The 72,089-nt window shown below is 43.3% G+C and overlaps 1 protein-coding gene across 1 annotated transcript; it reads left to right on the forward strand.

The window, feature by feature from the left end:
* The first annotated feature begins 5,653 nt into the window (after positions 1–5,653).
* On the forward strand, positions 5,654–31,283 carry Ercc3 (ERCC excision repair 3, TFIIH core complex helicase subunit). The gene is made up of 15 exons (XM_051202307.1): positions 5,654–5,775; positions 5,957–6,162; positions 7,858–8,094; positions 9,979–10,028; positions 10,802–10,937; positions 11,116–11,280; positions 11,859–12,063; positions 13,213–13,527; positions 20,100–20,284; positions 23,386–23,588; positions 24,014–24,110; positions 24,317–24,434; positions 26,428–26,546; positions 28,538–28,690; positions 30,988–31,283. The coding sequence occupies exons 1-15, from the start codon at positions 5,748–5,750 to the stop codon at positions 31,117–31,119; spliced, it is 2,349 nt and encodes a 782-aa protein (XP_051058264.1). The 5' UTR covers positions 5,654–5,747; the 3' UTR covers positions 31,120–31,283.
* Positions 31,284–72,089: the final 40,806 nt, after the last annotated feature.

Genomic DNA, 72,089 nt, shown 5'->3' on the forward strand with positions numbered 1-72,089 from the left:
TTGGTCTGCTTTGTGCCATAGACAGTTTAGAACATACAGAAGCATCTGCTCTCTAGTCCTTTAAAGCTTACAGAATTTGTCCCCTACTTTGGGTTTCTGGATCTTGTAATGCCAGTGAGAAAAGTGTATGACTATTCTGAAAAGCACTTTGTGTCCATTTATTTTTATGTTTTATAATTTCTTTAAAAGAAAAAAAAACTCCTGTGTAATCAGTGATTTTGGCATTAGTGTTACTTAGGGGAGACAAGTAAAATATATGTTAACCTTGAGTAGATGCTTGGACTCCAGGATATATTTGACATGTTCTTATTTTTCCAAAGACTTTCCCACCCACAGAAAGGGGAGTAGACTAGTGGGAAGCTACAAGCCAGAAAGGAAGTGGGCCAAACCCTTGTGTATTAAATACTACATTCTCTAGGGACGAGAGTACTTCTTTAAAGACAGGTGTTTTGTTTTTGTGGTTTTTTTTTTTTTGTCTTTTATAATTAGTAAATAAAGGTTTACATTTCTTCTATTTGATATTGGTTTTAAAATTCAGTCTGTATTCTGAAATATTCTAACAACGTTAAAACCAAAAAAAAAAACCCAAAAAAACAAAAAACTTTTAATGTCTAACATCTCTTTCATGTGGTTGTTTTTATTCATTGTAAATAAACTCGGATAAATTTTAAAATAAACTTTTATCTTACAAACTATGATTATCAATTTGTAAATTTACCCTTTGACTTAATGTAAATTTAAAATGTATCCATTAAATTCTCTATATTTAATGTATTATTTTCAGCAAATGTTTTTAATCTCAGTTTAATACTGGGCAGTTTATAATTATGTATATTTTTTTGTTTCTTATCAATGTTGACTTTTTTGCACATTTTCCAAACATTTAATTTGTACACTGATTTATATGACCAATAATTATTGAGTGTTTGAGAATCATGAGTGTGTGCATTGAACTACTGTCCTCGTGTTTGCACTTCTTCCCAAATGTAGCCCTCAGTTACTACGCTGCTACAACACTTAGTCGGACCTTTTTGCTTTTGCAAAGTTACCTTGTGTGGTTCTGTCTTTGTTGAGGAACTCAGGAGTTCAGTGTTGCATTCTAGTTTTGTCCTGTATTCTGAATCAGTTCCTAGGTTGAAAGTATTCTATATCAAGAGATAAGTGTTTGTGTTGAGATGTCCTTTTCTGTGTGTAGGCACATGTATATATCTGAGTAAATTCTTATTTTTCATTTCATTTCTACAATTTAAAAAACTTTATGATAAATATATGTAAAAGCTTTTTGAAAGATTATTTACTATATATATATACATATACTATATTTTCATCTGGCTGGTCAAAATTATATTTTAAATTTTGGTTTTCACCATTTAAACATTTGTAGTTCAAGAATTGGATACAGATTTTGCTTAGAGCTCAGTTAAAATACTCTTGCAAATAACATCCTTTTTGGGGGTTGGGGTGGGAGATTTTTAAACAGTAGCAAAACACACTGTCCACTGACATGGCCTTTGACCTCTCAGAGCTGTTAAAAGTGTGAGAAACTAAATTGTCTTGAAGACATGTCAAGATTTTTATATTTCCATTACTTTAGACCTGTCCGGCTATTTTTTTTTTTAATATTTCCTCATTTCCAAAGTTTTCAAGTTTTAATTTTTCTCTTACTGAGCAAAGTTAGACAGTTTATGAAACAATGCATTGGCATATTGTGATTCTTCAAAGTTGACTACCATTGTGTTAGGAATCTCCAAATACTCGGTGTTTCTTTATACTGTACTGTGTGTTTTAAGCAACTGGCAGAAAGAGTTGGAAATTAGGTTTCCCGTCTGATAATGTTACTGTATTCAATGTTCAGTGGAAACCTTCTGAAAGTGTGTGGTGTTATAAAATGATTTGTGTTAGGAATAAAGTCTACAGTTGATGTTCACTATCACTAAGCTTATTAGATTGAAAGGAACCCATGTGATTAGAACCTACCAGAAGCCAGACACAGTGTAGTATGTACCACATTTCATACACACTTTGGGTTTGTTATTCATTCAAAATGGTTCTTGTAAAAAATTGTGTAAAATTTCTTGAGTTTTATAATTTCTATGTATTTTTCTCTTGCTGGTAAATAGCTTTTTAAAAATTTAATATAAAAGAAACCATGTTTATATTTTGTTAGTGATAATGGCTTTGTTTATATGGCAATTTGTGTATTATTGACACATCTTTATTTGTCATGCATGGAGGCCTGCAATATTTAGTGCAGTGAGACATACTTTTTCTTTCCTGTTCATCTTTGGACAGATTGTGGTACAGAGGCTTACTCTCTCAGTAAACTTCTGGACTATGGGATGGACATAAATGGTGGCACTTTGAGTGTTAATAAAACTGGTATTTATTCCCACTGTGACTTGTGTGTACAGATATGTTCTTTGACATAGCGTTTTTATAGAAGTTCCTGCTTGCTTGTTCTTGCTTATTCTAGCAGCTACCTAGAAACTGTGTCTAACCCTGTAATGTCCATAAAGCCTCTTTAGTAGATCTTTGTGTGGACATAATGATGGCCCAGATTGAATGTAATAGTGATTAAAAACAAACACAGGGCTGGGGAAATGGTTCAGTAGGTGAAAGTGCTTGCCACACATGCCTGGGAGCCTGAACCCAGTCCTCAGAACCCATGTGTCCTCTGACTATATTAAGAATTAACACAGCAAAACAACCCAAGGCATCTGATAAGAGAGATTCAGAGTAAGAAAAATACTTTATTCCAAGGAGAGAAAAGAGGAAAAGCCATGAGGGGGACTCAGATGCCACTTCAAAAGGAAAGCTAGATGAAAGCCAGGCAGTCCTGTTCTTAGGGAATCCTATAGCCCTCATGATCCTCAACTCCAGTTGTGGGGTTTGGTGAGATAGTGATTCCTCCAGTAGATGGGCCAGCAGAGGAGAGAATTCCCATTCTGTCACATTTTATGACTCCAAACCTGAGGTTCTCTAGGGGCCATTTGTTTGGCATAAGGGAAGGTTCAGAGAGGGAGCTGTGGTGAGTGCTGTGGCTGGATACTGAAATAAACTGAAAGGTACAGGAGGCAGGAGGCTGACTAAAGTGGGGAAATGCATATGGAGAGACAGCTTTGCTCCTTGGTGGTGTGAGAATGGATCTCAACTAAGAATAACCGTGGAATTAGATAACTAGGCCTGAGACCAGTGGATAGAATCAAATTCTGGAAGCCATCTACCTATGGTTTGCTCTTCTGGAGTGTACGAAATCTGAAGTTCCAGGGATGCATTTGATAGGCACAGCTGAACCTCTCCAGTAGTGTGACTAATAATACTTGAGAGGCTTTGAAAGTATGAAGACAAGTCCTCCATCTGGAGTGATCTCAGTGCTGTGCTTTCCTCCACATCCCCAATGAATGTAGGATCTCCCCCCTCCCCCAGCCCCTGCCAGGGTTGATCTGGGAAGTTTCCAGAGGGTGAGAACCTGTTTAGCCCATAGAATGCAAAGATGGGTAAGACTAGCATAGACACCTGAAACAAAGCAGAGGCACAAAGGAGGAAAATGGCCACCATGAAGACAGTGGACACATTTTCAATACAGACTCTGGCAGTATAGACCAAAGGAAAGTGAGTCCACAAATTGAGCTGACTTTCACTCTCCCATGCCTGCTTGGTATGTGTGTACTCTATTGCTTTTCTCATTTGTTCTGGTGTGTGTGTACAGTTGTCCTTTGCTCTCCACCTAGAGGCAAGGTCTCTCATTTGAATTCAGAACCCAATGCTTTGGCTTGCTCCATGAGCCTACTGTCTGCAGGAAGCAGGTTACCCAGGTGCTACCTGTTTTTGTTTTGTTTGTTTAGATTTATTTGTATGGACATTTTTGCTGAATGCATGTCCACCCCATGTGTGACTGGTGCTTGCAGAAGTCAGAAGAAAGCCTGGGATCCCAATGGAACTGGATTTAGAGATGGCCATAAGCCACCATATGGGTGCTGGGAAGCAAACCACAGACTTCTAGAAGAGTCATCTCCCCACAGCCCCATTTCACTTTTTTTTTTTTTTTTTTTAGAAACAGGACTTTTCACTAAATCTAGAGATTACTGATTAGACTGGCCACTGAGCTCCAAGGATTCTCCTTTCTCTGCCCCTCGGTGCCAGGATCACAGCCGTGTAACACTGCCTGTCCCATTTGTGTAGGTTTTGGGGACCCAAAATCAAGCCTTGGATGCTTGTGCAGCAAGTCCTTTTCCCCACTAAGTTATCTTCCCAGCTCTCTTTAAAAACATATTCCAATTTTGTATTGCTTATTTGCTTTTTTGTTAGCATAATGTATTTCATCGTAACATTTTCATCCATATGACATGCTTTGTTATTTTCCTTGCCCCTGTCTCTTTATGGTCCCCTCCTCCTTTCCTATCTAAGTTTTGCTGTTGAAATCATGCCACCTGTGACATTTTATTATGGGACACCAAATAGACTTAGTACTACCACTTACATCTTTCTCTGAATCATCTTCCCAATTTGAACTTTCCCTAAGGTACATCATTTTGTAGTTGTTGAAACCAAAAGTCTTGGGTGTTACTTTCTTCCTCCCCACTTTCCATATTATCTCAGTCAGCAAATCCTATCCATTTTTCTTCCAAAATAAACACAGAAGGAAACCGAAACCAGTCTTCATTTGTTTTGCTTAGATCTAGTCCAGGACCACTGTACTATTTTTGGAAACATGTAACATGTATTTCAGGCTAACATTCTTTCTTGCCTCCACCTTCCAGGTGATGGGATTACTGACATGAGGGCCAAATTTGGTTTATGTGGTGCTAGGGCTGGAACCTGCTAGATGGGAGGGACATCCCCCACCCCAAGCCCTGGCTAACGCAGACTGCTGACCAGAATTTGATGGCTCAGAACAACTGACCCTATCTTTCCTCCTTTCCTTCCATTTCCTCTGTGCCTTGTTTTTAAAACCGGATACTTGTCAAAAGCAGCGAGGTCTGACCCCAACCAATGGGGAAAAGACAATCACTAAATTAAAAACTACGTGAACAGCCTCCTCGGATGTGCTTGTTAGTCCCTTTGGGTTCTGGTGCACCCTTTTCAAAAAGAATTGCCGTGCCGAGTTATTGTTCATGTTATCTTTGGTGAGGCCCCAAGATTATTCTTTGGTTTCTGGTATAGGCAAAAATTGCGCCACACAGCCCATCCAGGACCATTCCATTTAGAATGAATGACACTGGCCCATTTTGCTTACCTTACAACAATGTGTACTTCCCACCCCTCTCGTTTACGATTTAATTTCCAGAAACCGGGTGTGGTGGAACACGCCTGTGATTCCCGCCCAGCTCAAGGGAGGCTGAGGGAACTATCCAGGTTTATTCACTGTCCTACCTTAGTGGCCTCAACAAAACCCAGAGCGAAGGCAGGGCATCGTGAATCCCTGCTCTGGGGAGGTAGAGGCAAGCAGATCTCTGAGCGGGGGGGCCAGCCTGAACTATCGGGGAAATAAGCGCAAGGCCCCTACAACTAATAAGGTTCAAGACAACCTCGTCGAGCGGAGGACGAACACCCCACGCACGCGCAGCTCACTTCAGGTGCGCTGTGAGCGGTGTAGCTCCGCTCTTCCGGTCCAAAGCCTCAGAGGCGGGGTTTCCGACGGTCTGGTGCTATATTTCCGGCATGGACCGGAAGTTCCTCTGAAGTAACTCCTCCGGAGTTTACTCGGTGCCGTGTGGTGTGGCTGTCTATCTAGTCCTGGAGCCGTTATGGGTAAAAGAGACCGAGTAGATCGCGGTAAGGACTCCTTGTAACGGTCTGTTGGGTCCAGGAGACTGACGCGGGGCCGAGGGTGGGAGGCGTCTGCGGGACTCCTGGGGGATGCCGGGATGCGCAGCGCCGGTTCGGGAGAACGTAAAGTTCCCCTGTGCAGTGCGGCGGGAATCCTAGGACCTTGCTGGGCTCACTTCTGTCGCAGATAAGAAGAAGTCCAAAAAGAGGCAGTATGAGGAGGAAGAGGAGGACGAAGACGACACTCCGGGGAACGACTCTCAGGAGGCGGTGCCCTCAGCCGCCGGGAAACAGGTGGACGAGTCCGGCACCAAACTGGATGAATATGGAGCCAAGGACTACAGGCAGCAGATGCCGCTAAAGAGCGACCATGTTTCCAGGCCCCTTTGGGTGGTGAGTGTAAGCATTTCTGTGGCTCGGATGGGACGGACAGGGATGGACCATAGGTCACAGTCAGCGTAGCAGCTTAGAGTTCAGGAAAGGCTTCCCCACTGTATCAGCTCTGCTCGGGCAGGAGAGGGATTTCCGCAGCCAAGTTGTTACAGTTGGACTCCAGTCCCCCTGAGAGCAGAGTGTAACAACTTCGCTTTGCCACGGGAACATTTCCCTGGCGAAAAGTGTTACAGCCCTGCTCCGCACAGCCCAGGGTCTTCTCTGCTTCAGAGACAAGGTCTCACCCAAACCTCATTTAAGAGATTCATTGGGAGGGAAGAACCCAGGAAGAGCAAGCTGAACAGACACAGGCTGACAAACATGGGGGTTTAAATAGGGATCCTTAGGGGTGGGTTTTTTTCCAGGGAGATTTCCAGGGTAGGGATTGGAAATCAGTTTTCAGTCCCTGAGCTCAGACTGGCTAGATCTGGTGCTCAAAATTGGTTATTTCTGCACAGGTTTAGGGTCAGATTTGGCTCTGGTTTCAGGGCCCAGGTGTGTTTCTTTCACTGGTCCTTTTTGGCCTTTTGGCTCTAATTTTAGGACCAGGGTATATTTCTTTCGCTGGCTCTGATTCCAGGTTTCAGGGTCAGGGTGCATTTCTTTGGTTCTTCTTGCAGTGCTAACGGGTGTTCCTTGGCTCTGCTCAGGGTGTGTTTCTTTAGCTGGCCCTTTTTCCTTACAGTAAGCATGGCCGAAAAGTCTGTGTGGCAGCTAAATCTTGGACATTATCATACCTCTAAATTATAAGAGTCAGAAGCGCTGCTTTTTTGAAGCAGCTGGCGGAGACAACTGTACGTGCACATTGGAATAGCTGGTGTGACCTAGGCATTCCCCAGTTCTCCCTAGCCCACCTCACAGTGGTGAATGCCATTTGCCTAATAGCATTATGGACCAGCCAGGTAACTCAGCAGGTGAACAGTGAGACCTGATCTGTACCAGTAACCCACATGGTAGGAGGAGAGAGCCAGCTCTGGCAAGTTGTCCCCTGACTTTCGACATTGGAACTGTGGCATGCATGCACTTACACATATACCACATACAATCAATAAATGTACAAATAGTATTTACTTATTCTCTGTGTGTGTGGTATATGTGCGTACATTGTGCAGGTGTGCGCATGGGGTGCTTATAGAGCCTGAGATTGATGTCAGGAGGTTGTCCTCAGTCACTCTTCACCGATTTGCCCAGCCCTGGTTTGGCTAGACTGATTGGCCAGCGATCACCCGCCTACCCACCCCCCATCTGCCTGCCTGCCCATCCACCTCTTCCATCTCATGGTTATAGGCAATGGAACACAGCTTTTTTGCAAGAGAAGCAGTGATCTTAACCACTGAGCCATCTCTTTGGCCCCCTTTCAAGTTAATGGAAGGCATGTATTTGGTAGCTGAGTTTGCTTGACATAATGTTCTACACTCATTGTCTCTAAAAGGCAGTTTGAGAATAGTAAGTTAGGGGAGGTTTCTGTATTTGGAACATTGCAAACCTTTTTTGTCTGCTCTTCTGTGTCTAATTAAAGTAATAGGACCTGAAAGATTGGCTGCAAGAATATCTTTAGCACTGGACAGCTCATCCTTTCTGATAATGGTATGAGAGTCTAGTGGTCTCTGCAGCTCATTAATATTCTTGCCCATTGTGTTTACTTGATGTTTTTAGGCTCCTGATGGCCACATTTTTTTGGAAGCCTTCTCTCCGGTTTACAAATATGCCCAAGATTTCCTGGTGGCAATTGCAGAGCCAGTGTGCAGGCCTACTCATGTACACGAATACAAGCTAACTGCCTACTCCCTCTATGCAGCTGTCAGTGTTGGGCTGCAAACCAGTGACATCACTGAGTACCTCAGAAAGCTCAGTAAGACTGGAGTCCCTGATGGTATTATCCAGTTTATTAAGGTGAGTTGCTAGCAATTCTGATTATCTTGATAAGTGCTGTGGTGTATTCAGGTACTGTATTTTGCTTTGAAAATGTCTGGTTTGTATCTCCTTTGGTAGCACAATAGCTTATTGCCTAGCTGCTGATGCTTTGGATCCAGCCATGGTTCTGGCTGAAGCTATACTTCCCCTGAGTTGCTCCTAGCCATGGGGTTATGTTTCAGGTCCATTCTAGCAAGAGTTATTTGGGGAAACAGGTCTGAATGGGTGGTTATATAGACTGCATTTGAAAGTTTGTGTGTGTGTACATATGTATGTGTGAATATATACATATAAATATATAAATGAATATATGAATACACACACACACACATATACATACATATATCCTAACCTCGGGTACCTGTATTTGTTAACTTAAATGAGGCCATAAGAGTGAGACCTCCCAATCAGAAAGATACTTGTCTTAATACAGTTATCATAAGTTCATTCTTCATGGGACTAAGTAGAGAGAAGGTAGCTATCTACCAGTCAGGAGACCTGACCACAATCTCAATCAGCTGGTCCTGGTCCATTGAGCATGAACATCTAGAACTCTGAGAAAGTATTCCTTGTTGTAGGGATTTTTGGTGACTGGCTATTACAGGTAGTGAGCTCCATTTAAGGTTAAATACTTAACTCAAGACCCATGGTAAATGAATTCTACTAGGGAAAGTCAAAACTTCAAATGTGGAAGTAAGGAGGGTTCCTTGGGAACAGCAGTTGAACATAAGTGAATATTAGGACAGTTACCGTTGGCTAACATCTGGAGGCAGAAGAATACCAGAGACATCTACTCCCAGAAACGCTCTGGAGCTCTGCAGAGTTCTCTGTTGTTGTGATATAGAAGGAGAAATCACCAGGGCTAGGCCCAGCCTTGGTGGGAAGCTGCCTACAAGGGTGATGGTGCTGGGGCCATGCTGTGGTGGCCGAGGGCATCTCAGAATCTGTATGGAGCTATCATTGCCAACACACAAATGATGGGATTCCTGCTAGCAGATTGGGGATGTGAAAGGATTTAAACTGTGTTCCCTGTCACCATGAAGCTTACATTGTGCTGGGCATGGTGGCACATGCCTTTAATTCAAGCTGTCCAGGGACGGAGATTGAAAGTTTAAGGCCAAGCTGGTAAGTTTACAGGATCTTGTCTTATGATTTAAAAATAGAGGCAGCTGTGGTTAGAGGTATAGCTCCATGGTCCTGAGTTCATTTGCCAATAAAGAGCTGGGGGGGTTTGTGCTATTTTGTTGTTTTTATTTATTTGTTTGTTTTTTTCTTTTTTAAGACAGGGTTTCTCTATGTACCCTTGGCTGTCCTAGAACTCATTCTATAGACCAGGCTGGCCTTGAACTCAGAGATCCACCTGCCTGTGCTTCCCAGGTACTGGGATTAAAGGTGTGTGCCACCACTGCCCAGTTTAAAAAGTTTAAATTTTTAGTTGGGAAATGAGAACATTGGTGGAAAGCCCTAAGCATTTATGATGTTTGAACCTGCCTTGTGTAGCAAGTACTGCTGAGTGCTCACTGTGTACCTGATGACTTCTGGTGAGGCAGGATGAGCCTCCAGATCAGGATGGGGGCTGTGGGCATGCAGGGGAAAACAAAATGGAAATCACAACAGTTTTTTTTTGTTTGCTTGGCTTTTAGAAGTGTTTATTTATTATAAATAAAATCTAGGCATGTGAATTAGACGGGAGGGGAAGGTGTTTGTCTCTAGAAACTTGAGGTCAGTGGAAAAAAGCTCCCTTTAGGCACCTGTGACTGCATATGGGTTTTCCTGAAGCACACTCAGCTCCTCACTTGTCTGTGCTAAAGCATGATAAGTCCTGAGAACTGAGTTCCTGTTTGGTGTTCTCTCTGCTTGCAGTTGTGTACTGTCAGCTATGGAAAAGTCAAGCTGGTCCTGAAGCACAACAGGTAAGAGGAGGTGGGAGGCACTCTGCATGCCAGAGAGGAGGAAGGGCCAAGGGCAGGGGCTGGGCTCAGACTCTACTTGAGACAAAGACGGAAAATTGAGGGGGTATGGGAAGGGATAGGATTCTCTAATCCTGTAGTCTAGTTAACTTCCTCCAGCTGATAATCAAGAATCCTACCTGGGCATGGTCATCAACACCTTTAATCCTAGCACTCAGGAAGGAGTCAGAGGCAGGCAGATCTCTGAGTTCGAGGCCAGCCTCGTCTACAGAGTGAGTTCCAGGACAGCCAGGGCCACACAGAGAAACCCTGTCTCAAACAACAAAAACGAAACAAGAGTTCCAGAAGTTAAAATTTGCAGTGTTGGTTACCTAGGTAGAGTTAGTAGTTGTTTTATGTAGATGTTTCAAAGAAGAAGGTTACAACAGCAATGATCATACTCTAGCTTTAAGCATTTATGATGAGTTCAACAGTATGCCTTTCCCAGCTGCAAACATGTAATATTTAGGAGAATTTCACTAATAAGGTTGTTTGCACTCCTGCTGCAGACAGGACAATAAATATAACTTCAAAATGAGCATCTCTTATGACTCTCTGCATGTTATTTCTTTGCCCGTAGCTCCTATCTGTTATTTTCAAAATCTGTTATCTTCAAAAGGGTGGGAAGAGTCGTTATGAGGCTATAATTTTCAGATCATCTAACTGAATTACAGTTGCAGAATGTTCTGGAAATGGTGTGCTGGCTCCTAGGGACCTCCCTCCTTCCCTGCTTGTAGGTATTTTGTTGAGAGTTCCCACCCTGATGTCATCCAGCATCTTCTTCAAGACCCTGTGATCCGTGAATGTCGCTTGAGGAATGCTGAGGGGGAGGCCACAGAACTCATCACAGAAACTTTCACAAGCAGATCTGCTGTGCGTGAGCTCCTGGATTCAGGGAGGGGGGGGGTGTTGGGAATTTATGACCTTAGTTCTTTCTGTAAGCCAGAACTGGCAGTCTAGCTGCCCTGCTGCTGTTGCCCCTTACAGCTTCCATTCATGATTGATAGCAAGGTTCAGTGTTGTGGAGTCCTAGACTATCTTTCTCTTACAGATTTCTAAGACAACAGAAGGTAGTGGCGGGCCTTCTACTTCCCAGGTGGTAGATCCACAGGCCAAATCTGACATCCCCAAAGACCTGTTTGAATTTTATGAGCAAATGGACAAGGATGAGGAAGAGGAAGAAGAGACCCAGACAGTCTCCTTTGAAGTTAAACAGGTTTGTTTACCAGTCTAGTCTGTGTCAGCAACCTCTACTCCAAAAGAAAGGGATTCTTGTAAGTTTACAGTTTTGTTCTTACCAGTGTGGGCCCTGATAGTCTCCTGAATGTCCTTCCTTGGGCTAGGAGGCTGGTTTCCACTGGATCCATTTTGGTTCTGATTAAAGTCCACTTTGAGGCAACCAATGTTGTGTCTCTATTGGTAGAATAACTTTCGTAGCATATGTAAGTCCCAGGGTTCAGTTTCCTGCACCACATAAACTGGCTGTGGCAGTATATATCTGTAATCTCAGCCTGGAAAGGTTGAGGCCAGGAGGAATCAACAGTTCAGGGTCATCCTCAACTACACAGTGAATTTAAGGCTGGCCTGGGTTAGATGAGACGTCGAAAAACACAACCAACTAAACAAAAACATTTGTTTTGACCGTGTTCCTAACTTATGTTACTTTTCTGTGCTAACCTGAAACTGTATTCATTCAGATAAAACTCTAGATTTTGATCATGAGGCCTTTTTGAATGTTGTCTTGAATACTTTTTGTAGTTGAGATTATCAAACGTCCTTCCTGCTGGCTCCTAGGAAATGATCGAGGAGCTCCAGAAGCGCTGCATCTACTTAGAGTACCCTCTGTTGGCAGAATATGACTTCCGGAATGATTCTCTCAACCCAGATATCAACATTGACCTGAAGCCCACAGCTGTGCTCAGACCCTATCAAGAGAAGAGCCTGCGGAAGATGTTTGGAAATGGACGAGCGCGCTCTGGAGTCATTGTTCTTCCCTGTGGTAAGGGAGGCCCAAGTGAAAGTGGCTCCATCTTTGTAGTAGCTGCCACCTGCCCTACCCAGTGTGTTCCCCTGCTAGCACATTGCCTGTAAATGGCCAAGGTCAGACCACTTCCTGATTCCAGGCTTGACTGATACTTATTGAAGGGCTTGCTCTGTGCAGCCTTTAGTCTAGGCCCCTATGGATATATCTGAGCTCATTTAATTGGGGATGAGAATGACTTTAAATGACTTGGCTAAGGAACCTATGAAGCCTTGACTGATTCTGGAGGTGTCGAAGAAAACTGGAGCATGGTGTATTGTATTAGCACACAGCAATGCTGCCCAGGTGCTGCTGAACATACAGCACGGCTCCTTACTTCGAGAGTCAGTCTTGAACTTGGAGGCTACCTCGCCACAAGTGTTGCTTGTTCTTGATGGCTTGTGAATGGGTATGCAAGGCTGAGGAAAGGCAGCAGACACACACGCTTGCACATATGCATGCCCCTCTGTCAGACTTTGCAGTTATAAGTAGTATCAGGTCTACATAGGTTCAAAGCCAGAGGCCACACACATTCACCTGGGAACTCCACCCTGGACACACTTTCTAGAGATGGCCCTCTACCTTCAATTTTCTTCATAAAGCTTCATAGATTGTGTCAGAATCATTTTTGAACAGTTTGATTTTTTTTTCACCTAAATCTGCTAATTGAAAGCGATACTAAAGTAATTCAAAGAACTCTATCTTCTCTCTTTGCCAGAAGCATACACACTTAGTGCATTCCTGAGCCTTGACTGTCCTGTTAGTTAAAGGCTGTCCAATGACAGCTTACAATGTATGCTGTGCATGTAACCATGGACAAAAAGCTCTTCGTTCCAGCCTTCCCTTCTTTAAGTCAGTGGCAGTAAAAGGAGTATTGTTCACTTTGCTGGTGTATCATTTTCACCATTCTAAGTATGATGCGTAAAGGAGCTACAGACATGCCTGCTTCTGCTAATTCTCATAAACAAGTCCAAGTGGTCATCTCTTTATGAAATGCCTTACAGATACTGGTTGTGAGGGCTGGTATATGAATTTTGTCTAGATTCCAGTCCTTTTGAGTCATTCTGTCCATGCCTGACCTTTGTTTCAGTCTGCTGTTGGTTAGCATCACTCTTCGGTTGCTTGTAGGTGCCGGGAAGTCTCTGGTTGGTGTGACTGCTGCATGCACAGTCAGAAAGCGCTGCCTGGTCTTGGGCAATTCAGCTGTGTCTGTGGAGCAGTGGAAAGCACAGTTTAAGATGTGGTCAACCATTGATGATAGCCAGATCTGCCGCTTCACATCGGATGCCAAGGACAAGCCCATTGGCTGCTCAATTGCCATTAGCACTTATTCTATGCTGGGCCATACCACCAAAAGGTCCTGGGAGGCTGAGAGAGTGATGGAATGGCTCAAAACCCAGGAGTGGGGCCTCATGATCCTTGACGAGGTGCACACCATTCCAGGTAAGGAGGTGTGGAGGCTTACTGTTTATACAAAAGCTGACTTCCACTTAGGGGTTGCAAGTGGCTTCTGTATATTCTACTCATTGGTAGGCAAAGCTTTGAAGTAGTCATTCAGCCTGATGGGATGGAGCTGGGAGGTAGGTGTACACATTCGGAGCCGAGAGTGATGGTCTCTTCCTTCCTACACCTTCTCACTGTTGAAACTTAACCTTTAACCCATTTTTATGGTCCTGGGAAACTGACCCAAGAGCACTACATACCTTTGATGACAATGCTGTGTTCATTTACATGAAGACAAAAGTATCAGTTGTCAGTATGTTATATAAATTCAACTTTTCCCATTGAAGACTTATCTTTTTCTTAAAACAGGCTCAGTGCTATAATCTATTTGCTGTAAAAGTCACCCATTATAAGAGTATAATCCAACAGGTCTTAGTAAATTCCTAGAGCTGTAAAAAACATGATCTAGTTTAGAACATCTCCTGAATCTCTAATGTAGTCAGTCCTTATTTTCTTCTGCATTTTGAGGCAGCCTATGCTACTTTCTGACTTGAGATCATTGGATCTCAACCTTCCTAATGTTGTGACCCTTTAAATATAGTTCCTCATGTTGTGGTGACCCTAATCATAAAATTATTATTGTTGTTTTTGTTGTTATTATTATTACTATTACTAGTTTGGAGAAAGGATTTCTCTGTGTAACCCCAGCTGTCCTGGAACTTGCTCTGTAGACCAGGCTGGCATTGATCCCTCTGTTTCTGCCTTCTGAGTGCTGGGATTGAAGTTGTCTGCCTGGCCATAAAATTATTTTTGTTGCTACTTCATAACCGTAATTTTGCTGCTATTATGAGTCTCAATGTAAGTATATGACACGCAGGATATTTGATATATGACCCCTGAGAAAGGGTCATTCAACCCCAAAGGGATCAAGGCGAACAGATTATGAACCACTGTTCCAGATGTACCCTTTCTGGGAGTTTTCATATAAAAGATACAGTGCAGTACTTATTTTCTTCTATCTATCATCTTTCACTTTGCATAGATCATCTGTGTCATAACAGTGATGTGTTCCTTTTAGTGATGCACAGTGCTCTAAGCAAGTGATCTCTTGAGTTTTTGTTGTTGGTGGTGTTGTACTGTTCTCGTTTTTGAGTTTTGGAGATGTGATCTTTCTGTGTTTCCCAGGCTGGTGCTGACCTCACACCTTCACCTCAGCCTCCTGAGTAACTGTTAGATATGAGTCAGCATGCCTGGCTGGGCAGCTCCTCCTCGAAAAGAGATTAAGGAAGAGCCCTGGTCTGAAGTGAAGATTCTTCTACTCTAGAGAGTCGTTTTTTTACAGAAAACATTCAGAACATTGAAAATGGGCCGCCCACCATTTGAGTCTTTTTGCATGATGAAAGCTCTTCCAGGGTCTGTATATGTCTGAGGATTAATAGAGGTGTTCATAGACAGTCTGGTAGAGATTGGACGTCTTTGAGTAGGGGTACTGGCCTTTTGGTGATAAAGAACTTGGCATGTACTGGGTGGTGGTGGCACACACCTTTCATCCCAGCACTTTGGAGGCAGAGCAGAATCTCTGTGAGTTTGAGGCCAGCCTGGTCTACAGAGTTAGTTCCAGGACAGCCAGAACCATTACACAGAGAACCCCTGCCTCTAGGAAGGAAGGAAGGAAGGAAGAAAAACTTGTAGACAAGGAAGAAAAAGAACTTGGTATGTTCAGACAACTTAAGGCAACCAAGTGTCCACAGAGAAGTTCTGAGAGCAGTCAAGGCTGGCAGTGAAGCAGGTGTCAGAGCATCTTTAGGACGTCATGGGCCATGGTGGAGATCTGGCTTATATTCTTCATCTCTGAGTAAGAAGCCATCTAAAGATCAGTAACAGGATGACCTGAACTGACTTACCATAGGAATCACCCTGGCTGCTGAACATAAGCACTTGGGAGCAGTGAAAGGAGTCCCAAGAAAAGGCTTGAGCCAGGGAGAACACAGTAAGATGAAGATAATCTGATTGGACAGAGATCCCATGTGGCTTATGTGTGGAGGGCAGAAAGAGACGAAATCAGGGGTGAGACTAAGGCTTTGGTTTGAGTGAAGGAAGGGCAGCAGGACATTCACTGAAATGGGAATAGCTTTGGAAACAGCATGCTTACAAGGGGCAGCCAGGAGTCTGTTAGACTTTAGACATACTGATTTTCGTTGTCTGTTGAATTCAGGTACTTACAGCAATGTTAGGAAATGGCATTAGCAAGGATATACACATGCTATGTCAGCACTAAAGGTGAAAAGCATCATTAGCCACCAGGGAAATGACTAGTAAAACACAAGATGCCACAGTTACTCTACTCTACATAGAGTGGCTAAAATGAGAACACTGTCATGACCAGTGCAGAGGGGATTTTAGAACAGAGGGATGGCAGAGTGGATGGTTGCTCTGTAGGACAGATTGACATTCACTATAAAATCACAGTCATCTGTACCGCTCTTGGCTCTCTTAAGGAAATGAAAAGAGATTTATTTAAAAATATCTATACTTGAATGTTTCCATAGCAACTCTATTCATAAGCTCCAAAATTTAGTGGTCACCTGGGGATATTTAGGTAAGCAGACTATGGCACATCTAAATGTGGGACACAACTTGGCAATAAAAAGGAATGAACATGTGAAAGCTCTTATGAGGTTCAGGTTGCATGGTGCTGAAAGAAACTTGTGTATCATCATGCTGGTGAGCAGGCCAGTGGTTCCTGGGGCAGAAAACACCCTAAAGGACAACAGTAGACAGTTTTGGGGGAGTGATGGATTGATCTGTGTCCTGGTTTTGGTGTAGACATACAATTCTATACCTAAATTAAAATCCATAGAACTGATTCCCTAGAGTTACATTTATTTTGTGATAATTTAGAAACTCAACATTAAAGAGTATGGGTATTGGGTCTGCTAGGATTAATGGTGTGTTGTAGGAAGGAAGTCACATCTTATAAATGAGTCTCAGATTGTTCTGCAGTGTTCCTTTAAGGCTGGGTATGAAGCCTGAGAGGGCTGAGACATTCTTCCTGAGAGTGTACTTAATGTGTGCTGCTGTTCTTAACTGAGAGATCTCAAATTCAGGTGTGTGCGAACCTAGTGTCAGGTGATAAGGATAGAGCTCATAGTGTGATCTCTGTTCTCTGGTCTGGTTCACATCACTGGTTTGTCTCTGGTTGTAAAAGTGAAACCAAGATTTGAGTTCAGGCCTTTGAGTGTGTCTCATAGAGTTCCTACATTGACCCAGGTGGTGTTGGTGCACATCTTTAATCTCAGAACTGAGGAGGCAAAGGCAGGTAGATCTCTGAGTTCCAGAGTAGCCAGGGCTACACAGAGAAACCCTGTTCATATGAGTTCATAAGACTTCATATGTTGGAGGCCATTCTGAAAGATGGTAGACTCTGTAAGAGAAGGCATTTGGTCATATATCACCTGCAAAAGGGATTAATTCTGTTCTCCTGAGATGCCAGTTAGCTCCTGCAAGAGCAGGTGGTTATAAAAGAGAGCACACCTTCCAGATTTGATGGGAGCTTTTTTCTGCATGTGTGTTGATGCTGTCTGTGGTGAGGCTCTCACAAGAGTCCACACAAGTGGGACTTCCTCATCTTGGACTTTAATTGCATTTCACTATGACAGGAGAATATGAACTAATAACACTGCAAGCCCTATTGATTAGCAACCAAGCCCCAAGAGATGCTATTAAATAGAAAAGTGAACAAATCAGTTAATTTCCTGACATCCTACTTTTACTACATCAGGTCTGGCAGAGTGCTACATCTTTGAGATCTCAAAAGATTAGAGATCTTTTCTTTTGCTGGTCTTTTAAAAGGAACTTTGTTGGGACAGTTTATTAATACATTTGTGTTGTAATGAACAGGATAGTTCAGTTAGTACAGTGCTTACCTCTACATTTGATCGCCAGCCTCACATAGACTAAAGGCATGTGCAGCCACCACCCAACTACTTCTACTGTTCTAACAAGTGTTTAGTTTAAAGTTCAGCACTGTGCTTGGCAATGAACATACAAAGGTACAGTTGAGTTATCACAAATGAACTTTAGATAGTGATGCAAGCTCCACCCAGAGTGAGGAGGTGACTCCATTTATATGAAGTTCAAGGAGAAGGCAGACTCTTCTGTGACAGCAGAAGCCAGGTGATGGTCTCTGTTGACAGAGGGGTGATGGCAGGCTTATGGGATGCTGTGCCAAGTGACTGAAGTGTCCTCTTAGTTCAGCATGTCTCACTGACCTGGGGCAGTTGTGGTGGATGCCAGAGATGGTCTAGAGGGATGCAGATTTGAAGAAAATCCAGACCAAGTCGTCCTTTGTCCCTGTCTCTGGTCTGTCTCCCAGGCCCACACTGTGTTCTTGTTGCCTGGGCCTCGAATGCCCCTCTTAATAAGGGAAGCCTGGGCTCCTTTGCTATTATATTTTTGGGCCAGCAATCATTGCTCAAAGACAACCTTGTCATTTACTTTTTATTTGCTTGTGCATCCTTTTGTGTTTTGGCATCACGTGTAAGTTTTTGAAAATTGTTTTAGTGTGTGATATTTAAAACTGGCCATTTACTTGAAGTCTGATCATCCTATTATTCTGTGGCTCTTGTATTTAATTTGTCTTTTGGCATATCCTGAACTCTTCATCTTCCAATTGCATTTCTTTTTGAAGTATTATTGGTCTCATCTTTAATTATAAGACAAGCATGACTCACATGTGTGTAGCTGGAAGTTTCTCTCCTACCTGCCAGTTCCCAAATAACCACTCAGAGGTGTAATATTAATTACAAACTGTTTGGCCTGTTAGCTGAGGCTTTCACTAACCAGCCCTTATGACTTAAATTAACCCATTTCTATTAATCTGTGTTATCACTGCCAGGCCCATGACTTATTACCTCAGTCTTGCTTTCCCAGTGGCTGGTGGTGTCTCCCTGACCCCGTCTTCTTTTTCCCTGCATCTTTGCTTGGATTTCCCACCTGGCTCTACTCTGCTTGGCTACTGGTCAAATCAGCTTCCTTATTAACCAATGGTAATAAAACATACAGCATACAGAAGGGCATCCCACATCATATTTCTGTGGGGAAAGGGATACTGACAATTGCAGCCAGAGTTTCATGTATATGACACATATGCTGTTCCAGTGAGCTACACCTCCAACTCCATGACTCAAACACTTTTTTTCCTCCTTTAGAAAGGCAAGCCAGGTTTTATTGAGAAGTAGATTAACAGTTCCCTGTGGGGGTGGGGATAGGCTATCTTTAAAATGTGTGGCCCAGCCCAAAATATTTAAAAATTTTATATTTACTTTCAGGGAGGGCATGTGTATGCCATGTCAGGGGCGTGGTGGTCCCCACGAGTTGGTTCTCTCCTTCTACCACACGGGTCCCAGACGTTGAATTGAGGTCATCAGGCCTGGCAGCGAGTATCTTTCTTTACCTGCTGAGCTGTCTCATTGGTCTCTTGACTTAAAACATCTTAATCTTCTTCCAAAGTGTTAAAAGTTTTAAGAGCTGTGGCCATGGAAATCTATAAATTGGAGGGTCAGATTTCAGTTCCCAAGAACCCACGTAAAAGCTGTCTGCTAGAGTATATCTGTATCCCTAGCACCCTGGTCTTGTAGAAGATGGGGAGTGGATTCTACTAGTCATCTAGCCTGGTATATGCAGCAGTGCACCACAGAAAGGCCCTGCCTCAAACAAGGTGGAAGATGAAGATGGATACCTGCAGTTGTCTTCTAATGTCCACACATGTGATATAGCATGTGGTGCTTGCATTCACACACAAGCATATGCACGCAAGATTTCTAAAAAGTTGTTTCCCATTTATGTGTTTATTTGATGAAATCAGGAATTATAATAAAACAAAGGAAGAAAATGAAAGTTGCTTGTTGACGAAAGTAAGTCTCATTGGTATTGTTGGATGTTTTGTTTTGTTGAGACAAGGTCTCACTTTGTAGTCGTGGTTGTCCTGGAACTAACTATATAGAATAGGCTGGCCTCGAACTCTCAACAATCCTCCTGTCTCTGCTTCCAGAGTGCTATTAAAGGCATGCACCACCACGCTTGATGTAATTGGTATCTTTAGGAGGGGAGCCAGGTAAGTAGGATGCTTAGGCAAACTGGTGGCTGAGCTTTGTCACTGTCATGAGCTGATTGCTCTTTGGTTTGAGAGGGGACGATAGGAAATAGAGCAGAGCCAGCTTTCTCTCTGCCCCCACTTCCCAGCTTCAGGATGAATGATTTGTGTGGCTTGGAGTCAAGTCATATTTCCTGCTGCTGTCTGGAATCTGGACAGTGTTGTTAGGGAGTGATGTCATTTGTAAACTTGGAACTCCTTGGAGTCATTTGTCCCTTGTTCTTCTTTCTATCTCTTGGACAGGTCTAAAGGGCATGATGAAATAACTCTTACTTTGTTTTTGTCTGGAGCCAGACCTCAGCTCTCTAGTCCCAGGGTCTCCCATACAGTGCAATTGACCAGTGCCAAATTTTGAGCTCTGTGTGGTACCTTCTTAGTGTAGAAAGTGCTGATGTGAACGTTCCCTTTGTTTCCCCAGCCAAGATGTTCCGACGAGTGCTGACCATTGTGCAGGCCCACTGTAAGCTGGGTTTGACTGCAACCCTTGTTCGGGAAGATGACAAAATTGTTGACTTAAATTTCCTGATTGGGCCCAAACTTTATGAAGCCAACTGGATGGAGCTGCAGAACAATGGGTACATCGCCAAAGTCCAGTGTGCTGAGGTATTTGCATCCCTGGGTGGTATGTGAAGAAAGGACTCCTCCCATGGGAGTGGAAGGAATCTGTTGATAAATTCCTCATGGTCAGACAAGCAGGTCAAGACCCAGTCTAAATGAGCATGCATACCATAGTCACCTTGAGAGGTGAGCCATACCTCACTGCAGAGTGCAGTGGAACCCTGTCTCTGCCATATGGTAAAGTCAGTAAGCCAGTACAGACCATGCCTCTGCACAGTTCACTTTCTCTGCTTCTCTGTGATCGTTTCCTGGGTACTCTGTCCACCCTTCCCCTGAAGGATTGCTGCAGCGGTCTAGGCGGGCAACCACTCGAACTAATTCCAGTGCCACAGTCCTAAGAAAATCGAGTGGTCCTTATGGTGGTGTTCCTGAGAACACATTTTTTAATACTGCTTTCTAGTGAATACCCGCACAGGTATGTGTTAAAGTCCAAAGTCAAAGGTAAGCCTTTGAATGAATGACAAAAGCATCCATCTTAGCACACAAACATGACTGCCATTCAATAGCTAGAGTAGGTAGCCTCTGTGAAAAGGCAGGAAGGGACTCATCTCTTACTGATATGAGTGTGAGAAACTTGTAACATATTTAATGTGTGGAAAATAACCCTCCCATTTAGTTGTGTCTGTTACCACCATTAACAGTGCAGTTACTGGTATGGAACTTGTGTTATACTTGTCAAGTACCACATCCACTGTGCCCTGCCATCCTGCCAGCCCCGCAGTATTTTCTTGATCATGTATGTAGCTGTAGTTCATTCCTTTGAATTACTGTATAGTAGTCTTTCATATGATGTATCCCAACTTGATATATAACTAAATACTACCTAGCAGTAGAAAACCATTTTTAATATTGACTGACATTCTGTTTACTAAATTGTTTTTATAAGGGGTTTGTTACTTGTTCAGTGGCAAAGCTCTTGCCTAGTATGTATGAGAAAGACTCTGGGTTCATCACTCACATACATACATACATACAAACAAATAAACAAATATATTTATTAGAATTTATGAGTGAGGGTTGGTGTTCAGGGAACAGGGAGAAATGAAAGCCTCTAACACTTATGCTGCAAAGTAGCATAGTAGCAGAGGGCTTTATACTTTCCCAAGAGTCTGATGTGCTGCTGGCCTTCCAAGGTGGGAGGAGCAATTTCTATAGCAAGCAGTACTGATTTGTATGTGGTGATATAAGTGGAGGGGTTTCTGGTTTCTCACACTAGCAGCACCATGAATATAATTCTGTAAATATGACTGTATTTAAAAATCTTTGTTAGTAACCAGTTCAATATTGAGTATTTTTCTTTTTAAAATTATTTGTGTGAATGTTTACCTGCTTGCATATTTGTATACCACATGCATGCAGTGCCCTTGGAGGCCAAAAGAGGGCACTGGATTCCCTGGAACTGAAGTCAGACAGCTGCCCTGTGGGTTCTAGGAATCAAATTTAGGTCCTCTGGAAGAGCAATTAGTAATCTTAACTACTGAGCTATCTCTCCAGCCACTATTTTATTTTAAATTAAATTATAATTACATCATTGTTTCCCTCTTCTCCCTGCAATCCTTCCAACCCCTCTCAGCCACATATCCCTCTAAAATTCATGACCTCTTTTTCTCTAATTATTATTGAGGTGTGTGTGTATGAATAAATAGAACTTGCTTATCATTTTAGTGTTTTTAGGACTTACCACTCAATATTGAATAACCAGTTAGGGACTTATCTCCAAGAAAGACTAATTCTCCCTCTCTTTGCAGTCCTTAATTGCTTACAGCACTTCATCTGAGGATTGAGTAGCATGAGTTTCCCCCATGTATGATGTCATTTGTCAGGTCTTGTTTAAGTAGTCATATTGTTAAGATATCATGGGTACAGCTTCCCTGCCCCTGTCATGTATAGAAGACACAGTTCTCACAGCAGCTGTGCTACCTCCCTGCCTCTTACAATCTTTCTACCTCCCTGCCACCATGTTGCTGAGCCTTAGGTATAGATAGGGTTGTGTTGTAGATAATACCATTCAGGGCTTGGGACACCACAGTCAGTTGTTCTTTGCTTTGTGACCAGTGACTGTGTGTAACAGTCTCTGTCTACTTCAAAAAGAAGACCCTTGGTAAGTGAGAACTGCACTTAACTGTTGGTAGAGGGGTGATATTTAGAACCTGGTTAGAAGTTACACTGGTTTAGGAAAGTAGCAGCAGTAAGTCCTCTAAGTTACACAACTTTACTAGCCTTGGGTGGGTGGCTGTGATTTCCACTGCTAGGCATGGTTTCCCTCCTATGTAGTGAACCTTCAATCCAATTACAGTTGTTGGTTACTGCCATGATGTAAGCTCCACTTACTGTGCACATGTAGGGTGTCTTCGTGGTTCACAGGCATCCCGGCTGGGCGGGACTATTCATTATTTCCCTGCCTTTGCAGATGATGTGTCACCTTCTGGTTCTATGCAACCTCGTCCTCAGGCAATATATACATATGTGTGTGTATACACATACACTTACTTAGATGTATATCTTATGTAGTTTGTTATAAATATAAAACAATTCACTATTGCCATTTCAGACATCCTTAGTGTTATTTATCCCTCTCCTTTCCCTTTCTTGTATTGTCCTTTAGTTGGAGTTTTCTTTGGGCCACCAACCATCTCCCAAATAAAGACGTGGAGACTTATTCATTATGAATGCTCGGCTTTAGCTATGGGGCTTGTCCCACTAGCTCTTATAACTTAATTTAGCCTGTTTCTATTCATTCATGTTTTGCCTCGGAGCTTCTTGGTTTTTTTGAGATAGGGTTTCTCTGTGTAACAGCCCTGGCTGTCCTGGAACTTGCTCTGTAGACCAGGCTGGCTTTGAAGGATGAGGACAACTTTTAGAGATTGTTTCTCTCTTACTACCTTGTGGAGTCTGAGAGTCAAACTCAGGTCACTAGACCTTTGCAAACCCAAGAACCTCTGCTTGTTGAGCCATTGAAGCCACTAGAATTGGAAAGTTTTTTGCTAAGCTAATTCTGCTAAATGAACCAGCATCAAAGGTTCTTAATGGTGTAATGTTTTGTTTTGGAAAATGGTACCTTATCCCTTATTCTTATTGTATCTTAGGTTTGGTGCCCAATGTCTCCTGAGTTCTATCGGGAGTATGTGGCAATCAAAACAAAGAAACGAATCCTGCTGTACACCATGAATCCCAACAAATTCAGAGCCTGCCAGTTTCTGATCAAGTTCCACGAACGTCGGAATGACAAAATTATTGTCTTTGCTGACAATGTATTTGCCTTGAAAGAATATGCCATTCGGTTGAACAAGTAAGAGTTGAAAATTTTGAGTTGCCTCCAAATCCCCTTCCAATTGGTAATATGGGATGTGCCTATCTCTGTGAGCTCTCAAGAACTCCCTGGGATCTAAAGGTCTCTATTCTTGTCCCAGTAACTGGAAAGACCTAGTCTTTAGTCTATAGTCAGGGTTAGAGGCTAGGAGATGTAGAAAAGAGGTTTCTAACTGCCCTGAACTGGACTCCAAAGACCAATGAGTCAACATTTCAGGCTAAGTGAGAACTGGGGTTAGAATTGAGACTAGATTGTATGGTCCCAGGGCTAGTTGGGCAAGCTGGAATGGCTAATATCCCATGTGTACTTGCTTTTCTCGTCAGTGTGACCAGATGCCTGATTGAGTCAACTCAAGGGAAGAGTGTGATTCTGTGATGTTTCTAAAACTCCTTGCTCCTCTCTAGACCTTATATCTACGGGCCCACATCCCAGGGAGAGAGGATGCAGATTCTCCAGAACTTCAAGCACAACCCCAAAATCAATACCATCTTCATCTCCAAGGTATGTGGTGCAGGCTGGCAGGGCAGTGCCTCGCTCTCCTGGATGTAGCTTAGTGGGAGAGCACATGCTTAGCATGCCTGAAGCCCTAACTCCATCCCTAGAACTATAGGAATTTGAGATTGAAATTATGGACTAGTTGATATTCTTTTGTTCTTACTATTCCTTATATTAAAACTCCCAAACTCATAGCTGCTTTATTTCTGTAGGTCGGTGATACATCCTTTGATCTGCCCGAAGCAAATGTCCTCATTCAGATCTCCTCCCATGGTGGCTCCAGACGGCAGGAAGCCCAGAGACTGGGGCGGGTTCTCCGAGCCAAAAAAGGTAAGGCTGCCTTTCATCTGCCACAGGCTGGTGGATGGCCTCTCACCACATAGACCACATAGGGTAAGAGGAGCAGGGGAGTGATGGGAGAGGTCATTCTGTATATGTTTCTCATACTGGTTAATAATAAAGCACCGTTGGCCAATAGGAAAGGAAGATAGGAGGGACTAGGAGACAAGGAGGAACAGGAAATAGTAAGGAGAGTCAGGATGGAGAGTCAAGATGGAGAGCCTGGAGAAAGCAGTATGCCGCCGGCTCCCCGGTAGGAGAAATACATAGATCAGCAGAAATGGGTTGGTGATTGGGGCAGAGCTAGCCGATAAGAAAATAGTGACCGGGCCAGCAGATTGTATCGAATGCAGAGTCTCTGTGTGTTGTTTGGGGCTGGCGCGGCCGTGGGACAAGACTGGCGGCGAGTGGAAAAACAGTACTCGTTACAGGGAGACCTTAATGGGAAAGTCCTCAAGCAGAGCTCAGAGTCCAAAGTCAAAGTCTTCATTATTTCTCATGGCACAGGGATCCATGCTCTTCATGGTGTCTTTAAATGGCTTTTTTTTTTTTTTTTTTTTTTTTTTTGGTGGCTTTTCAAGACAGGGTTTCTCTGTGTAGCCCTGGCTGTCCTAGAACTCACTCTGTAGACCAGGCTGGCCTTGAAGAGACCAGAAGAGGGTATTAAGATCCAGTGGAACTGAAGTTACCGGTAAAAACAGCCTGGCATGGTGGCACATGCCTTTAGTCCCAGAGTTTGGGAGGCAGAAACAGATGGATCTCTGTGAATTTGAGGCCAGCCTGGTCTACAGAGTGAGTTCCAGGTCAGCCAGAGCTACACAGAGAAACCCTGTTTCAAAAACCAAGAAAGGGAGGGAGGGAGGGGAGAAAGAAATAAAATGTGGAGATGAACAATACTCTCTGAAGAGGCTCCTTTGGCCTCCACACTGCTGTTCCTCTCCATGAGAGCTGGCTCTCTGATTCCTGCTCTCACTGAAGTTCTTCTCCAGGCTTTAAGGGAAGCCACCTTTAAGTCCTCATGTTTCTGTCACCGTGTACTGTAGTGTTTCTGTGTGAAGGCTTTCCCTTCCACCTCTGTAAGCGCCTGCATATACTTACCATGCCAAGGTCACCTGGTAGTGTCCGAGGAAGGAAAGCAGGGCAAGTTAGAGGGCCCACAGCACCAGTAAGGCTGTGTGTGACGTTTCTATTGAGGACAGTCAGACTTTATACCTTTATCAGAAACAGAATATAACGTAATTACCCAGATCAAAAGATACAATGATGTTTGTCAGCTCTACAGAGTATACAAGATTAATGTCTAAGACTAATTGTACTGTCGGGTTTCCACACTTCATTGACTGCTGAGGGAACATACAGAGAAACACAAGGTGCCCTTCAAGCTCCCTGAGGGCGTCCATCAGTCTCAGCAACTGGAAGGAACACTGTGCCCGAGGACCCATGGACTCTAACCTGAAAAACCCATGACGAGTGCCTCTCAAGCCAGCCAGGCTAGGCCAACTCCATGGTTCCCTGCACACCTTGAGACTCAGCCATGCCCTTGAGGGTCTCTCACTATACTAACCCTCATTCGTAAAAGGAACTTAGGAGTTTGCATTCCTTTGCAGACCAATCACTGTATCTTTTGATGGTCATTCTAACAGATTCCCAGGATCAAACTAGGATCACCAGGCTTGGCAGCATGTGCTATTATCCACTTAACCATCTTGATTGTCCTCATTGTGTCTTTTTATGTTTGTGATGCTGACCAAACCCGGGCCTTCTTGGAGCTTGCTGGGTAGGCACTCTGCTGCCGAGCAACATCCTCAGCCCTGTTTCTTCACTCACTTGATTGTGATCTTCAGTGCAGATAGAATGTGAATTTGGATGAAATCCCATCCAGTCAGGGTGATTACACACTGGGTGCAGTGCTTGCTTCCAGCTGGGAACCTGGCGTTCCAGTGACTGGTGTGGATTTCCTTTGCTTCTCATTTTTTTCCTATAGGGATGGTTGCCGAGGAATACAATGCCTTTTTCTACTCACTGGTGTCTCAGGACACGCAAGAAATGGCTTACTCTACCAAGCGACAGAGATTTTTAGTGGATCAAGGTTACAGCTTTAAGGTATGTCTCTGTTTACCTTTGAGTATGCTGTGACAAAGGTGAGGGCCCCATCCTGGGACAGCACTCAGGCAGGCTTCGCGCTCTTGTGCCTGTAAATTGCCGGGGTAACCCTGTTCTAGCGTGGCAGTTCTGAGGTACCAAAGTCCTGTAGTCACTGCGAGTCTGAACCCCTGAGGTTCCTTCTTAGGTGTGCCCCTTCGGGTGGCTTGGAGAGGTCTTCCTTAGCTGCAGAGGCCTGATCCAAGGTTCTGTTCTTGACAGATGAATGGAATGTTTTCAGAAGCAAAAAAGAAAAGAAAACAAAACAAAAAACTCCTACTGTGGCTTACTAATAGGATGTCATTAGGATGCCAAGTTCCAAGTTCTTAATTTGCAAAATACTATACGTGGGTCCCTGTGTTAGGGTTCTCTAAATGAAAGGAGCTGATGTAATAAATGTGTTTATCAAAGGGGCATTCATTAGATTGGTTTGGGTAGTCCCTTCATGACTGCCTCACACTAGAGACAAGGCTGAATGTCTCAGCAGTCTCCGTCTGGCCTGGACAGCCTGCAGGATCCCTGGAAAGCTGCTGGTTTGCAGTCTGTTTTGAAGTTCTGAATAAGCTATTTAATACTGCTGGCTGCAGAAACAGGAGAGATGAACGTGCGACTGAGGGCAAGCAAGCCAAAAAAAAGAGAGTTTCCCTTTTCCTCACCCTTTTATCTGAGCTGCCTATAGAAGGTGCTGGATTTAGTGTGAGTCTTCCAGCTTCAAATAATATTAGGTCAAGAAAGTCCTTCACTCGCGTGCCCAGTAGCTTGCCTTTTAGTTGATTCCAGCTGTAGTCAGGTTGATAACCAAGATTAGCTGCAACAGGCCCACCCTGTGTCAGCTTGACGCCCAGTCACATCTTGTGCCATGCTTAAGTTCCAAAGAAGCAACTCCCCGTAAAATGATCAGCTGTCCATGTATGGCCACACACACATTGTGTCTTTTTTCGTTTTTAGAATGGATGGCAATCCCTTTAGGCCTGCTGAGTTTTTCAGTGTTTCATAACAAAAGTGGTAACAGATTTACAGCTCTTAACTACTGCTGTTATCTCAGTTGATGTTACATTACACAGTAAAGAAACAAAATACCAATGAAGAAAGAAAATACCAGTATCTGCTTAATGTATGTGTCTGTGTGCTCTTAATAAATAGAACAGGAACTGGCACATTTGAGATACATTTTCACTGGTCTCTGTAAGCCTGGGTGAGATCTCCATTATTAGCCTTCAGAAGAACAGCCCTGCCACACTTCTTCAGCTGTGAAGTGAGTTCCTTGGTCAGAATTAATGCAGGCAGGCCAGCCTTTAGGTTCCTACCTTGAGTTCCTGCCTTGACTTCTATCAGTAATGGCCTGTGGCCTGGAATGTTGGTCAGATAAACCTGTCTTCCTCCACAGCTGCTTTTGGTCAGGGTATTTTATCATAGCCACAGACATGAGGGTAGGACATTTTGTTTCTGAGAGAAAATCTGGTCAATTATCTTTAAATATTTGCTTTATATGTATGAGTGTTTTGCTTGCATGTATGTCTGTGTCCCATGTGTATGCTCGGTGCCCACAGAGGCCAGAAGAGGGTTTTGGGTTCCCTGGTATGGAGCTATAGATATGAGTGCTGGGGACTCGATCCAGGTCCTCTGAAAGAGCAGCCAGTGCTCTTACCCCTGGTCTTGACATCTTGTATGAATAACTTGCTGGAAGCCCAGGATGCCTGGTGGCATTGGAGTATCTTTGTGTGTACCTTTCCATGTTTCCATGTTTCCTTCCATTCCTAGTGCAAGATGGGAAAATGCAAGGGAATGTTGCCAAAGATTGCTCTTCTGGTGTACACATTTGGAGTTCCTTATTCTCTGTCTTGAACCAGTAGTTAAGTTCTAGTTGGACCAGTAGAGCTGGGAAGAGGGGACGGGAAGCAGTTGGGGACTTGGAAGTGAGAACAACAGTCTGTCTGCTGTTGCCCCTGTAGGTGATCACAAAGCTAGCTGGCATGGAGGAAGAAGAGCTGGCCTTCTCCACCAAAGAGGAACAGCAGCAGCTCCTGCAGAAGGTCCTGGCAGCTACTGATCTGGATGCAGAGGAAGAGGTGGTGGCTGGGGAGTTTGGCTCTAGATCTGGCCAGGTGAGTGAAGAGAGAAAGGTCCTTCTGTAGAATGCCCACTATACACGGGCACATGTGTACTACATGATACGCTCACACATGTACTCACACACACACAAGCGTATGATATGTGAGCATGTAGGATTGGGGGAAAACTAAAAATTCTGAAGAAACAACCCCATTATCTTTTAATGAGGGTCCCTTGTAAATGTTTCATCAGCCAGAGGGTTTTTCCTCAACAGTGACTAGAATCCTGTCTGTTATTATGACAGCCTGGTAATATGAGGGTCCAGGGTGACAATTTTGCAGGCTCTGGACCTGGTAAGTGCTGTATCTGTTGGTCTGGGGTTAGCTGGCTCACCTTGCTTTCCTCCATAGTGAGAGTGCTCAGCCTTCCAGATGAGTGTGCTGATGAACTCAAACCATAGCTTCAGTGCATTGAAAACCCTAGAGTTCCCTGAAAAGACTCAGCCTTTCACATGCATTAGTGAGCACCTGCCGGGCCCAGGCATGGGCACAGAGTGAAGTCAGTGAGTGCATCATGAGGAGTGTTATCTGGCCCTTCAAGGAGAGAAGAGAAACTGAATCAGCTGTTCCAGAAATTCCAGTTCCTGAGATTCAGTGATATTAAAGCCAAAAGTGAGCATTAGCTAGAGCAAGATGGGAAAGAAGCAGCAGTTGCCACTTGGACAGATGCTAGCAACCTCCAGCCAAGACCTTTCTCATGCCAGGCAGTCTGCCTATTAGTCCAGGGTGCCAAGGTGACCTTTGGATCAGTCCTCTGAGATGAGGTTATGGAGGACATGGTGTGAATGCTCAGGTGCCTGTACAGATTGGCTCTGGGCCAGACCCCTGACCTATGTGGTTACTGTCCACAGCCATCTGTTTTTACTTTGTTTTGTGTTTTTGAGATGGGTGTCACTGTGTAACTCTGGCTGGCCAGAAACTCAGAGGGATCATCTGCCTCTGCTTCTCAAGTGCTGAGATTAAAGGTGTGCACCTCCCTCCCCAGCTCCACACCTGTCTTTGGAACAGACTTGGTCATCCCAATTTTACAGACACTCAGAACTTGCCAATGGTATTGGAGCTGAGTCAAGTCATGATTTCCTGGTTTTCCCATTGGTTCAAAGCCTTGCATCAAATCAAGTTTTAGGAGTTTTAGGAGATTCCCACTCTAACTTTCTTTTTATCTATTTTATGTGTATGAGTGTTTTGCCTGCATGTGTGTCTGTGTACCATATGTGTGCCTTGTGCCCATGGGGCCCAGAAGAAGGCATCAGATCCCTTGGAACTAGAGTTATTGACAGTTGTGAGTTTCCAATGGGTGCTGGAATTCAAACCCTACTCTGGAAGAGCAGCCAATATTCTTAACTGCTGAACTACCTCTCTACCTCAGTCCACCCTAACTCTTAAGATCTGTAGGGACTGAGTATGTTGCTTGGTGACAACATGTCTGGCTGGCATGTTCAGTGCTAGGCCTTGTTTTTTGACCCCAGAACCACAAAAGAAATAATAAGTTCTGCTGGGTGGTGGTGGCTCACACCTTTAATCCCAGCACTCAGGAGGCAGATGCAGAGGCAGGTGGATCTCTGTGAGTTGGAAACCAGCCTGGTATACAAGAGCTAGTTCCAGGACAGCTTTCTTTCAAAACCACAGAGAAACCCTGTCTCAAAAAAAAAAAAAAGGTTTAGTTGAACAGTTGTCATTAAGGGAGCCCTTGTAGCTAGTGTTGTTGTTGTTACATCAGAGTGCCTGGGCAGTGTTATAGTCCTATTTTTCTTATGTGTTGGAGCTAGCCCAAGTCAACCTCTTTTGCTTCAGTTTCCTATTCTGTAAGTTAAGATTATAATTGTTGTGAGGGTCAGGGAAGGTGGTTTATATACAGTGCCTAAGACACAGAAAGTGGTCAGAAGGATATTTACAATTTATTTTGTATATTTATGTGCGTAAGTGTATGTGTGTTTGTATGTGTAGGGGGCATATTTATGGAAGTCAGTGGACAACTTTTGGAGTCTTTTCTCTCCTTGTGCCTCTGTGTAGGTTCTGGGTATAAAACTCAGGTTGCCATGTTTACATTGCAAATGCTTTTACCCAGCTCACCAGCAGCCCAGAGAGTGTTATTTTAAAAAAATGTATGGGTTTTAGCTTGCTTGCTTAGCATGCACAAGGCACTGGCTTCAATTTCCAGCACCACACATGTGTATAAACACACACACACACACACACACACACACTCTATTGAATTTGATTGTGAATGTCGTAAGAGGGTCCTTCCTTTGGAAATTAACCTTAGCCTGACTTCTGCCTCTTCCCCACAGGCATCCCGGCGCTTTGGTACCATGAGCTCTATGTCTGGGGCAGATGACACTGTGTATATGGAGTACCATTCGTCCCGAAGCAAAGCTTCCACCAAGCACGTGCACCCACTTTTCAAACGCTTTAGGAAGTGACACCTGCCCTGTTCCTCAGTTGAAGACTGGTTGCCTGGATCAGGGTTGAAAAAGAGACTTCTCGTCTATTTACTTGTGTTGATCTAAGTGCAGTACCTATTGACTGGAAAACTACCAGCATTAAGGCTTTGATTCGTCCTTCATAGGGTTGCCCAGGCTTTAAACAGGAAAGAAAGACTGTTTGTCTGAAACTTTTCACATTGGATCATTTCTGTATATAAAAATTTCACCACTTAAGTCACATTGTCCTTATTTCACTGAATAAATTGAGAATGGAATTTGGTGGGTCCTGGGGCTGAAAGGAGAAGTGGACACATGTTCCTGGCCCTCACCAGAAGCAAGTGCCAGCTGATAGCCACTTGCAAATGAAGATTTAGTTTTCTCTGAGGGAGTGTCTCTGGGAAAACAAAGTTCTCTAAGGCTAGGCCCCATGCCCAACAGGAAACGAACTCAGTGGCATCTTGTCTCATAATTTCATGTCAGGGCTCTCTAGAGGAAAGAACTGATAGAAACTTACAAAACTACCTTACTTTGAAATATTAACAACAGGAGAATCTGAGAACTGGGTGGTAGTTCAGTCGCTTGGTGCCTCAGCAATCCCAATCAGAAGCCAAAAATATGGAAGGGTCCTGGAGAACTGCTTTCTTTAGGGATGGATGCCTGGAAACGCTGGCTCAAATATCAGCTAAGGAATCAGCAGCGACAGGCTGATGGCAAGAGGAAAGGTCCCTCTTCCACCAGCCGCACCCTCTGTTAGAGCCAGGCCCATACTCATGGTGCCACACGTGGGGTGGCTCTTCCCAGATCAGTTGCCTTCGTTTGCGGTTCTCTGCATGGGCGAATGTAACTTGAGGCAAGTTGGCATGACAGCCACCACATGCTTAGTTATTGATCATTAATTGAGAGGATCTAAAATCACCTAGGAGAGCTGGAGAGATGGCTCACAACCAAAACTATAACATTACCTAGGAGTCACACCCATGGGCCTGTCTATGAAGAAGTTTCTAGATTAGAGAATTGAGGTGGAAAGACCCACCCCAAACACAAGCCACCATCAGATGGGCAGGGATCCTGGACTAGAATACAAAGGAAGAAGCCGGGCACCAGCATTGCTCGGTCTCTGCTTCCTGACTGCTGCCTCCTGGTCCTTGCACTATGACTGACTACCCTTGAACAAGGGAGCTGAAGTTTATAACCCCAGGGGCTGCTGCTTGCTGTTCTTCCTGTCTGTGTGCTCTTCCTGTTCACTGCATTCAAGTGCTGGGGGATACAGAGGCTGATAAACACCAGGGCTACAAGAGTTCTCGCACGGGTGTGTGTGTGTGTGTGTGTGTGTGTGTGTGTGTGTGTGTGTGTGTGGTGTGGATACATTTGTGTGGGTGTACCTATTCACAAGCTAGAAGTGGCTGTCAGGAGTCTTTCCTCAGTCACTCCACCATTTTGAGACAGATCTCTCACTGAACCTGGAGTTCACTAGATTAGAAAGCCCCAGAATTCACCTGCTTCTGCCCGTGTCCAGCGCTGGGTTATAAGTGCGCACTGCCACGCTCAGCTCAGTTTTTAACACAGGGCCTGAGGATCACACAGGTCCTCCTGCTGTGTGGCAGCTGCCATCTACCGAGCCAGCTCCTCAGGCTGTTTCTCTTGTTGCTGCATTTGGGTTCTTTTCTAAGAAGTATTGCCTAACTTGAACTCACTCTTAAAGTTTAAGGGTTTAGTCTTTTGATCTATAAGAGTTAATTTTTTTTTCGGTGCTGGGTAAGTGCTGCACCACTGAGCCACACCCTCAGCCCTTACGTGCTGTAGTGGACGGGATAGGGTCCTGTTTCATTCTGATATGCGGGTGCGCAGTTGTACCTCTTGTAGGGTCATCCTTCATTTAAGTTGTATTGGTTCCCTTTTCAAAAAGGGGTTGACTGTGGGACTCCAGGTTCATTTCTGAGCTCTTGATTCTCATCCACCGATAGAGATGGCTACTTTATGCTAGTGCTATACATCTTGGTTATTGAATGTGAAGAAAATTAAAGTCATCTGGGAAGAGGAACCTCAAGTGAAGGATTGCCTCCTTCAGATTGGCTTACAGGCATGTCTACAAGGGATTGCCTTAGTGACTGGTGAGTGGTGCCACTCTGGGCAGATGGTCCTGGATTATATTCAAAAGAAACTGAAGAAAGCTAGTAAGTAGCATACCTGCATATTCTCTGCTTCCAGCTCCTGCTTTGAGTTCCTGCCAAATAAACCCTTTCCTCCCCCAAATTACTTTTAGTCAGAGTGTTTTATTAAAGCAACAGAAAAGTAAACTAGGACCTAGACCCAGGAGGTAGGTTTGGAAAAGAGGAAGCCTGGCTCCCAACTTTCTCAGGCCCGTTTGGGTCATTTGAGTCTCTCATTTAAATACAGTTTAGAATCAGTTTGCCAATTTCTGCAAAAGACAACATTTTGATGTGAATTGTTTTATTTCCATAGATAAAGCTGCAGAGTGTTGCTGCCTGATGAGATTAATTCCTTGTGAATGTGGATGTCTATTTAATGGGTCTTATAAAATCTTTTTCAACAGTGTTTTATAGATTTCACAGTCCAAGTCTTAGTTCTTTTGCTAAGTTTATTTTGTATGTGATTCTTCCCTACTGCCTTTCTCTTTATTTGTATACATGCAGATGTGTATTTGTTGGGGTGGGGTTAACACTGGGTGTTTTTATCAATTGTTCTCCACTTTAACTTTTTAATATTTAAAAATTTTACTTTTGACTATTTCATACATATATATAATGTATCGATCATACCCACCTCCAGCTCTCTTCTGACCCTTACAATAAATCTCCCTCCCATTCTAATGCCTCCCTCTTTTTTTATAGCCCATTGCTTGCAGTTAGTGATGCTTGTATAAGGATGTGCATGGGCAAAGAGCATGGCAACATGCCAGTGGTTCAACACTAACCAACCAGTGCTTCAACAGCTGCCAACCAGTGCATCAACAGCTGCCAGCCGGTGCTTCAACAGCTGCCAGCCAGTGCTTCAACACCTGCCAGCCGGTGCTTCAACAGCTGCCAGCCGGTGCTTCAACACCTGCCAGTGGTTCAGTTACAGAAGGAAAAAATGACTCGTGGCAGCCATCAACTGCCAGTAGCTCCCCACTGCCCCCTCCCTCATCCATGCTGGAATGTTGACTCATTTGATCTTGTGCATGTCACTCTAGCAGTGCAGTGACCATGTCATGTCCACAAGACAGCACTTCACAGCACTGCTTCCCACCCTCCAGCTCTTACAGTCCTTTTGCTCTTTCTTCTGCAGTGTTCCCTGAGCCTTGTGGGGTGTGCATGTAATAAAGATGCCCCATTTAGGAGTAAGCACTGTCTTCGTTACTGTCCTATTGCTGTGAAGAGACAGCAAGGCCAAGCTAACTCCTATGAGGTAAAGCATTTAATTAGGGGCTTACAGTTTCAGAATCCATTGTCATGGTGGAGAATCTGGCATTCAGGCAGGTGCTGGAGCACTTGGGGAGACAGAGGCAGGTGGATCTCTGAGCTATAGGCTGGCCTGGTGTACAGAGTGAGCTCAAGGACAGCCAGAACTAACAAAACAAAACCAGAAACAAACAACAGTTTGGCCTAATGCAGTGAATACAACATGAAACAAGCATTTCTAAAATAGCCAAAATGTACATACTTTAATGGGATTGACCTTGTATTACCCCTATATTTCCAGTCATTTGTATTCTATGAACTGTCATATTTAAATGGTGAGAAATGGAGCTGGAATAAGTTACTGTAGTATTGTCTTCCTTTTTTATTAGTAAAATACAAAATATTGTTTACTTCCTTTATCCTGGCTGTATTTTAGGTATTAATTAAATCAATACACAGCAGTACTTTAGGTATAAAACATGAGTACTGTTATTAGAAACAGATGTCTCTTGTATTCTTTGGATAAGAAGAGCTAACCCAAGTCTGCATATCTCCAGATAAAGTAAATGGAGTTAAGGGAAAAAACTAGATTATTTTGTTTTATCCAAATTACACTAAATGAGAATATATGTATTTATTTATAAAGACTGAAAAACTTGAGTCTTTCAAATATTAGCTTTGACTAAGATAGGGGTTCAGGGTCAGCAGGGTTGTAACCAATGAAAGGACATAATATTTTCATTTGTAACTTCATTAAATTCAAGACAAGTATTACTTTATCATTTAGCAACATGCCAGGTGGAATATTAGATATAAGCAATTTTAAAATCTAATTACAAAAAGATTAAGAAACACAAAAAGCAAGGTAAATATGCACTCCCTCCGGGCAGTCGGTTGTCAGTGGTGTTGAAGATGAACATATCACCATAGGACTGCGCTCTCAGATGAGGTGAGACCGTTCTGGCCTACTGGCCAGAAGTACCTGGATACAGTTCTGATATTTTAATCAGAATGAAGTCTTTGATGTGATGTCTTTGTTTTTTCTCTCTTGGTTGTTGATGGAATCATTTGGGATTTTGTTGTTGTTTCTAATCCTTTGAGGAAGACTGCAATTTTGAATTTTAGTTATTAAAGTTAAGTCTTGGGGCTGGAGAGATGGCTCAGTAGTTAAGAACATTGACTGGCTGCTCTTCCCAAGGACCCAGGTTCAATTCCCAGCACCCACTTGGCAGCTCACAACTTACTCCAGTTCCAGGGGATCCAATACCCTCTTATGGCCTCTGTGGTGATATTTTGTTTGTGCTTTAACAAATAAAACTTGCCTGAAGATCACAGCGGTGGCACATACCATTAATCCCCTCACTCCGAAGGCAGAGACAGGGGGATCTCTGTGTTTGACTCATGCCTTTAGGCCCAGCACTAGGGAAGTAGAGACAAGAGTGATAAGGCTGGGCAGAGAGAGGAATGAATATAAGGTGGGAGGAGGCAGGAATATTAGGCAGGAAGATACAGGAGCTCATTGCAATCAGTCTGAGGTTTCCTAGGGACAGGATTGGTCCTTTGGTCTGAGGATTCAGTAGAGGTAAGAACTAGAGGCTGACTGCTCTGCTTCTCTGACCTTTCAGCATTTACCCCTGTATTTGACTCTGGGTTTTTTATTAAGACCAATTAGAATTTGTGCCACAAACCTCCACACGCACCAGGCACAGACATGGATGCACAGACACATACCAGGCAAAACACCTGAACAATTAAATTAAATAAGTCTGTTACAATACTATGCATTATTTGTTTATCTAATAGAACCAATTTCATAATCATTTACATTTTTGTTTATTAAAACAAGTTTACAATCACTATTAATTTAGTAGGAATAGTCTAAGTAGGCATCATTCTCTAACAGATTTTGTTTTATGGTTAAAGAAAACAGACTATCCAAACAGCAAAGGCTTTGTTCAATGGTAAACATAAAAAAACTAAAATTTAATCACATGTTTAGATATTCATTTAGAAAGAGGAGAGTGAAAACAAATCAATACTTAAGGAAAATACTGTTGTAGAAAAAACAAACAAAACAAAAACAAACATTGTCTTAGTTACAATCATCTTTTTTTTTTTTTTTTTTTTTTTTGGTTTTTCGAGACAGGGTTTCTCTGTATTGTTTTGGAGCCTGTCCTGGCACTCACTCTGTAGACTAGGCTAGCCTTAACTCACAGAGATCTGCCTGCCTCTGCCTCCTGAATGCTGGGATTAAAGGCATGCGCCACCAATGCCCAGCACAACCGTATTCATTTAAAAGCATTACAATACACTTTAATATTAGCATTATTGCTGTTATTAAAAAATTTAGAAAGAACAATTTAATGAAGTAATTTTTAAAAGCTCTGTTTTATGTGCATTGGTGTTTTACAATGGGTGTCAGGCCCCATGGAACTGGAATTACAGAGCTGCCATGTGAGTGCTGAGACTTGAACCTGGGTCCTCTGGAAGAGCAGTCAGTGCTCTTAACCACTGAGCCATCTCTCTAGCCCCTAATGAGGTGATTTTAAATGACAACTCAGGAAGATTTATCTAAAACCCAGAAAATGTATGATATCTTAGATACCCAACAGTTAAAAACAGGTAAAGTACATTAATGGTTTGTTTTCTTTGCCAACGTTAAATTGATTGCTTATTAAAGATTTAACACCCTGCCCCCCGGTTCTTACAATCTTTTCGCCCCACCCCCGTTTGCAATGTCCCTGAGCTTTGGGAGGTGGTATAATAGCGTTGTCTCATTTGTGGCTGACACTCATTCCCTGCAATTTCACCACTTGTGAATTTCTGCATTAACCACAATTATTATGCAACGGAACTTCTCTGATGAGGTTTGGGAGAGGCACTATCTATGGTTAAGGAATAGGAGTTAAGAGAGCAGTTTGATACACCAAGGAGTGGATAGATGGAGGAGTACACCCCCACCCCACCTTTTGAGGGCAGACACAGATTTGAGTAGGGGCACTGTCTGAGGCTTCGGGGTCAGTGTGTCACAGTGAAACTCGGAGAGGGGGAAGTATCTTAGTCACTCCAGTGTTTGTGTTATGCAGGCTCTGCTTGGTGTCTCCTACACAATTACAACCTCTCCGAAGCGCCCTGGCAGCTTTATCTTAGACTCTGCCTAGGGTCCGGCAGAGCTTTGAAGTTTGGGGGACACAGGACAGAACTCGGAAAAAGAGGCACTAGGAATAGATTGTTTGTCTTGTTCGAACCCATAACACACATACTAACACACACTTATCCACTGTGCACTACTGCATACTGTCTCTCTGTAAAACTTTGGGACAGGTCAGGCAGAGAGAGAGGAAGGTGTGGGTGTGCCCTGGCTCATTACTCCCATTCTACTACTAGATGGGGCTGCTCTTCAACTGCCCTAAACATCCTAGGAGCTGCTTCCTGCTGTGCTTGGAGAGCTAGCCCCTGCTTCCGGGAAGCTACTGAGAAGGGGATTTAGAATCTACTGCCATGCAGAGGAACTGGCTCAAGCAAATTTGGAGACACCCCAGTCTTGTGGACATGTGTGTACATGAGGACAATCGAAGGTGTTGTCAACTTGTTTATTCTTTTTTCTTACATTTTATTTAATTAATTTTTGTTTTCCCCTTCCAAACACAGACACACAGAAACACACACATACACAAATTGCCCCCCTACCTCCACGGCTGGTCAGTGGTGGCTCACTCCTTTAATCCCAGCAGTCGGATCTCTGTGAGTTCAAGGCCAGCCTGGTCTACAAGAGTTAGTTCCAGGACAGTCTCCAAAGCCCTGAAAAACAAACAAACAAAAAGCAAAATAAAAAAAGAAGAAAGCCTCCCTCCCCAACCCCAAAGGACTAAAAAACAAAAAACAAAACAAAACAAACAAAAAAACAAACAACTGCCCTAGAGTGTGACCTGTCCGGTGATCCTCCATTGGGGGAGCTTATCTTCCCTTACCCAGCAGGTATCGACTGCCCATAGCTTCTTGATTAGGGGTGGAACTTGGCATTCTCTTCTCAGTGTCAGGATTTTGTCTGGCTTGAACTGTGCAGGTCTTGAAACATACCTTGTAGAATGTGATGGTCTCAAACCCACAGACATTTGCCTGCTTCTGCTTCTGCTTCCTGAGTGCTGGGGTTAAAGGCATGGGCCATCATTACTAGCATGATCCACCTTGCTTTTGGGGGGTGGGTAAGGTCTCTAATTAGCCTGGAGCTTGCTTATTAAGCTAGGCCTGCTATCCAGTGCCCCAAGAATCTGCTTGTATCTACCTGCCTGGATCTGGGTTTACACACATGTACCATCATTGCCAACTCATAAATATTTATTCCTAACTGCAGTTTAAGTATTTATCCTTATATCCACAGGTAAGTGTAGCTCTAGCCCATCATCAAAGAATCTTCTTTTAGCAGCAGACCAAATTCACTACTGGTAAAAATACAGTTGTGGTACCCAATATCTACAACACAACCCCTAAACCTAAGGCTCAGGGAGCATCATAGAAGAGGGACAAAGTGATAGAACTCATACATATGCTTTGAGATAGTATCAGGGAGCTACACCCATGAAATCTTAGCACCATGGTCACACAAAAAAGACCTGTACAGGCAATACCAGTTGGTATGCCAATGTGGAGAGAGAACTCTCATGGGGCTTTAGATGAAGAGCTACAAGGAATTAATGGCTCCTGATAGAAAATGAGTCTTCACCAGGGAGAAGCCTCCTGATAAGTTATCTAGTCCATCCTAAACACTTACACAATGAGCAATACATATGAGTTCATCTATCTATCTATCTATCTATCTATCTATCTATCTATCTATCATCTATCTATCTGTCTATCTATCTATCTAGGTATCTAGATATAGATATATATTAATAATAAACAGGAAGAGGGCATGGATTTAAGAGGATGGGAGAGCAGATGGAGTTAGAGAAGGGAGAGGTGGAAATTATGTAAATACAGTGTTTGTAAATGAAATCCCCCCCAAAAGGTGAAATACATACTTGCTCTCATGCATGCGTGTATGATGTGTGTTCGAATGTGGACAGCTTCTGGGTGAATACATACTTGCTCTCATGCATGCGTGTATGATGTGTGTTCGAATGTGGACAGCTTCTGGGTGTTGGGTTTTTGTTTCCACTGGGGTTCTGGGGATCCAACTCAGGTTGTCGGGCTTGTGTGGCAAGTGTTTTACCTGCTATGTGACCTTGCCAGCCCAGTGCTCAGCTTCTTAAACTTGGGTTCTGGGGGATGAAACTGGGGTTCTCAATCTTGTGCAGTGAGTATTTCACTGAGTCATCACCCCAGCCTCATGGTGATATTTTGACTGCTTGGAAATGAGAGCCCAGTGAGTAGCCCAGTAAGACACGGGAGACCAGTTTGCCCTGATGTAGAACTGTGGATATCAGTTTTTTTTCCTATGAATTTAATTTTGAAAAAAGTTGAACATGGTTGAGCAAGTGTCTCTGTAGTATGATAAAGCATCTTTTGGGTATATGAGTGGTACAGGTAGATCTTGAATTAGATCTATTCCCAGTTTCCTGAAACAGCTACATTGATTTCCATTAAGATTACCATGTAGTTTTTGTCTTTTAGTTTGTTTATGTAGTAGATTACATTTGTCAATTTATGAATGTTAAACTATATGGGCATCGTTTTGAAGAAGGCAACTTGATTACAGTGGATGATCTGGATGTGTTCTTAGATTCAGTTTGCAAGCATTTTATTGAGGATTTTGGTATCTATGTTCATAAGTGAAATTGGTCTGTAATTCTCTTTTTGTGTTGGGTCTTTATTTAATTTAGAAACAATATTATTTTACATATCAGTCCCAGTTCTCTCTCCCTCCCACCCTCCCATGCCCCACACTAACCCCCTTATCACCCTCCATCCACTTCACAGGGAGGGTAAGTCCTTCCATGAGGGATCATCAAAGTCTGTCTCATCATTTGGGGCAGGGTCTAAGCCCTCCTCCATGTATCTGGGCTGAGAGAGTATCCCTCCCAAAAGTCCATTTGTGCACTAGGAATAAATACTGATTCCACTGTCAGAGGTCCCCTAGACTGCCCAGGCCTCATAACTAACACCCACATTCAGAGGGCTTGGTTCAGTCCAATGCTTGTTCCCCAGCTTTACACCTGGGGGCCATGTGCTTTCACTTGGTTAGGCCAGCTGTTTCTGTGGGTTTCTCCAGCATGGTCTTGACCCCTTTGCTCTTCCCTCCTCCCTCTCTGCAACTGGATTCCAGGAGCTCAGCTCAGTGCTTAGCTGTGGGTGTCTGCTTCTGCTTCCATGAGCTTCTGGATGAAGGCTCTAGGATGGCATTTAAGGTAGTCATCAATCTCATTATCAAGGAAGGGCATTTAAGATAGCCTCTCCACTATTGCTTAGCTTGTTAGTTGGGGTCATCCTTGTAGATCTCTGGACATTTCCCTAGTGCCACATTTCTCTTTAAACCTATAATGGCTCCATCTATTATGGTATCTCTTTTCTTGCTCTCTTATATTCTTTCCCCTGACTCAATCTTCCTGCTCCCTCATGTCCTCCTTTCCCCATCCTCTTCTCCTCTTTTTCCTTCCTCCCCACCCCATGCTCCCAATTTGCTCAGGTGATCTTGTCCCTTTCCCCTTGGGACCATGTATGTCTCTCTTAGGGTCCTCCTAGCTTCTCTGGCAGTGTGAACTGTAGTCTGGTGATCCTTTACTCTATGTCTAAAATCCATATATGAGCGAGTACATATCATGCTTGTCTTTCTGGGCCTGGGTTACCTCACTCAGGATGGTTTCTTATAGTTCCATCCATTTGCCTGCAAATTTTAAGATTCATTGTTTTTTTCCCCGCTGAGTAGTACTCCGTTGTGTAAATGTACCACATTTTCTCCATCCATTCTTCAGTTGAGAGGCATCTAAGTTGCTTCCAGGTTCTAGCTATTACAAACAATGCTGCTATGAACATAACTGAACAGATATCCTTGTATGAATGGCATCCTTTGAGTATATGCTAAGAGTGTAATTGATAGATATTGAGGTGGATTGATTCCCATTTTCCTTGTGTGACCACACAAGTTTGTACTCCTACCAGCAATGGAGGAATGTTCCCCTTTCTTCTCTCTAGCATAAACTGTCTTTGGTGTTTTTTTTTTTTTTTTTTTTTTTTTTTTTTTTTTTTTTTTTTTTATTTTAGCCATTCTGGCAGGAGTAAGATGGTATCTCAGAGTTGTTTTGATTTGCATTTCCCTGATGGCTAAGGATGTTGAACACTTTCCTAAGTGTCTTTCAGCCATTTTAGATTCCTCTATTGAGAGTTCTCTATTTAGCCCTGTACCCCAGGTGTTTTGCTGACTAGCTTCGTGAGTTCTTTGTACATTTTGGAAATCAGCCCTCTGTCAAATGTGGGGTTGGTGAAGATCTTTTCCCATTCTGCGGGCTGCTGTTTTGTCTTGTTGACCGTGTCCTTTACCTTACAGAAGCATCTCAGTTTCAGGAGGCCACCCCCCTTTCCCGCCCTTCATCCTCCAGCAAGGCTGCACCCTCCTGAGCAGTTGCTGCCAGCCAGGGCCAAGTGTTCAAACCTATGTGAACCTATGTGGGATATTTCACATCCAAACCGCAACAGAAGAAGCTTCCCACCTTTATTCCCCTCCATTCCCGCCCCCCTCCAGCTGATTCAAATAGGAGGAAAAGATTACCCAGATGTAGAAGACAAGCTCTCAGGAACTCCAGTTCTTTCCATAAATGAGCCAGGAAGTGGGGAGTATGCCTTTCATTCACTGCCAAACTTTGGAATGGTGCAGCACTCAGGAAGTCTCAGGACTTTCTGACAAGAAAGTCACTGCCCACTCTAAGGTCATCAAAGAAATGCAAATTCTCCCATGGAGCAGCCAGCTGGGTGTCCTCACAGTGAGCTGATGATTGACACAGTGATGTCTGGTCTTTTAAAGCAATGGATGGGAGAAGGCTACCTATCACTGCATTAATTATCAGCCTTGATACTGCTGAACAGGGTGGGTGTCCCCGGCCCCCACTACTCCATGTATATCTCTCCTCAAGCTGTGCACTCAGTGGAAGAGAATGACCTTGCCCAACAGAGGTAGGATGATCTTCAAATCACCAGTATCTTACCTGATCTCCCCCGATGGAACCTTCAAACACACTGTCAAAGCAATAGGGAGTCAGGGAGAGAGCCGCCTCCCAGCTGCTGCATATCTGTATGATAGCACTGGCTTTGGAGAACAATTCCAAAACAGGTATCCGAGCCTATAAAAGTATGTGTTACAACCAGTGTCCTACTGCTCCAGTGTTTCCACACTTGGGGGGATCAAAGCCAAGCTGGGTTTGTCCACCCATCCCAAGTAAGTCAATTGAAAGAGTCAAATAAACAGTAGAAGGCAGAAAAAAATTAATGTGGCCACATTGGGAAGAGGAACAAATAGATCCAGGGACTTCCCCAACTCTGTTTTAGGGTTCCTGAAATGAGATTCAAGTTGAAATGGGGGCCAAGGATATGCATCTAAGAAATTCTGGTCAAAGAGTGGTCCTGGCCACCGCTGGCCCGTCACTGAGTTTTAATCACTCCTATAAAGTGGTCTGAGAAGCCATTAGAACTGTGTGAAATTTCCTTCAGGGAGACAAATCCCCTGGCTAGACCATTTCCTTCTCTTGGATTGAGATTTCTGAAGAAATCCCCATCTCTTTGATGTTCATTGTTTCAATTGTTTGATAGACTAAAAATGGAGTAACTCAGGATAAAGTTCCACTTGACCACACTGAAATTAGTTATCTGAACTTCAAGGAATCAGGATTAGAAGAAACAGTCAAATTTCCAAATAGGCCATTAGTAATGGGCAGGAGAGTAAAGGTTCTCAGCTTTGACCCTTACACAAAAATGAAAACTTTGTTCATTTGTGCATGGTAGCTCGTGCCTGTAACTCCAGGAGATGGATGCAAGAAGACATCCATGGCTTTGAACCCAGCCTGGGCTACATAGGGAGTTTCTGGGCAGTCTGAGCTATAGAATGTGACTATCTCAAAAACCAAAGCCAAAAAGCCCCCAAAACATGTCAAACCTGTTAGATCAAGACTGATGGAGGCGGTTTGGAAATAAAAGAACACGGAGACCACACTCTACACAAGCACAGCTGGAGTGAATGGAGACTGCATGAACTGCAGGGGGCTTGAGGTTTATAGGGAGGAGAAGGGGACTTTGGGGATGGAAGAGGCCACTTGCAGGTCATTTCTCTTGACACCAGTGGAGGTCAGGATGTCTATCCTCTTACCAGAAATGTTCTGGGTCCCGAGAACCCACAGGTGCTATATTTCTCATTCCACCTGAGACCTTTTGGTCATTAATGCTATAAAACCAATCAAGTAACCAACCAACCAACCAACCAAACCAACCAACCAACCAACCAAACAAACAATCAAAGCTCAGGCAACCTGAAGACACCCTGTGTTAATTCACTCCTTGTTTCCAAGATCCCAATTACACGCAACTTTGAAATAATTCATTCCCTTTTTGTTTTTGTTTCTATTTTTTAATTTTGTTTTACATTTAATTAAAATATTTTATTTATTTTTTAAAAGGGTAAGCTTTCTTTTTATGATCATTATGTTTTCTTTTTCTATATACATTTTTATTTTAATTAGAAACAATCTTATTTTACATATCAATCCTAGTTCCTTCTCCCTCCCATCCTCCCATGCTCCCTACCAATCCCCCATCCCACCCCCCATCCACTCCCCAGGGAGGGTAAGGCCTTCCATGAGGGAATCATCAAAGTCTGTCTCATCATTTGGGGCAGGGTCTAAGCCCTCCTCCATGTATCTGGGCTGAGAGAGTATCCCTCCCAAAAGTCCATTTGTGTACTAGGAATAAATACTGATTCCACTGTCAGAGGTCCCCTAGACTGCCCAGGCCTCATAACTAACACCCACATTCAGAGGGCTTGGTTCAGTCCAATGCTGGTTCCCCAGCTTTACACCTGGGGGCCATGTGCTTTCACTTGGTTAGGTCAGCTGTTTCTGTGGGTTTCTCCAGCATGGTCTTGACCCCTTTGCTCTTCCCTCCTCCCTCTCTACAACTGGATTCCAGGAGCTCAGCTCAGTGCTTAGCTGTGGGTGTCTGCTTCTGCTTCCATGAGCTTCTGGATGAAGGCTCTAGGGTGGCATTTAAGGTAGTCATCAATCTCATTATTGTGAAAGGGCATTTAAGAGGCCTCTCCACTATTGCTTAGCTTGTTAGTTGGGGTCATCCTTGTAGATCTCTGGACATTTCCCTAGTGCCAGATTTCTCTTTAGACCTATAATGGCTCCCTCTATTATGGTATCTCTTTTCTTGCTCTCTTATATTCTTTCCCCTGACTCAATCTTCCTGCTCCCTCATGTCCTCCCCTTCTTTCTCCTACCTCCCCCACCCCCACCCTGTGCTTCCAATGTGCTCAAGAGCTCTTGTAAAAGGGCAATCTTTCATTGATTATCTTTGCTTACTTTTTTTTTAAAGATTTATTTATTTATTTATTATATATACAGTGTTCTGCCTGCATTTATTCCTGTAGGCCAGAAGAGGGCATTAGCTCTTATTATAAGCCACCATGTGGTTTTTGGGAATTGAACTCAGGTGCTCTGGAAGAGCAGCCAATGCTCCTAACCACTGAGCCATCTCTCCAGCCCCTAATTAAAAATATTTTATGTGTATGGGTATTTCACCTGAATTTATATCTGTGCACTATATGTGTGCCTAATGATCATAAAGGATAGAAGGCGGCATTAGATCCTCTGGGACTGGAGTTTCCGACAGCTGTGAGCTGCCACATGGGTGCTAGGGATCAAACCCAGGTCCTCTGAGAGAGCAACCAGGGTTCTTAACCACTCTCCAATTGTGTGTGTGTGTGTGTGTGTGTGTGTGTGTGTGTGTGTGCGCGCGTGTGTGTGCGTGTGTACATGCCACAGAGTATATGCATGAGGAGAACACCTTCTAAGACTTGGTTCTCTCCTTGTTGAAGCAGGGTTTCTCTTGCTACTGTTGCTGCTGCGCTTGCTGGCCCCCAGGGCCCCAGGCAGTTCTCACATCTCCTCCTCCCATCTACCTGTGGGGCTGCTGGAATAAAGATGCATGCCGCAGCATCTAGTTTTAATGTGGGTTCTGGGGCTTAAATCAAGAAGATGGATTTAAGGCAGTGTTTCTCAACCTGTGGGTCACGACCCCTTCGGGGTCAAACAACCCTTTCACAGGGTCACCTAAGACTATCAGAAACACAGATAATTACATTATGATTCACAACAGTAGCAAAATCACAGTTATGAAGTAGAGACAAAAATGCTCTTATGGTTGGGATCACTACAACATAATGCACTGTATGAAAGGGCCGCAGCGTTAGGAAAGTTGAGAACTGCTGACTTGAAGTGGATCTCTTTACCCCTCCTCCTAATGTGGCCGCATGAACAAATCTCCTTTTTCTGTTCCCACCTTGAATTTGGGGCCTTTAAATTTTAAAATATTTCTTACATTACACTTGCATCATTTCCACCTTCTCTTTCCTCCCTCATAACCTGTAGGGGGCAGCAGAGGTCTTTGTGCTCACACACCAGCACTGGGGAGCCTGGAATATTAAGCACACAGGGTTGTTCCTTCAAGGGAAGGAAAGCAAAATCGGTTTTTCACCCAGAAAAGCAGGCATGCTTTCTAGCAGGGTGACCTTTGTGCAACGTGTGGCCCGAGACTTCCGGGCACTGGACCCTCCTCCAGACCCTTCTCATAAACTTTCTTTTCTCAATGCAGAGTCTACCTTTACGGAAGGAGCCATGGGGACTTTACAAAGTAGAGTTTTGATGTAGTCACATGTGTTGTGGAAATTCATTCTGCCAATAGCTTTGGGGTACCAGCCTTAGGGCATGGCCTCGGGTGCTATGTGAAGGACCGATAAGCTTGAGGAGGAAGCGGACTTGTTCTGTCTCTTGCTCTTGCTCTGCTTGGCTTGTAGGACAGGGTGAGCCGAGATGCAGAGAGGCAGCGCAGGATCAGCCTTACTCTATATTTTGTGAGTTTGTACCCTTTAATAAATCAGTTTTGATTACCTCTGTGAGTTCACGAATCACACGTTTAATCTGTATTTAGCTTATTTTGTTCCTCATTGTGATTTAGGTGTGCTTTGTTGTGAATGCTGAAGGTCAAAGAGACCCTGCCCCCCAACACACACACACAAACCTTCCCATAAGCCCTTACTTGTTTTCTTTCAAATCCTTGTCCTTAAAAAAAAAAAAGTCACAACATAATATATGTATGTACATACATATTCCTAAATATAACCATCCCGGGCTAACCATTTAGTCTTGAACAATCAATTGGTATGCTCTTTCTCGGAGAAGACATCTTCTGCGCCTCTCTGCTTTCATTTGTTGTCTGTAGTTCTTTGTGCAGAGTTGATGCCCCATAACTTTTTCATATGGCCTTCTTGGTATGTCTACTCTGGGCCTTTTTTAGTCCCTCTTTATGTGGCCATGTTGGTGAGCCTCTATGTAACTTCTGGTATCACATGAACCCAGAAAACTCCCTGATGCTTTGGCTCTTACAATCTTTCCTTGCCCTCTTCTACAGGGTTCCCCGAGCCTTAGGTGCAGCAGCGTTTAGCAGATAGATCCATTTGGATTGGGCTGCAAAACTCTGTATTATGATTGGTTATGGCTTTTTGGTAATGGTTTCTGTCTGCTGCAGAGAGAACTTTCTTTGATGTGGGTTGAGAACTACACTTATCTGTGGGTATAAGGATGAACATCTAGAATGTTGTTCAGGATTGTGCTGGTTCAGTAAAGTGGTGGTTGTAGCTCTCCAGGACGCATGGCTTCATTATCCCTGGGTAGTTGGCTAGGTTTCCAGTACCAGGCATTGTTTCTCTTGTTGAACAGATCTTAAGTCCACTTAGAGAGTTGATGGTTACCACCAAGGTAGCATGCTGCTCCTGCACCTGTAGACTCTTCTTTCTAAGCTGGTCATTGTTGTGGCTCACAGGCATCACAGCTGAGTAGGATTGTCAGTTGCTCCCCTCTTTTGGAAGCTTGTTCGATGCTGTCTGGTACCATGAAAGCTGGTCCTCGGGGAGGAGGAGGCTTTCAGGTCATTTTCAGCTCAGGAATGCTGTGTCTGAAGTGCATGGTGTCTTCAACAATAAGGACTTATCCTCTGGAGGACAACCAAGGGCAATATCAATAGCCTGTAATGTTCTGGGGAGTTTCTTGAACGAGACAGAACAACAACTCAGAAGAGGGCTTCTCGTGCCTGGTGTTGGTCTTTGGTTCTTGGAGGGAGCATTGTCAGGGCAGATGAGGGAACTTTACTTTAGTGATATATCTGTATTTATACACAGACTTACATGTATTGTAGTTTTTGTCTGCTTTCTTCTTTTCAAGACAGGGTTTCTCTGGGTTGCTTTGGAGGTTGTCCTGGAACTTGCTGTGTAGACCAAGTGCTGGGATTAAAAGTGTGAGCCACTGACACCCGACTTATTTTAAAAGGTAGATAGTAAATAGTATGATTTCTTATGATTTTTCAGACATCCGTAATGTTGTTTTACCTTCCTCTCATTTTCTTGTGTGTTTATCTCTCTCTCCCTTCCTAGTTAGAGACTACTTGCTCTTTACCCCCACGCTAGCCTACTTTTTATTGCTTCCCCTGGTTTCCTCCTCTGGCAATGGTCCCCTTTTACTTTCTTGGTTTCTGCAGTGACTCCAGCATATGTACTCACGTCTGAAGATTTGGAGTTAGGAGTCTCCAATGAGAGGCAACATGTGACATTTGTATTTGGGGGTTTGGGTTACCTCATTCAATATTATCTTTCCTGGTTCCATCTATTTCTCTGCAAAGCTCATGATTTCAGTTTTCTTTATAGAAGCATAGTACTCCATAGTATATATGTACCACATTTGCATTGCTCATTAGTCAGCTGGATTACATTTAGGTTGTTTCCATTTCCTGACTACTGTGAATAGAGCAATAGCAACAACATGGATCATGGATGAGCAGGTATCTGCAGAGAAGACTGTCAAGTCCTTTGGGCATACACCAAGGAGTGGTGTAGCTGCATCATATGGGAGATTTGCTTTAGGGTTATTTTGAGAATTCTATGCACTCATTTGCATAATGGCTGGACAGTTTGCAACCCCACTAATAGTGAATGAGGGTCCCCCTTCCCCCACACCCCTTCCAGCATTTGTTACCAGTTGTTTGTGAATCATTGCCATTCTCACCGGGTTGAGATGAATTCTCAAAGCTGTTTGACTTCATTTCCCTAATTGCTAAAGAGAATAAATACTTTTTTTAAAAAAATATTTCTTAGTCATTTATATTTCTTGCTATAAGAACTCTGTTTTTTTGAATGGCTTGTTTGCCTTTTTGACTTTGTGTTTTGAGTATATTGTGGGTACTACACTTTGCCGAGTATATATCTGGCAAAGATTCTCCCCCATTCTGTGGACTTCTTCATTCAGTTGTTGGCCTGTTTCCAGACAAAGAGTCCTTACTCAGAAATCACTTTTGACACCTATAACTTGTTAGTACCTAATTCTTTTTGTTTTTCTTTTAGAAGTTAACGTGTTTCAACTTTCACACTTAGGTCTTTGATTCATTTGGAGATTTTTTTTCCCCCACAGGTGATGGATATGGGTCTAATTTTATTCTTCTGCATGTGGTCATCCATTTTCCACAGCACTATTTGTTAAAGATGCTTTCTTTTTTTTAATATTTATTTATTAAGTATACAATGTATTGTCTGAGTGTATGTCTGCAGGCCAGAAGAGGCCAGGGGATCTATATCATCATAGATGGTTGTGAGCCATCAGGTGGTTGCTGGGAATTGAACTCAGTCCTCTGGAAGAGCAACCAGTGCTCTTAACCTCTGAACCATCTCTCCCATCCCTCTACTGAGTATTCTTACATTCTCTACTTGATTTGAAGATGTAGCCCATCCTTAGTCCTAATCATTTTTAATTTTGTTCTTCATTTGATTTTTAGATAAATCTCTGAAATAGCTTCCTCTCATGTTTTGTTATTTTAAAGTATTCAGTACTTTATAGTATTTATTTTACAATGTCTTGTTTCATTACAGTGTTATCTTACTATACAAAATTAACAAAAATCGTTCAGTTTAAGAAATAGAAGCATGTGTTTGAAATTTTTTTCTCTTTAAAGAGCTCAATGTTTGACTGTTGTATATTTTATTGTGCTCTCAATTATAGTTTGATAACTAGGTAATGCACATATTCTTGAACCCATCATCATGGTCAAGGCAGTGAGCATACCTTTATCTCAGCTGGCTCCTCATCTGTACATCTGCTGGTTTCTGTTTCTGTTTTCCCAATTTTTAGAATGGGATTTTGAAGTTTCTGGTTCTAATTGTAGGTTTATTAGTTTTTTAAATTTTTTAAAACTTTTTTTAATTTTACATGTCGATCCCAGTATCATCTTCCTCCTTCCCTCCCTTCTTCCTTCCCTCCCTCCCTCCCTCTTACCTTCTCTACCCCCTCACATACACCCTGACCACCCTCCCCTCCCATTCCCCCACCCCAATTCCATATGTAGGGGAATGCCATCCAGGTGGGGTCATGTAGATCTGCCAGGTCATTTGAAGTAGGGACTAGGACTTCTCTCCTGTCTCTAGTTCTGAAAACAGCCCGGTATTGGCACAAAAATAGACAGGTAGACCAATGGAATCAAATTGAAAATCCTGATATAAACCCACACACCTATGAGCACCTGATTTTCTACAAAACAGCTAAAAGAATACAATGGGGGCGAGGAAAGCATCTTCAATAAACGGTGCTGGCACAATTGGATGATGGTGAGTAGAAGACTGCAGATAGACCCATGTCTGTCGTCATGCATAAAACTCAAGTCCAAATGGATCAAAGACCTCAACATCAATCCAGCCACACTGAACCTCTTAGAAGAGAAAGTAGGAGGTACCTTGAACAAATTGGTATAGGAGACCACTTCCTGAACATAACTCTAGGAGCACAGACACTGAGATCAACAATTAATAAATAGAACCTCCTCAAACTTAGAAGCTTCTATAAGGCAAAGGACACAGTGGGCATGACCAAACGGCAGCCCACAGACTGGGAAAAGATTTTCACCAATTCTACATCTGACAAAGGACTGATCTCCAAAATATACAAAGAACTCAAGAAACTAGTCAACAAAACACCAAATAACCCTATTAAAAAATGGGGTACAGAACGGAATAAAGAATTCTCAATAGAGGAAATCAAAAAGGCTGAAAGACACTTAAGAAAGTGCTCAACATCCTTAGCTATCAGGGAAATGCAAATCAAAACAACTTTGAGATACCATCTTACTCCTGCCAGAATGGCTAAAATTAGAAACAGCAATGACAACTTATGCTGGAGAGGATGTGGAGAAAGGGGAACACTCCTCCACTGCTGATGGGAGTGCAAACTCATACAGCCATTTTGGAGATCAGTATGGCGGTTCCTCGGGAAAATGGGAATTAGTTTACCACAGGACCCAGCAATCCCCCTCTTAGGCATATACCCAAATGATCCACATCCATGCAACAAAGACATGTGCACAACTATGTTCATAGTAGCATTATTTGTAATAGCAAGAACCTGGAAGCAACCTAGATGCCCCTCAATTGAAGAATGGATAAAGAAGATGTGGCATATCTACACAATGAAATATTACTCTGCAGAAAAAAAATAATGGAATTTTGAAATTCACAGGTAAGTGGATGGAACTTGAGGAAACCATCCTGAATGAGGTAACCCAGTTACAAAAAGAGGAACATGGTATGTACTCGCTCATACATGGATTTTAGACCTAGAGCAAAGGATCACCAGTCTATAATTCACACCACCAGAGGAACTAGGATACAAGGTGTATTCTAAGAGATTCATATAAAGTCCTTCACAGAAGTGGGAAGGGACAAGTCCCCCAGAGCACATGGGAAGTGGGGGGGCAGGGAATGGAGAGAGAAGTAGGAGAAAGAGAAGGGGAAGAGGAAAACATGTGCAACTAGGAAGATTGAGTCAGGGTATGAATAGAAGATGAGAGAGAGAGAGAGAGAGAGAGAGAGAGAGAGAGAGAGAGAGAGAGAGAGAGAGAGAGAGAACACAAACATAAAAGAGGGAGCCATTATTGGTTTGAAGAGAAAATTGAACCTAAAGAAAGGTCTAGAGACCTACAAGACTGCCGCCAACTAACCATGAGCAACCATGGAAAGGCTACCATAAATGCCCTTCCCATATAGTGAGATCAACAACTAACTTATCCACCATCATGGAGCCCTCATCTAATACCTGTTGGAAACAGAAGCAAACACCCATACCTAAACACTGAGTTGAACTACAATCCAGATGCAGAGGGAGAGGACAAGACCAGGTTTCAGAAACACATAGAGACAGCTGACCTGAACAAGGAGGGGCTAAGGGCCCCCAGACTGATAGCTGGGAATCCAGCATGGGACTGACTCAGGCCCCCCTGAACATGGGTCTCAGCCAGAAGGACTGAGCAGTCTAAGGGACCTCAGACAGTGGAGCCAGGATGTATCCCTGGTGCATAAAAGGACCTTGCAGACACATCCCCCATGGAGAGATCCTCCCTTAACCTAGAGATGCTTTCTTTTCTGCAGCTATGTTTTAGTGTCTTTGTCTAATACTAAATGGCTGAAGCTATGTTTCCTCTGATTGGGCCTTTGATTTTGTGCCACTGTCTTCATGTCTACTTTTGTGCCATTATCATACTGGTTTTATTACTATGGCTCTGTAATATATCTTAAGGCCTGAATGGTAATTCCTCCAGCATGTTCTTTTTGCTCAGGATTGTTTTGGCTGTCTTGGATCCTTTGTGGTGTCATATTGATTTTAGGATAGTTTTTTTTTCTTTTCTTTTTTTTTTTTTTTTCTGTTGCATAGCTTTTATCCTCCTTTCTTTGAAGAATGTTCTAGGGATTCTTATTGGGGTTATATTGAATCTGGAAGCGACTTTTGGTAAAATGGTCATTTTCACAACATTAATTCTACCAATACATGGGTATGGGATGTCTGTTTACTGCCATAGAATGACGGTGGAACCTGGGAGAATGAAGCCTAAAAATGAGGCAGACTAACATCTCTTGCTATGGCCAACTTTATTCAGAGCATCATGTAATTTATACTCCAAAGGTCAAGAAAAATCACCTGAGTGATTCATGGCTTTAAACTGTGTATAATCAGAAGGATAAGCCACAGGTGGCAAAAAACATGCTTTCCACAGAGGCATGTAAACCAATAACAATATCCAGTTGTAATGAATAATCTAAAGTAAGCCCATATTTGCCTTTTACAGTGCCTATGCAAATAGGAAGTGATTTAAATCCCAAGGAAAAATTAAATGCAGTCCCTTCTTCAAATGAGTGAATGAGTCTATTAGTCTCAAGGTCCGGTCATAAAGACAGAATCATTAGTAAAGATAACAGGAGCTGGATCCATCTGATCCATGAGTTAAAGCAAAGGAGGATGGGGAACACAGCTCATACTCAGAGGCACTCACTGTGGATGCACAGGCCAACACAGCTAGGATCACCAGAGAGAGATTCTCAGGTGACATAGGTCTCTGCGTGGTGTTTTATATGGTATCGGCCTACTTGGCCCTAGGTGGCAGACTTGACTTCTGGTGATATGGTCAATATCTCCCTCTGCCTTTCAGCTGGAGGCTTGCCATCTTTCTGGTGACTTCTACCACCTCCTCGCCTGCTGCCACTGTCCCTCATGGCCTGGAGCCAGAGGAGCCTACAAGAAATACATAATGTTTCAGTGGATCCATCTGCAATGACAGATGCATACCCCTTCCCGATTTTCTTCTGGAGAAGTAAAAATAGGGCAGGTTAATGCACCAGCTTGCTTATTTCCTTCTGCAATAAAACCAAGGAGGTTAGAATGTGCAGCATGAATCTATTGCTAGAAATAATCCTACAAGATAAGCAGAATCTGAAATGATATTTAAAGGTTTATGAATTAACCATAATAGATTAATCAAAACACCCAGTCCTACCTGTTGGGCTGGGGAAAAAAGAACTATTAATAGACTGATGAATATCTGGACCATGAGTCCCTCCTGTACCATTAGACAAGCCATCAATAAAATCAGTGCCTGCCTGTGGACTAGGAGAAGATTGGAAAATTTCTGTAATCACAAATTCACTTTGCATGAGAAAATCCCATAGCTCACCAGTTGGATACCATCCTTCAATAGTAATCTGCAAATGAAATCCACAGAGTTCTGCAACGCTCTAAAAAACTATTGATAGTTAAGGGTAATGTAATACAGTAAGAATTAAATCTATACAGTTGTTGACATAGGGCCCTCCCCTAATTCACTAATTGAACAAGAAGAGTAAGTAAGCAGTTAGTATTTATGGTGTAGATAAATCCGTTGCAAAGACTTAGCCTCTTGTGCTATAATACCTGTGGGAGACAATTGGTAGGGAAACTAAGTAATTTTAAAGGCAACAGAGGATCCACATGATACACAAATGCCTCTTTTAGTCTGAGTAACGAATTCCATTTCCCTGCTGTGCTCTAGCTTGCCTAAGTTGTAAAGTTAGCATTTTAATAACAGCCCAAATTAATGCCCAAGCGACCCCAAACTTAACGGGGCTCTTCTTTCTTTGTTTAAATGCCTTTTCATTATGCTTTCAAACTGTCCCACATGTTTTCATCTGAAGTTCCTCGACACAAGACAAAGCCTTCCCTGGTTTCTGCCCCATTGTTCTCACTGTCCTCCTTCTCTGAGGGTCCTCCACTCTCTTATCTCATAGCTGCCTTCAGGTCCCTGATCTATGGCACCGACTTGCTTACCGCTCTAGAATGGCTGTGGGACCTGGGAGGGTGGAGCCTAAAAATGAGGCTTGCAATAGCCAACTTTATTCAGGGCATCAGGCAGTTTATACTCCGAGGGTCAGGAAAAATCAGCTGAGTAAAGGTCTCATGACTTCAAGCTATATGTATAATCCGAAGGGTAAGCCACTGGTGGCAAAAGCATGCTTTCCACAGAGGCATGTAAACCAACAACAATATCCAGCTGTAATGAATAATCTGAAGTAAACTCACTCCACCCACTCCACCTGGGAGGAGCATGAAAGCACATTCCAAGAGCAATGCTGTGTTTTGAAGAAACAGAGAAAACAAGACTCTTCTTACCAGCACGCAGAATTCCCCTTGTATGACTCCATCCTTGGACTGTGTTCCAACAGATAGCTTCCCATTTTCTTAATTTTTTTTTTCTATCTCTTTCTTCAGAGTTCTAAAGACTTCATTGTAGACGTCCCTCACTTCCTTGGTAAGGTTTATTCTTAGAAAATTCATCTTCTTTGAGGCTAATGTGAATGGGGATTGTGTCCAAAAACTCTTTCTGTATATTTGTTGTTGGGGTATAGAAAAGCTATTGATTTGTGCAAGTTGACTCTGTATCCTGCCACAATGCTGAATTTGTTTATCCTTTTCAGAAGTTTTGTGGTAGAATTTTTTGGGATCACTAATATGTAGCACCATGCCATCTACAAATAGTCATCATTTGATTTCTTCTTTCTTTATATTTCTAATTTCCTCTCTTGTGTTATCACTTCAGCTAATGCTTCTGGTATCATATTGAAAACTGAGATGCCTCTGTCTCATTCCTGATTTCAGCGGAATTGCTTCAAGCCTTTCTTCATTTAGGATGATGCTGGGTGTGAGTTTCTCACTTTAAGCTTTTATTATGTTGAGGTAGTTTCCCTTTACTCCCATATTCTCTTGGACTTTTACTATGACAGCATGTTAGAATTTGATCAAAAGCTTTTGCTGCTTCTATTGAGATGAATGTCCACCTTTGTGGACATTATTACATTTACGGATTTGTGTGTGTTGAACTGTCCCTGTATTCAGGGATAAAGACAACTGTGTCATGGTAGATAATGTTTTTGATGTTTGTCTGCAATCTGTTTATAAGTATTTTATTGAGCACTTTTTTAGTCTGTGTTCATCAGTGATATTGGACCTTAATTTTCTTGTTGTGACTTTACCTGGTTTTGATATTAGAGCTATACTGGCTTCATGGAGGGAGTTTTGGAATGCCCCTTCTGTTTTTATTATTTTGTTTAAAAAGAGTTGGACATAGTCTGTCATGCTGCTTTGGATTTCTGAATCTTCTTCAAATCCCCCATGACTGTGCCCCTTACCAGCAGGAAGTAGTTTGGAAAGAACAACGCCCAAATTCCCAAATATTGTTTATAAATGTTTGTTTTCATTTAAATGGACTTGGTTATATAAAATAAAAAAAAGAAGTTAAAAAAAAAGAGTTGGATATAAGTCTTCTTTAAAATTCTGGTAGAATTTTGCTATGAATCAATCTGATCCTAGAATTTATTTTTAAGCTGGAAGTCTTTTATTACTACTTCAGTCTTCTCATTATTTATGGATCTGTTTAGGTGGTTGATCTGTCCTTGATTTAATTTTGGTAATTTGACTGAATCTAGAATTTTATGTTTATTTTAGGTTTTTCCAGCTTAAAAGAATATAGATTTTGAAAACATTCCCTTATAATATTCTGAGTTTCTTTGTTGTTTGTTTTTATAATGAACATTATTGCTTCAGTGTTTATTTCTAATTCTGATAATTTAGGACATTTATTCCCTCCTTCCTTCTCCTTCTTTCCTTTCTGCCTTCCTCCCTCCCTCCCTTCCTTCCTGTTGTTATTTGGGGCCAGGAGACTGTCAATCTTGTTTATCAAATTTCCTGCACTTAGAGTCACTGATTCCTTGTGTTGTATTCTTTGCTTGTACTTCAGAGTTCTCCTCTGGTTTTGTTATTTCTTGCTTTCAGCTGGGTTTGACTTGTTCTTGTTTTTCCAGTTTTTGGATTAATTTGTGCTCTAATTTTAAATGTATGCACTTAGAGTGATGAATTTCCCTCCTAGGATTGCTTTCAATGTGTCCCAGAGGTTTTGTTGTGTTTCACTGTCAGTAAGTTCCAGGAAATTTTTCATTTGCTTCTCAATTTCTTCTTTGAGCCACTCATCATTCAATAGTGAGTTGCTTAGTCTCCATGAGTTTATACACTTACTAGAGGTTTGCTTGATGTCACATTTTATTGCATTGTGGTCAGAAAGGACATAAAGAGGGATTTCAATCTTTTTGAATTTGCAAAGATTTCTTTTTGTGTGTGTGTGTTTGTGTCTCAGGATGCGGTCTGTTTTAGAAAACTTCTACGTGCTGCTGAGTAGAATGTGTATTGTTTGGTGTTAGGGTGAAATAGTCTGTTAAATCCTTTTGATGTATGATGCCAATTAATTCTGGTGTTTCTCTGTTTGCTTTTTGTTCAAATAATTTGCCTATTGGAGAAATCACTATTATTAGTGGACTGATGTTAATTTGTGTCTTTAAATTTAGTAGTACATTATCCCCTCGAAATTTTGTGCAGCAGCTAGAGTTTTGTGAATAGATATTTAGGATACTAATTCATTTCTTGATTAAAATGAAGTGTCCTTTATCCTATCTGATTAGTTTTAATTTGAAGTCTATTTTGTCAGCTATTAAGATAGCAATGCCTGCTTGCTTCCTGATTCCACTTGATTGGAACACTTTCTGTCCATCCTTTTACTCTAAGGTGGTACCTATCTTTAAAGTCAAGTTTCTTGCGGACAGATAAATGGACGAATGGACTTTCTTTCCCTCCCTGCCTCTCTCTCTCTCTCCCTCCCTCCTTCCCTCCCTCCATCCTATATTGTTGGGGAGATATTGGGGTCATAGCATGGACCTCACAACTTTAACAAGGCCAGCTCAGTCACTTGTGATCTCTTCCCTTAAAACCAGTGACTACCTAAGTACATTCCTGGGGTCTTGACTTAAGGTTTAGGTTTTAAGAGAAGTCAGAACATATGCATAACTAAGTCATCCTGGTCTTAGTCATCCTGGTCTTAACCATCAGCATTGTCCAGTATCCATCCTGTCCTGCAAGGTGCTCTGACAAATGGTCAGCATTGTGTGAAATCTCTTCGGGGAGACAAACAACCCTCTGGTTGGCAATAGGCCTCAGTCTTTGCTTTTTCCCAGCATGAGACTCCCAGGTAAATTGAAATTTCTTGGGGCCCATTGTTTAAAACAGTCAGATGGCCAAAAGGAGAGACACAGGTTTCTCTGGAGAGTAGCTTTGTTGCTGTCAGGATGATTGTAACATATTTTCTTAGAACTCCATCCTCAGGGAAAGGAAAGGCTGCTGGAGGCCAAGATGTTCTGGTTCTGTGAAACCCCAGGCACTGATCATCTGTCCCATATGTAACCTTCTCAAGGGCCAGAAGATGAGGAGTTCCTGGTTAGAGAGTTATCAGGCTGTCAATACCAGCTCATAATTAAATTTCTCACAGGTCTAATCTGTGGATCTGGTTGTCTCCTCCAGCCAGCAAGGGCTGCAGAATGCTCCTGAAGTTCAGGTTTCCTGTGATGATCATTGACTTTAGTAGAAAGAGTGTAAGACAGGCCCTGGTGGGATGTATGTAAGTTGAATTTTCAGTCTTCTAATTTCAAAAATGTGCCATGCAAATGGAAATCAGGACTTTCAAGTCCTTCAATGACACAGATGTAGCTCAGGACAAAGCTTTTTGGACAGATGCTGCTGAGGATGGGAGATGCTGATGGAGGGGCTGGGGAGATGGCTTAGTTGGCAAGGTTCAAGCCCCAACACCCAAATAACAAGCCATATGTGGTTGCTCACATGTATTATCCCTGTATTGAGGGGGTAGAGATAGTTGGATCCCTAAAGCTTGCTGGCTTCACATAGCAGCAAATCCTAGGTCTCAACTGGAGGCCCTGTCTCAAAAATAAAGTGGATGGTACCTGAGGAGCAAGTGGTGAAGGTGTCTTCTGGCTTCCACTGCACATGCACACATAGCACACAAATATGCACGAGGTTCTCCCTGGCTGAGGCAAAGAGTGTGGATTAGGCTGGGATGGGGTAGCTGTCAGGCTGGACTACAAAGGGCTAGTTAGTGAGTCATGATATATGGCAGTCCTCCCTTGTGGTAACCACAGTAATTGGTTCTAAGACTTTCGCAAGTGCCCAAACCCACAGATGACCACAAGTCCCTCACATAAAATTTGCATTCAATGTATTCAAATTACTTTTCCTGACATCATTTACTATATGCAATGCAAAGGCCATGCAAACAGTTGTTACACCATTGTTTAGAGGATGGTGACAACAGCCTGTGTATGTTCCTGTAGATGCAATTGTTTTCCTTTGGCTCTGTCATCAGTAGATTGAGACTGTTGAGCCTGTGAATACAGAGGATTGACTATTCTTCAAGGAATATGGTGTATGTGATGGTTAATCTTGGTTGTCAACTTGACCATATTTGGAAACAACTAAAATCTAAGCTGCTGGACACTCCTGTGAGGGATTTTAAAAACCACATTATTTGAAGAAGTAAGACTCAACCTAAATCTGAGACATACCTTCTTCTGACATCCCACATAAATGCACATGCAAAAAGAAGCTTCTACTTGGTGTCCCCTTACCCTTACTGTCGCTGGCAAGTTTGCCCATCCTGTTGCTATGCCTAGTATTAAATCTAACTTCTTCAAGATTCCAACATAGACCAAAGACCAGTTGCTCTCCAGGAACCCTCTAGGATTCTTGGTCTTTCTGTCAAGAGGCAGCCATTATTGGATAATCTGGACCACAGCCTGTAAGACAGTCTAGTTAGTCCCATTTTAATAAGCATGTTCATTCCAATACTTCTGTTCCTTTAGAGAACCCTGACTAATCCAGTGTGCCTTTGACTAGTTGGTCAACTGTAGGTTAGATAGATGCTCCAATAGGCAGTTCTGTATCTGTCCATGATGGGTAGTCATGACTGTCACCTTAGCAGAGTCTTGACTCACCAAAGAGACAAATGTCTGGGCACGGTGAGGTCTGTGAGGGACATTAGGTTAATTGATGTGGGAAGAATCAACTCTAAATGACACACCATCCCATGGGCAGTGTTCTAGAGTTCATAGAAGAGGGAGGTGAGCCAAGCACCACCATTCATCTCCCTGTGATCCCTGACTGCAGGCACGATGTGACCACCTCACACTCCTGCTCTCCTTCAGCTGTGAGCCCAAATAAACTTCCTCCCTTAATTGTGTGTGTGTGTGTGTGTGTGTGTGTGTGTGTGTGTGTGTGTGTTATTGATTCGCATCCAGGACAAAAATAAATAATACACTTTCACTCTCCAAAAGTGTCTGGCATGAGTATAGAAAAGACACCACCCTGGGATGTCCCTTGGCAGCAGAGCTGAGTGCAGGCTAGATTCCTGCTCTCAGATCTTTGGAAGGGCTCTGTGCTGGATGTTGACACAGGTGCAGGCAGCAGCCTGGCCTTGGTCCAGCACTAGCCCAGTACCCAAGAGGCCAGTATCCAAGATGCATCCTTACCCAGAGCAAGACCCACAGGTGGCCCAAAGACAGACCAGGAGCAGGATGAGGTTCAGATGGCCCTGGATGTCTAGAAAAGAATTACAGGGAGGGTGACTTTCAGGTTAGAGGGAATGTGATGGTAGCATTGAGAATAATCTCACTTTCACATTAAATAACTGGGATGGGGCTTGGGTGCCAAGAATATCCTTGCTTAAGAGAAACATGGGGAAGAGGCTTTGGAGCCAGCTTGTCCCTGTGGAAGACAATGAGGAAGAAAGGGCAGGAGATGGCTGGGCTGTCCCCAGCACTGAGGTGAGCAGCATGTGAAGGGGGTGGTGGCCCCCGCCTGTCATGGAGGCAGGCCTGCTTGTGGATTGTGTAGCTCTCTAGAACACTGTTGGGGGTGAGGAGGAGGACAGCTTGGAGTTAGGACCTGCTCTGCATTGCTGTCTGCATGTGAAATGATTCTGAAAGGGAAGCTCCTGTCAGACGCTATCCCAGTGTACCTTGTTCAATTCCTCTCAACGGCTCCATGGCCAAAGCACCAGCCAAAGCTGCTTTCAGATCACTTGATGTTTCAGTACAGCTGCAACACAGGGAGGAAGAAATACATCTCACCAGTTCTAGAAATAAAAGAAAGGAAGAGGTACCATGAACGGCCACAATTCATCCGAAGTTCTGGGCACTGATTTTTTTTTTTTTTTTTTTTTTTTTTTTAAGATTTATTGATCTAATTTATTTTATGTGTATGGGGTTTTCGCCTGGTGGTTGTGAGCCACCATGTGGGGCTGAGGACCAAATCTGGGTCCTCTACAAGAGCAGCAGGTGCTCTTAACTCCTGAGCCATCTCTCTAGCTTCTGGGGCATTGGTCGTGAACAAGGATTCTATACCTCGGAGCATAGTGCCTCATCTAAGCGGTCCACAGGCAGGAGGCACACTGGATGCCAGGCTCTGAGGCCTCCTGGGATCTCAGTGATGAGGGTGTGTGTGTGGGAGGGTCAGGCTCATGTGTTTTTTATTCCCCAGCCTTTGAGACGTTGTGACTGATGATTATGACTCAGTGTGAACTTGATTAGATTTAGTATCACCATGGAAACATACCTATAGATGCATTTGTGAGGATGCTCCAGAAAAGTTATTTCTCTCCTTGTGTATGTGTGCATGTTCTCATGCGTGCATGTGGGTGCATATGCACACATGAGCACATGTGTGTGGAACAGCCTTGGATGTCATTCCTCAGATACTGTTAGAATTTTATATTTTTAAGATGGTTCTTCACAGACCTGGAACTTTCCAAGAAGACTCAGCTGCCTGGTCAGTGAGTCCCAGGCATGTACTTGTGTCCATCTCCCCGGCGCTGGGATTTTGAAAGCACACCATTATATGTGACTTATTTTAATGTGGGCTCTGGGGAGCCAAGCTGGGTCCTTGTGCTTGTAAGGCAGCATCCACCGACTGAGCCATTTTTCAAGTCAACTGAAAACAGATGACCCATCCGGAACACAAGCAGGGCCATGGGTGGCCTGGGGTCCCCAACGGACAGCGAGAGGAGCGCCGATTCATCTCCCTCTGCTTCCTGACTGCAGATACTGCCATGGTGGACTGTACAGTCTGGACCATCAGGATGTGAGCCAGCACAACCCCTTCCTCCCTTAGGCTGTCTTTGTCAGCTACTTTGTCATGGTGATGAGAAAAACAAGGACTAATACAGATGCCAACTGTCCTTTGGTAATCTATACAGACACACACATGTAACATTTAAAATGTACTAAAATATGGGGTGGGGTGGGGAACTGATGGGAGATGTCATTCTGTAAATATGTTCCTCTTATTGATTAATGAATAAAGCCCTGTTGGCCTGTAGGAAAGCAAGGTAGGTGGGACTAGGAGACAAGAAGGATTCTGGGAGATGTAGTAGAAAGGGGTCAAGATGTAGGACACGAGAGGACTGAGTTGTCCGGACTCTCTCTCCGGTAAAATAAGACCATGTGGAAACACTTAGATTGATAGAAATGGGTTAATACTGAAGACAGAGCTAGTCAATAAGAAACGCTAGTAACTGGCCAACAGATTCATAATTAATACACTGTCTCTGCGTGTTATTTGGGGTTGATGCGGCTCTGGGCCCAGGCATGCCTGAAACACTAGAGCTGGAGAAGTAGAGGCAGGAGGATCCCTGGGAGTTAATGGCTACTAGTTTTGACAAATAGGTGAGATCCAGGTTCAGTGAGACTCTGTCAAAAATAATTTGGAGAGCTAGTGACACAGCTCAGTGGGTAAGGGTGCTTGCTGCCAAGACTGAAGACCTGAGTGTGATCCCCAGGACACACATGGTAGGACAAAACCAGCTTCCACAAGTTGTTATCTGATACACACATACACACACACACACCCCACACATACACACACATACACACTATACACACACACACTATAACACACACACATACACACACACACCTCATACACACACACACACACCACATACACAAACACACCACACATACACCACATACACATACAACACACCACACACACACCACACACACACACACACACACCACAAACACATATACACACAAATACACACACACCACAGGCACATACACACACACACAAATACCACACCACACACACACCACACACCACACCACACATACCACACACACATAAACATACTACATACACACATACACACCACACCTTCCCCCACACATCACACATACATACACACATATAGACACACCACACACTACATACACCACACACATACATGCACACACACCACACAACACACCATATACATACATACACACATACCTCACCACATACACTACACACACACACACACCATATGCACACCACATTATACATACATACATACACACACACTCACCCCATACACACATACCACATATACACACACACACCACATATACACACACACCATATACACACACACACATGCACACACACCACACACACACAGTGGAAAGTGATAAAGACATTTGACATTGACTTGTGACCTCTGTATGCACAGGCACCCTGTGTACATGAACTCACAATACTCTTGCACACACATACACAGATACACGCATACAGACCATATCACACAGAGCTTCAACTTGCATGAACAACATCTATAGCACGACTTACCACATTAGACATTAAAGTAGCTGTCCTCTGTCCAGTTCCTCCTTCTGCCAGATGCAGGAACACAGCTGTTGCACATGGTGCAGGCATGGTAGCTGCCCCAAGTGTGTCCTCGTAAGAAGACACACGAGCAAACCCGCTCCAGCAACAGTGCTTATTGGTATGCTATGCTACCCAGAGAAACTTGCAAGCAAGTACCTCCAAATTCCTATGACATCCAAAGAGGGATAAGGAAGATGCTTCATCCAATAGCCTGGGACAGGCTGATTATAGGATCTGAGAGTCAGGGCTGTGTATCCTTCCTAGACGATCTCTTCTAAAAGATGGACAGAAGTGAAATGTACTGTGTGGGTGTGTGCAGATGTAGGTGTGTACATGTGTGTATCTGTGTGTACACTGGACAAAGGTCAACCTCAGGTGTTGCTACTTGAGACAGGGTCTCTCACAATCCTGCATTTGCTGGAAGGGTTAGGTTGACTGGTCAGCACAGCTCAGACTCTGCCAGTCTCTTCCTGCCTCATTACTGAGAACATAAAGGTGAGAAAGCACACCTAGCTTTTACAGGTTCTGGGGAAACTGAACTGAGATTCTCACGCTTGCAAAGAGAATTTGTTACTTTTATTGAATAAAGTATACACATTGCATTTGAATTATTGCAATCGAAACATTTAAAAACAAACCCCTTCGGCGGAGTGCTTACATCCTTTGAATTTCTGTATTCTTAGCTGCTTGCAAGTGTGTTCTCTGCTGTCCCCTAAGAAGAGGCAAGCTTCCAACCCTGCCTCCTCCTCCTGTGTGCATGTGACTCCACAGGAAAGGTTTCCTCTTCCAGGGGAGCTGTTCTCAGAGGAAAGGCTAGAGAATGTGCAAATGACTGCTCACCAGTTTCCAGGCAATCTGATAACGGAGGGAGGGTTTCTAGTGGTGTGATGACTGTGTGAGCTGCTTCTTCCCTTGGGAATGAATTCACAGCCTTAGATGCTGGCTTCCCAGACTCCTCTAGCTTCCCCTCCTCCTCTTCTACTCCATTCTGGTTTGAATATGGTTCCTCGCCCCCTTATTTTATATGGGTATTTTTGTTAGTGTAATGTGTGTGTGTGTGTGTGAGAGAGAGAGAGAGCGCATGTGAGTGTGTGTGTGTGTGTGTGAGTGTGTGTGAGCATATGTGTGTGTGATAAGCAAGTGCACGTGCCCATGCACATGTGTGGCCACCAGAGAAAGATGTCAGTGTCCGCTCTATCACTTCTTGTCTTAATCCCTGAGACAAGGTCTATCACTGTACTGGTGTCAGGTTGACAGCTAGCAAGCCTCACTGATCTTTCTGCCTCTGCCTGCCATAGCACCAGGGTAGCAGCCGTGGGCATGGTCATGCCTGACTTCTTACATGGGTGCTGGGAATTTGAACTTGGGTCTTCACACCCGAGCACAAACATTACTTGCTGAATTGTTGGAATTGTTGAAATTTGATCAACAATGTGCCAGTGTATGAGACAGGAGGCAATCCAAGGGGTTAACGTCTTTCTTGTGGTGTGGTGATGCAAAATTCTGAATTCTCTTGCATTCTAAGAGAATGGAACTTTTGCTGGACCTCACAGCCAAGTTAATAATATATTCAGGTCACTTAAGACTTAAGTCTGCCATCCTGCAGTGTGTTCACACTGTTTAACCTGCTTTTAAGATAGCAAAGTAACAATCAGCCTTACTTGCCTTGGATTTCCTATGTAATCTGTATAAACTGAAAGGTTTTTATTGTATATCCATGGTGTGGTTACCGGGGAAGGTTTTTTTATTGTAAAGATGAGAGGAACAGCCAGAGGCATCTGGAAGAGTCCAGAGCGAGAGATAAAGCAGTAGACTGTACATGGCCAGCAGACTGGGCATGGCTAGGGCTATCTGTGAGAAAGAGAAGACTAGCAGGGATAGGGAATAGAGAGCATAGTAAGGGTAGCAAAAGCAGAAGCCTAGAGTAGCAAGAATACAGGGTGATAAGAAGGATGGGTATGGTGGGGGAAGCCTGTGAACTTGAGGAAGTTTACAATAGGGAGGAGGTAACAAAGGGTAGGAGGCCAGTGTGGACTTTGAAACATGTAACAGGTACTTGTGATGTTATAGGAGCCTGGAGGCTAGCATGAGTGTTGATATGCTGATAGGAGCCTTGTCCCTTCTGCTAGATTTAAGGGAAATGACTCCTTTTGATAAGGAAAGCTGGTCTTTATCTAACTGCCAGAAATCCTCCTATAGTCCAGGTTGAGCTCATTTCTGGATATTTGGACTGCCTTTTGGAATTTGGGTAATTGGAGTATCCTTTGGACCTGACATAATCAACTTGGACAACCTAAAATAATGCATAGCAGCAATCTTAAATTATGAGTTCTTCCATGCCCACGACCCAGCTAATGCATGTGCTGAAATCAGCAAAGTTGAGAGCAATTTCCTAAAATCTACCACAAAGGTTGAAAGCAACCATTTGTGGATAGTAGTTGATAAGCAATGTTTGTTGTTTTGGAGCCGCTGACTATAATACTTCTGGACTTTTCAGCCTACAGAAGTGGGGCTCAGCTTAGTCTCTGTTCTTTATAAATTATAAATGCTATTATAAGTAGCATAAAATGGACTAAGGCACACTTTGGGTCCTTAACATTTCTCTGTCAATTTCACAGAGTGGGGTCTGTGAAAATAAATAAAACAGAAGAACCAAAGAGAACTAGACCTGATGACTATAGTTAGAGCCTCAAAATGTAACACTGCTGTTTACTGTCTGTGGGTCTATACTCATGGTCAAAAGAGTATAGACTGTGAGAAACAGATAGGGTAAATAAGGAGGATAAACTCTTTGGTTCCCCAGAGTGAACTTTGGTGGCATGGTACCTTAATTTGTCCTGCTATACTCACTGTGCTCTCTATCCTCTATCCCTGCTATTCTCCCCTCCTTGCAGAGAGCCCAGGCCATGTCAGCACCGCTGGTCATGTTCAATCTACTCTTGCAGCTGTCTCTATTGTTTTTCTCATATCTACAATAAAATCTCCCCCTTAACCATATCATGGAGCAGTCATGTTGTCAGTTCATACATCGGTGCTGCTTATGTCTCCCCTAGGGAAGGAAGTTTAGCTGAATTTGGCAAAGTTGGCAAGATAGGCAAAACAAGATAGGGAGAGGGGTGCTGTCCCTGATATGGGGAATTAGACAAACAACTGAAGCCAGTGCATGCGTGCGAGCGTGTGTGCATGCGTGTGTGCGTGCGTGCGCGTGCACACGTGCGGTAATTTGTTCCTATAAGGCCTGTGGGGGTAGTGACAGGTATGGACAACACAGAGGGTACTTCGATATGCAATTAAGGTGAGCCCACTTGGGTGGGGGATTTCCCTGTAGGAAATTACCTGGCTGCACCACTCTGGAGCACTCCCAAGGGGCTCTGTGCGTGTCCCCTTCCCTGCTGTGCTGACTCAGTGGAGCTGACTAAAGTTGTGAGTCACAGGCTACAATCATAGTTAGTGCTGAGCCCTGTATCCTCTTTGATACTCTTCTGTTTCCTGTTTTCCATTCATTTCCTCTTGTGTTTTGTAGTAAGAGAAATACCACCAAGACTTGTCAGCAGCTGTGTCCTGCAGGAATGATGAGGGGTGTAAGAGTTCAGTACTTCGCTGGAATTTAAGGGAATTAGATAGCTATATTGCTCCCTCCAAGGCTCACAAACCCTCACTGAAGAAGGGTGGGAAGAATATAGGAGCTGGAGGAAGATGCGTAGCTGGACTGGCTTGTAAAGGATCACCCCAGCTGGGTTTGTTGACTTCCCCTTAAGAGGGTGGGGAGGGGCAAGGCACCCTCATCTGAGTATCCAGCCACTTCATACCACCTGTTGTGTGCAATGTGTATGTGTATGTGTGGGTGAGTGCACATGAATATACAAGTGCATGTGTGTGTACCTGTGTGTGGAAGCCAGAGGCAACCTTGTGTATTGTTTTTCAGGAGCCATCCCCGGTTTTTGTCATTAAGTAGCCTAGGCTGGCCAGCCAAGTAAGCTCCTTAAGGATTTGTTTGTTTCTGCCTCCCTGGTGCTGGAATTTCAAGTTTGCCTGGCCATTCCCTGAGTGACCTATCCATTTCCTGTTCTCCTCAAACACAGTATGTCTAAAGCCTAGAGGTTTTACCATCTACTGGTTGCGCACACACCCATAGAACAATCACTGTGGAGATCATGTTGATGTCGGGAACCTTGTAAAGGCCTTTGGTACATCCAGGTTGTCTCCACCATGTTTTGGGAACCGCAGATAGAAGCACTACACTGCCTGGAATGGTATGTCCATTCCATGTTTTCCTAGCAAGGCTCCTGAGCTCTGTGGAGGCCAAAGGTCAACCATGGCTGTTTTTATCCTGGGGACTGAACTCAGATCTCTATGATTACAAGGAAGCACTTTACTGACTCAGCCATCTTTCCAGCCTCAACAAGTGAATTTCAAGGGAGCGCACACACACACGGAATAGCACATCACACTGGGCCAGCAGCAAGCCTTACATGTTAGTTTACAGAAGTTGTGGTATACATGCATGAAACTGCCATGATGGAATTTGTTATTGTATACAATTAATACAGAAAAGTGGCACATGGTAAGCTGTCTAGTTTTATAAATATGTATTATGTTGTAAAGATTATAGTGAGCTGGAAGAGGTAAAATACTGGTAATCTCAGTTATTAGATCATGAAGAGAAAGATACAAACACTTTTGACAATTCAAGAAATAAGAACAGGGACCAGAGAGATGGCCCAGGACTTGCTCTGCAGTCATGAGTACCCGAGTTTGGCTCCCAGTGTCCATATAACAAGCTTGAACATCTCTGCAGATGCCTGTAACCCCTGCTCTGAGAGGAGTTGAGAAAGGGGGATCGCTGTGGTCTCCCAGAGTCCAGCCTAGCCAAGAAGTTCAGGTACAAGAAGAAAGCCCTGCCTCAAAGGAGTAGATGGAGAGTGACAGAGAGGACACATGATGCCCTCTCCTGAACTCTGAGCATACACAGCCATGCACACCCACACCCACCCACCTACACATTTCAGCTTCTCATAACATGTCACTCTCAGGGCTGGGGAGTCTGCTCAGTAGTTAAGAAAGTGTAGTGCTCTAACAGAGAACCTGGATTTGATTCCCAGCAACCATGTCGGGTGGCTTGCAATCAAAATTGCAACTGCAAGAGATCTGATGTCTCTGGTCTCAAGGGGTAGGCGTGCATGTGTGTGTGCGTGCGCACACACACACACACACACACACACACACACACACACACACACAGTTATAATATACACATGTACTGGCTTGATGGGCTAGCTGTCAGAGTACATTGTTATTGTTCTTTTTTTAAAGATCTACTTAGTTATTATGTATACAGTGTTCTGTCTCCATGTATGCCTGCAGACTAGAAGAGGGCACCAAATCTCATTACAGATGGTTGTGAGCCACCATGTGGGTGCTGGGAGTTGAACTCAGGACCTCTGGAATAACAGTCAGTGCTTTTTAACCTCTGAGCCCTCTCTCTACCCAGTTATTGTTCTTTTGAGCATGCCCTATTTGAGTTCAGAGAAAGGAGCTGCTATGGAAATATAGCCATTCTCTAGGTTACTTGATTGTATTCATTAAAAAAGAAATGTCTTCCTTACTGTTACAGGCATATAATCTAGAATTTCAAGATAGTGATTCCCATTAGGACCCATATAGGCAGGGGCAGAGCACTCATGGGCTGGGAATGCCTAAGTCGTGTGTCAGAGTTCAGAAATAAGTTAGTGGGCACATTAGGACACTGGCCTTGCTGTTACTGGGACATTCCTTAAGGACATTCATTTTGGGTTCTCGTTGACACACCCACCCCTGTTTCACGTTTTATGTTAGACAGGGTTGACAGGAATGAAGGCTACTTGTTCCTACACTCAGGGTAGATATAATCTGGTAGATGAGACAACACATAATTAGAACATTAAATAGAACTGTGCCACTTGGGAGTGGCAGGTGTGAGCTCCTAGAATAGCCTTAGCCCATCTTTCTAGAGAGATGATTTCATTCCATAGCAAATAATTTAAAACCAAGTTGGCTTATATTGAAACTTTGTATTAATTACTTTCCTTATTGCTGAAAATAAGAAACAAACCTGACACAAGCGATTTAAGAGTTTATTCCAGCTCAGGGCTTGAAAGAACAGCCTGTCATGGTGGGGATGACATGACCATGGGGACATGAAACAGCTGGTCACACCGCGTCCCCTATTTAGGAAGCAGAATGTGATTGATGTTGGTGTTCATCTCACCTTCTCTATCCATGGGATGGTGCCACCCACATTTAGTGAGTTTTCCCACCTCAACTAGCCTAATCTAGAAACTCCTTCATTGACAAGCCCAGAGTTTCCATGGTGACTCTAAAGGCTATCAAGTTGACAGTCAAGACTGTTGATTACACTTGGATACACTTTCAGTAGACTGTCAAATGTAAAAGGGATGTGGGTGGAAATGGTAAAGTAAGGACTGGGAATTACCTCTGTTAGAAAAGGGTGCCATGCAAGCTTCCAAGATAGAGGAGCAATCAATAGTCCTGTCCAGATGTGACATCTATGAACCACATCACTGACCACCATGGCAAGACAACCCCAAAGGTGCAACACTCATACCTTGGTATTAACTTACGGTCTACCAAACAGGAAGGGAATCCTGCCTGGCACTGGAGACCTAGCCAAGTCTCAGGGATGGTGAGGTCACGGACCTTGGAGGAGAGCCTCCTTCCACCACTTACTGGACCAGCAAGATTTCTAACTGAGCTATAAAACTTACCTCTAGACCCACAGATAAACATAGCCGTGACTTGTCACAGAAACTCCTCTTTGCAGCAGATGGACAGTATCAGAGAAAACCACAGTTGGTCAAAATGCAGAGAACAGCTGGTTGTGGAGAGCCCGGGGCCAATAGATACATCTGTACAATACAACTCCTGTGCCCAAGGCTCAGGGGAAACCAAGGAAGACTGGAGCAGAAAGACTGTCAGAGCCAAAGGACCAGGACATCAGTGGTGAGATTATGTCTCCTAGAGATGACAGGGAAGCTAGCTGCAACTATGACACCCAACAATATGGCTGTCTAAGTTAGACCTGGACAATAGAAATACCAATAGACACATCGCCTCAGAAGGGGTACTAATCTCACAGGGTTTCACCCCTGGGCAAAGAACCACAGGCAACTAATAACTGTTGACATACAGAGAAAATTAGCCCCTCTCAGGGAAACTTCTAGTTTATCCAATACAAAGTGGTCAGCCGTGAAACCACACATATACACACAAGCAACACCAAACAGACCCAGCATGTTTTATTTATATATTTCTGCCTACAACTATAGTAAAGTAATGGAAGCGAGGCAATCTTCAGACCTTTATTGTCCTTTCTCTCATCCAGCTCTGTAGCAGACCACCTGCTGTAGCCCCCCTTCCTTACTTTCCCACTTCTGCTGTAGCCCTCTCACGCCCCCCACCACACCCCTTTGTCTTCATTGCCAACTCCCACAGGCATTCCCTGAGACCCCCATGGCCAGGAAACCTGGTAGGCAACCTTTAGACCTTCACTCTAACTCCTCTTCTCCAAATACAATCCCCCAGTCTCAGCTCTGTAGTAGACCACCTACGGCGGTTCCCACTTCCTCTTTGCCCTCCATACCCATGGAACTAAGCAGATCCTGATGGTACACTCTCTGCTTTCCTACCTTGTGAGGACCCTTCAGACAACCTTACCCCAGCCCCATTTTAGGCTCTCTCCATCTCTAAGTGTCAGCACCCAAGATGAGGGAACATAGTCTGACTAGGGCCTCTGGTGGCCACATCTGGCAGGATCTCAGAAGCATTTCATACCATGCAAAACCCAGACATCATACTCTCTCAAGAACCAGAGAGAACAACAGAATCCAAGGAGCAGAACACCCACCCAAAGAAGACTAGATCAGATATCAGCAGATAGAATTAAAATCTCCCCCAAAACAGAAGGCCAGATACCAACGTCAAAATACAATAACAACCAGGATAATATGTCTCCACTAAAGCCCAGCAATCCTACCGCAGCAGGCCCTGAGATATGCAATATAGCTGAAGCACCAGACAAGGACTTCAAAGTAGCCTTTGTGATTATGTTAGAGGTTCTTAATGAGGAATTGAATAAATCCATCAAAGAAATCTATAAAGGCACAAACAGTGAAATAAAATGATTAAAACAGTTCAAAACTGGAAATAGAATCAATAAAGAAAACCCAAACTTCAGGAAAACTGGAAATAAAAAATTTGGGACAGGGAACTCAGAGACAGGCTTCACTAACAGAATACAAGAGATGGAAGAGAGAATCTCAGGAACTGAAGATATGGTAGAAGAAATGGATAACTCAGTTAAGGAAAATGTTAAAGCTAAAAAATCCAGGAAATCCGGGACACCAAGAAAAGACCCAATCTAAGAATAATAGGAACAGAGGAAAGAGAGAATCACAGGTTAAAGGCAGTGAAATTATTTCCCTGACCTAAAGAAGAAGGTATCTATCAAGATACAAGAAGCATACAGAACATCATCAAATAGACTGGACCAGAAAAGAAATTCCCATCATCCACATGGCACTCACAATTGTCTGTAACTCTAGTTCCAGGGGATCTGACATCTTTACACAAATGCACATAAAATAAATTTTCTAAAAAAAAAAAGTGAAATTTGCAGGTAATGAGGGTTTCAGATGGGGTTGATGAAATAGTAGATGAAAGTTTAGAAATCTTGACGAATATTGGCCTGTACTTTCAAGTACTCTACATCAAGGAGGGGAGGATCAACCCAGAGTGACTCACAACAATCACATCATAAATAAATGTCCAAAGGCAAAGATGACAGGCCTCCAGTTCTGGCAGAACGAGACAGCATCATACAATGAGGCCTCTGGCTACTGTAGGGCCAGAACCAGAGAGCATCACACACATAGACTTC

Source organism: Phodopus roborovskii, unplaced genomic scaffold (assembly GCF_943737965.1).
Source record: "Phodopus roborovskii unplaced genomic scaffold, PHOROB, whole genome shotgun sequence".
NCBI lineage: Eukaryota > Metazoa > Chordata > Mammalia > Rodentia > Cricetidae > Phodopus > Phodopus roborovskii.

Coding starts and splice junctions, on each gene's coding strand:
- Ercc3 (XM_051202307.1), top strand. CDS start 5,748: ATGGGTAAAAGAGACCGAGTAGATCGCG. Junction 8,095..9,978: donor GTATTATCCAGTTTATTAAG/GTGAGTTGCTAG, acceptor CTCTGCTTGCAG/TTGTGTACTGTCAGCTATGG. Junction 28,691..30,987: donor TTGGCTCTAGATCTGGCCAG/GTGAGTGAAGAG, acceptor TCTTCCCCACAG/GCATCCCGGCGCTTTGGTAC.